Below are 72089 nucleotides of genomic sequence, written 5' to 3'. Positions count from 1 at the left end.
TGAGTAGGGAGGCCATCAAAGCCAGAATGGAAATGACAGCAACCACCAGACACCAGGGAGAAACCACTTGGGGACAAGAAGACAGATATATATGGGTTTTGTTTCACTTTGTTTTCTTTTGATGTATATGTGGTTTTGAGGGTAATAAAAACATCATGAGTGATACGTTTTACATGGAATTTTTTAAAAAGTGAATTAGGTGCCAGGGCACTAGGCACTCTCTCACTTGGCAGCAATTATCAGGAACCACTTAGTGGTAGGTGCCTCCTTTTGGGTGCTGTAGGGGTTCTCCTGTACCCTGGTCCTCACCATTCCCTGTTGCCTATCCCAACCCACCCAGCTTATATTATCTCTCTGGTCTTCCGAAACACCTGAGTTTGCAACCCCTGGGCCAGAGATTCTAATTAGTCAGTGAGGAGGCAAAAACAAGAAGCCTATGAATATGTAAGAGATTATGATCCGAGGCAATTTCAGTCAGATCTCAAAGGCTATCTTTTTCTTCTGTAATCATATATTTTAAAAGCAACTTGTATATTGTATTTCTACTAAAATAGAAATACACACATACAATCTAAATACAGATCCACATTCCCTTATTCACAAATTTGAAATTCAAAGTTTTGTTTAATTAATTGACTCAGTGTTGGCTAGATCTGACCTGATATGGGATATTCAGAGTTTACTTAAACCATTAATATCAATAGTCACACATTTCACTGCAGAGATATTAATGTAACATCACAGGGTAGGAAATGTATGGTCTGTGCATCATAATACTTTGCTAAGATCCCCCAAACTCTATATTCTGGCACTAAGGGTTTCAGGTAAGGGATTGGGAGCCTTGTCCATCAACGTTCATGCACCTGCGAGCTAAGATATAATTTTCTCCATTTGAGAATAAAAAAGTACGCCGTTAAAAAAGAGACAGAGAGGATGTCTAAAACAGTACATTCAAAACAACATCCATGCAGACAATTAGCAAGAAGTGGGACGGGTAATCCAGTATTTGCATATAAACAGGTAATCAGCACACTTGAAATTTCATAACAAATCTTTACCAGCAGAAAGCAGAGGACACAAGTTTATTAAGAGGCAAGTCACTTCTCTTCCCTCCATTTCCAGACAAACCTCCACTTAATGATCTTCACACTCTAAGAAAGATATCTTAATACCACAGTGATTTTACAAAGGGAAGTGAGAAGCTGCAATGGTTACTTAGGTAAGGTTGGTCATTACTACTTTTGTGTTCCACAATCTCTCTGGATTGTGGCTTGCTTGCCAGAGAGACTAGCCAAGCTGGGCTTCCTAGAAATGGAGGCTTAACCCACCCGAGAGAAAAAAAAAAACCATCGGTTTTTATACAAGCTAGAAGTTGGGCTCTACTGGCTTCTGAGCCCACATGACCAGGTGCAGGCTTTCTAGACTACACCATGGCAATCCGCCGAGGCATTTCTGAATGGAGTATGACCAGTATTGTCAGTTGCCTGATGGTCCACCTATTTTCTCTACTGGAGTGGTGGGGAGGAAAATCATCAGGAAAAGGAGTCTGATGTTTCCGCATAAAGCCAGGTTCCCCAATGACCCCCTCTTAGCCAAGTGTAGCCATGCCGTTTGCAGGGATGCAAAGCGCTTCAGAAAACCATCTCATGGATGTTCCAGCAGCACACATACCTCTCCCTGGAGTGTACCGTATTGAACAGGACCTGGATACCTGCTTGCTAAGCAGAGAAAAGCATGTACCTGGTTTTATGCCAACCCCAAGAGCTTACCCACTTGATATCACAATAGCCTAAGATAGCCAAGAAACGGTGATTTTTTTTTTTTTTTTAAAGCTTTTCTATGAAGCCAGAGAACAGGCTGGCGATGTTGCCGTTTTCCACTGCACCTGAAGCTATGGAGCCCCTACAAAGGAATTTGGATGAGGTTTCCCCTCCCTTCTTTCCTTTTAATCTCTTAGGGATTGCCACTAAACCAGGACCACTTTGGCACAGGCAGCACTGACTGAGCCCTTCTCAAACAGAGCATGGCGGAAAGAAAAAAAAAAGGATGCCTGCTGCATCAGTATCTGAGAATACTTTTTATTCCCCAATGCCCATCTGTAAAAGGCAATGCTTGCTTTGTGCAAAACAAGGGGATAAATGTGCTGGCACCGACACTGAGACTCCACAGCCAGGCCCTGTGGGGTTGGCCACTTTACTGAGATCGGCTACATCACCCCCCCTCCCATAATGACAAGGAAGCAAAGAACAGGAAAATGGTTAAACCAGGTTTTCATTTTGACCTTAGTGATTATATTCCTGAGACAGAACCAAGAGTGGAAAACACCTTTCCATTTTTACACTTGTGGTTTTGTCTGATTTCTCTCTTTTCTTATTATTTTTTAAATCTTTTCTTTCGGGCTATATTTAAATTCATTTTCTCTGAAAATGTAAAAGGGCCTGTCTGCCTTGAATTCCTGGATAGCATCTCACTGATGAAAGTCCAATACGAATATAACATGCTCTTAGCACATTTCCTAGTTAATGTATCTCCGTGGGAATAATTCCCGTATGCTCACCTGCAAATCTGGCCGTCTACTTTTTAATTTTTTCAGTCCTTATACTGTATAGCTGACTCCTGCCATAATTTATGTTAGAGTGCCATCTTATGGTAGTTTAGGACCTCCATTTGCGGATGGAAAAATGCAGGGCTGTCTCTTCAGCCTTTTAAAGAAAAATATGGATTTAAATATCATCTTTAATTAATCACACCAGATAAATGTGTCAGAAATGATGGTCTGTAAATAAGAAAGCTGTTTCAATGTGGTCTGCTAAAGGCCAAACGCTACAGAGAATATTTGAGCAGCCACACAAACCTTAAAGACAACTGATGAATTTTTTTTAAGGCACTTAGGTTCTCATTTGGGGACTATTACTGCATAATCCGACATTTAAGCAGCAAGCGTTCTTCATGAATGCCATGACGTATCTGGGAAGAATATCAGATGGAGAGCCCGGCCTAAGTAAGTGATTTGCAGCCCAAAATTTTCTGCTCTGTGTTCTCAGGGTGCATCATTTCTCCCTCCTCATCTCCAAAAAAACCCACATAACTCTCCAGGCCCATATCAGCATGACACAAGGAAACTCAACCCCACTTTTAAGCCTGATCATTTGCAAATGTATTTCAGTCCCAGGTTTAATTCGAGAAGATTCCTTGGAGAAGCCTCATTCCGGAAGTCTGCCTGCCAATTTTTGGAGGCTCTAAGGCTTGTTTCCTCTCTCTTCTCCAGGTTTCTTTCCACCCACAAAGTTAACGTACATCGTGAATGGGCCTGAATTTAATTCCTAATCAGAACCTGCCAGTTCTGTGGCTGCACTGCCAGTCACTCTTGGAAAGGCACAAGGAAAAACCCCGTTTCAATCCTGGGTTTGTTGGGGGTGGGGGCAGGGGTTATGGATCAATCAGGTCAAGAGACGGGGATCCTGGGGGATCTGGGATGGTCGGGAGGGTTTTAGAAGTAAATGCCCTCCCCACTTTAATGACAGAAGGGTCTAAGCTAGCAGAGTGATCTACTTCTAACTCCCACATTCAAGAATTCTTTTGTTCGATTTCCATCTCCTTTCCAGACTGCCCCATTGTTTTTTCACCAATGCTATAGGGCCAAGATGAAACGGTGGAGTTGAGGGTGCAAGACAGGGGGGGTGGGTGCCCTTCCGCTTTCCATCTATGGATACCCCGTCTTCTCTCCATAAAGAAGATACAGAACACACAGCGATTCATGATGAAAGAAGAAAAATTAATATGCATTTCACCAGATGCAAAACAAGAACTTTGGAACAAAGGCCGTTTTTTTTTTTTTTTTAAAGGCATTTGAATGTCAAACATTTCTCGGGTTCTTCCTGCCCTGTCACAATGGAACTGCTTTCCTTTTAACTGCACCATTTTCAATAATTGTAGGGATCACAATTTCAAATTAAACATTCCTAATAAGTCATAGTGGGTTTCATTTACTTGGTTTCAGCTTCCCCTTATTCTGACACCAGCTCGCCTTCCCTCCGCACCCGCCCCCCAGCCTGTTTTGCTTATGAACTTACCTTTGCTGACCTTTCTCCCCCTCCTGTCTGGGGGCTGCTCTTGCGTCAATCCCTGTACTTGAAATGTTCCCTCTTCAACTGTCATCCTCAGATCAGCAGAGATACGCCTGGTGCCCACATTTTCCCCATCTTTTGTTAAGTGTGTGTTTGTGTGTCATTGTTGTTTTTTTCCCTCCCCCCACCCCTAATCAAAAGTACATGATCAGAGACTCCAACACATTCAGCTGAGATTCTGAACGGACTGTACCCATTAGGAATTCTTAAAGTGCAGACCGACTCTACAAAATAGGAGTCTTACAGATGCAAAAGCGACATCCTGGCCCGCCTCACCCCCACCCCACCTCCCAACACGTATGGCTTTTCATGGCTGTTCCAATTTAAATTTCTCAGTTTACCAGTCAAAGAGATGATTTTTCTAATATCCATCCTGCAAACTCCATCTGGGATCCCCCAAACAAGCTGTGTTCTCCTGCCTCTCACAGACATGAATTATAAAAAGTCTGCAGTAGGAGCAGGGGCGAGGTCAGGCCTTCTTGATCCTCAACCATGAAGAGTTTTAATGCCTGCAGACACGCAGGATAAGTGAACAGGGAAGACGAGATAAATGCCTTCCTACAAGTGTTTTTCTCCCCTCATCCAGCCTGCTGATCCTGTGCAAATTACCTTGGGGAAGCCCAAGCTATAGTCCTCAAAAAACCGGAAGTGAGGAGCACTACTATGATCACAATTATCCTACGATGTTCATGCATCGCAGGATATTGTTACCCTTCCAAGCTTTTGGCCTAATGTCTCATGTGAACAGAGAACCAGATGGGAGTTTTGAGGGCTAAAATGGATACACCAATTATTTATAGATTCGGACTAAAAATCACGTGAACTGCCTTCTGTGGAGTTCCATTTTCTGAGAACAGACTTGAAATAGACATAGTTGTGGAAAGTCTCAGAAGCATTTAGAATAATCCTAAACATGATATTGCAAGTAGGGAATGGTGGAGTTAAGCCTTAAGAATTTTCGAAGCTCCTTCATAAAGAAGAACATAGTTTTAGAACTATCTCTTGGAAATCTCTAGAATGAGACCAGGCGGTTCAACTTTATCTCCTGTCGGTTTTGCCCCTAGCCATTTCTTCCTGCGAGAGAACCTCTAAAATTAGACATGACTGCTTGCATAGCTAGGTGCCTCCAGCTTTGGGGTCGAAGGAAATGGTTTCTAGCACTGTACACATGATAGGCACTCAACCAACATTTAGTGAGAAGGATCAAAGAATAAAAACAGAACTTCTTTGATTCCTAAGTATATGATGATGCATTTTTTCAGAAAGTTTCCCTCAGTTTTCCATTTTATTATGTTAACTTTGGCATATATAAGGTTTTTTTTTCTTTTTGGGGGGAGTGTGGGAGGGGCAGCATTTCTTGAAGGAGTCCTTTGTGCTAGGTACTGTCCTAAATACTTCACCTGTGTTGCTTTATTTCCACCTCACAACAACCTACAATCTTTCGCATCTTACAATGGAATAATAACTTGCCTGAGGTTAACCAACTAGTCCAGGGTCATCCAGCCAACCGACTCGAGCCCAAGCCCCAACTGCTCCCAAACATGGCCTGTTCTGCTATGATTCAGAATTGAGAAATGCTGTCTTCTGCTTTTACTCATAAATCTAAAACTCAAAATGGAGGAATTTCTGGAGAATGGCTAAGGCTATTAAAATTTTTTAGGGATGCTTACATTTTCACAGCCAAAAAACCATTTAGGGAATCAGCAAAACCTTAAGCTTTCGTTTTTGTTTTTGTTTTTTTTAGACTATTTCTTTAATAAATAGAGTCTCCTGGAAGATGTGAACTAGGGTCGAATGCCTAGCTCTAAACCATTCTCCAGGCTCTCCGATTAGCATCCTCCCTTGGAGCACAAACTAACGCTTAAAATATAAAGGAAAATTTAGAAATGAACTTCTGTCTAGTGACATCCATACTTGAGTTACGGGGTGAATTCTCAAGGTATCTGGACCGATTTAATTTTTATTGATCCCCATTAGAACACACATAGCATCATTAGACATTTTGGAAATTAACAACTGTATTAACAACTGTAATTACCATTTGCTTTCTATTTGGAAAAAGTCATCACTCATCAGAAAGTGGAGATTCTCCTGCTCTATCAAACTTGCTCAGAATCAAAACAAACTTCCACATTTTCCTGGTTAACTGTAACTCGCAGGGAAAAAGCCCTTCAATGTTTTCTCAGGTGAAAAGGGAGCAGTGGTATTCCAGGTCACCCTGCCCCCACCTCCCACGCTTGTGTTAACTGGGCCATGAGCAAGGGTCTTGAGAAATGATACAACTCCGTGCCCTCTGCTCTATGTGGCTTCAATAATGTCAGCTGGAAGAAATATATTTCATAAATATTACAATCAAGCATGCATTGAGTTATCAATATTCACTTTGGATGGGGGACACTTCCAAGTGAATCACCGAAAATTAAAGAAGCTCCTGTTCTTATGATGCCTGGAAACTGCAAATGGGGAAACATGTTTTTCCTCTTACTTTCGAATCCCCTTGTTCCACAATTAATTTTCCCCTGCCATGGCATGGAGTATCGTAGGATCGTATGATTGTGTGTGTGTGTGTGTGTGTGTGTGTGTGTGTGTGTGTGTGTTTTCTCTGTGCGTTCTTTGTACTTTAGCTGAATACCACCTTAGATCATCCTCGACAACAGAGTAAAGGTTATCATTAGCATGTTGAATAATGGATGGCGTCCATTGTATTTTCTTGTTTAGGAAAATAAATCATCCTGAAAACTTTTATTATGTTCTATGTAAAATGGAAGCACATCAGCACTTGTTATGTTTTCCTTCTCCTGAGTGGGTTTGGCAGGGCGCCTTGGGCTGGAAAGAACAGCCAGGGGTTGCCAAGCAAGGGCTGGCTTGATTCCGTGCCATTCCTCTAGGGGATGTAAACATCCTGCCCTGGAATACTTCACCAACCTGTAGCTAGAAAACTCCCGTGCGCAGAGGTGCAGCCAGGAGAACTGGAAACCATGAGTCACAGCACCAAGCAGGCCTTGCTGGGTAAGAAGGAGGTCAAAGGTTTAAGCTTCATCCACTCCACCCTCCTCCCCAGGAGAAGACCACACTGAACATAGTAGAGAAACCTACAGGAGTTGAGTATGGATGAAGATCACGATCTCCTGAGTACCAACTGACCGAATGTCTCATACTGTATCATCCACATTCACATCCATCACCACGTGTCATACTGAGTAGGGCTGATCAGGGGTTAAGACCAGGGGGGCTGGGGACAGACACCTCCGAGCTGCCACTCACTGGGTGTGTAGTCTTAGGGAACATGCTTAATCTGATTCTCCATATTCTCATTGGCCAAGTGGGGATGGACCAGTTCCAGTATTGAAATGTCTTCCTACCAGTCAGGAGCAGTTGCCTTAAGTCCCCGGAGCACACATACCCTCCCAGTATCCTGGCTGACCAGCCTGTCCCTGGATTCCACCCCCACCCACTGTGGGCTACTTTGCAATCTTGAGCTAAAGGGAGATGTGGGCAGAGTAGAGCCTCTAGGGCCTGTCCAGTAGTAAGGGCTGGTTTGCACTCAGTGACTGGTACCCATCTCATACCAGTTGTTAGATAGCTTCATAAGGCTGTCCAAGGGGAGGAATGGATTCTACAAAGCCTATCATACGAAGAACGCCAAATGATGGTCGTTATGTCCATTATACAGATGGGGAAAACTAGAGTAATAAAGTTAAAAAGCCATGATATGAAACCAGGATATGAACCTAGGGTCATATTGTATCATATCATAGATTCTCATCTTCCTATCAACTATGATGTAGCAACAACAGGAGAATCATAACAGCCCATTTAATAATGGCAGAAAAGAGTGTCCCTCCTAGAGAGAGCCATTCCATCAGCTAGATTTCAGATGCCCATGCTTTTCTTGAATATCATCCCTAAGGATTCATTAAAAAGGTGAGCATAGATTCAATGTTTTAATTATGTTATCAGACTTACTACATGACAACTGCTTTTCTCAAGAGTGAATGGAAGAAACTGGTCCTAGCTGCAGAATGGAGTTTGACAGTTACAGAGCTGGTCTTCTCAACCACAAGTGGACGATGCTATTCTTATGTCTGGGTACTCTGAGTAAGTACTGAGCTTTACCTGTGTTCTTGGAGAGTAGGGGGAGAATTGGTATAAAAAGATTCTATATGTGATTTCATATAGCCAATAAAATTATTACTTTAAAAACATTCATCAAGGCAGAATATTGTCAGGATAGATTAAAAACAATAATGGATCAACAACTAGGAATGTGATCCTCATATAGTAGTCACAAGGCTCCTATACCCTGCTCTCTTCTAATTATTTAACCTGCTTCTCTATTAGCTATTAGCACTTGAGTATGAAATAGTCACCTGTGGACAGGAGAGTGCTTCAATGGGAATAGAACACAAGATGGTTACATTTGGTTAAGAGCAAGGGAAAGGGGGACGCCTGGGTGGCTCAGCGGTTGAGCATCTGCCTTTGGCTCAGGGTGTGATCCTAGGGTCCAGATCAAGTCCCTCATGGTGCTCCCCGCAGGGAGCCTGCTTCCCCCTCTGCCTATGTCTCTGCCTCTCTCTGTGTGTCTCTCATGAATAAATAAATAAAATCTTAAAAAAAAAAAAAAGAGCAAGGGAAAGGAATAGGAACATTTTAGGGGGAGGCCAGTGTGAGATTATTCCAGAAGTAACTGAAGATTTTCCTGCTCAACATGTGGTTCATGGGCCAACAACATCAGCATCCCCTGGGAGCCCATCAGAATTCAGAGTCTGAGACCCACCCTGTCTGACGGATCACATTTGTATTTTAATCGGATGCCCAGACGATTCATATGCACATCTCCGCTGGAGAAGCTCTGTTCCTGGGGGCCCAGCCTCTGCTCACACGTGGTGGATAGAAATTGGTGGGGGTTGGCACAGAACAGAAAATAAAGTTGTAAGAGCTGGGAAGGGACCCGAGTGTTTGCCTAAGAGGTTATCCTGTCTGAATCGGCTGCAGGGGGAAAAAATCTGTTCTTAGATGATGAGCAGGCTGTGGTTGCAGTTGCACACAGCATGATGGCCATCTGTGTATAAAAAGAAAAGCAACACTGTGCAGGAGTGTGGAATTGCTACAGAGGCTAAGCATGGCCAGGTGTTTAAGCAGGAAAGCCAGTCTTAAAGATCAAAGGCAAGTCGATTGTAAAAGAGAACATCTTGCCCACCAAACCCAGGCCCTCCGAAAGGAGAGAGGGCGATGTCTGAATAGACCAGATGTTAGCAGCCAAGGGATCCTGAGAGCCTAGAATAAACTTGCTTAAATAGCTCTGTGGCATCAAAACCTCATTATCTGCCAGGCCCACCGCTAAATACAAACACAGGTTCCACGGCAGATGTGAGAGAAGTCCTCCGAGGCGCCCGGCTGAGGCGGTAGGAATTTTCTGTCCCTGTGGGTAAATGGGCAGTAATTAATTATAGGACAGACGCTGAAGGCTGAAGACAAAGTTCTCCACTGCCGATGACAAGGGAGTGGAGGTTTTGGAAAGAGCTGTGTGAGCACTTCGAGGTAGCCAGTCTGGGGTCATGACAGGTGCCGCCTCCCTCGGGCCTGAGATGGGTGGGTAAGTTATTTTGGGACTGAAGAATGGGTGGCTCTGGCTGCACAGCCCCCAGCCTCCTGTGCCTATCCTTCAGACCCAGGTCCATCGTTCTGTCACCCCACAGGCAAGCCAGGGGACCGTGGGGGATGGGCAGGGACACGAGCATTCCAACAACTTGTGGATTTCCCACAAGTCCAAGCTGGTCTCCTCTTAATTGCCCCCACAGAGATTTTCATAAATACATTTAAATATAATAATTATTATTGTTATTTTACTTTGTTCTTCTCGATGGCACCTTTCCTTCAAACAGCTCAAAGAACTATTCTGAAATTATCCAATTAATCTTTGCAAAATTCCTGTGAAGAAGGTGGGTGGCAGTTTCTCTACACTTCTTGAGGAGAGGGAAAAGCAGAGAGAGGTTAAAGGTGCCTGGAGAAATTTGGGGACGGCGCAGAAATGGAAATTGGGCTGCCAACCTCGTTCCCCCAGACAGTCCTCTGCTGCCAAGTTCATTGTCCTCTGAAGAGCACAACTGCCTCCGCCAGGGCCCTAAGTTCGGAGCAACTGTGTTCAGATCCTGGTGCCACTGCTCCGTAAGACAAGACTTTGTGCAAGCCGTTTAGCCTCTCTGGGCCTCAGTCTTTTCCCCATCTGTCAAATGCCTCTGTGAGATGCCTCAATGAGATACCTCAATGAGAAAGGTGCTGTGACACAGTAAGGACTGTTTGGCTGCTTAGGACAGGGCTCCTGGGAGCACAGCCTTTCGAATCCAACCTCAGTGGGCTTATAGGCAGTTTTGTTTTTTTTTAAGATTTACTTATTTATTTGAAAGAGAGAGAGAGAGAGCACGCACATCAGCGTGAGTGCAGGGGGAAGGGGCAGAGAGAGTCCCAAGCAGACTCTGCAGTGAGCATGGAGTCTGAGGCAGGACTTGATCTCAACTCTGAGATCACCATCCGAGAAGAAACCAAGAGTGGAACACATCCAACCAACTGCACCATCTAGGCGCCCCTTGTTGGCAGTGTTACACACAAGACAGTTTTGTGCATGGCAGTGTAAATGGCATATTTAGGCGTGGAATGAAGCAAGAGGGTTCAAGATTGGGCTTGGGAGATAGACAGCCTGGTTCAAATCTTGGCTCCAACACTTGCTAAATCCTATGACTTTGGGCAAGTCACTTAACCACATTGAACGGATCTTCTCCTCTGTAAAACGGATGATTTTTTTTTAATGTGACGGTTCAATAAGATAATGCATATAAAGGAGCTAACACTAGCAAGTGCTCAGTATGTATATATATGGTGGTTTGGAGAGGAGTCTGTTGTCAGACTGTCTGCATTTGAATCCTGGCCCCCCTCTTTCCAGCTCAGAGACCTTAGGCAAGTCACCTACCTCATCTCACGGGAGAAGGTAGGTTCCCATGAGGATGAAGTAAGTTCATACACATAATTTATAACAAAACCGGCCACAAAGTCTATGCTTGATAAATGGTAGTATCAATGGTACGATGATTATGGCTTAATTTCTTGTTCTGTTTTGTCTGTGGAACCATGAACACTGGCCTCCATGCACATGGAGAGAGATTACTGTATAATTTGAGGGTGATGCAGAGGGAAAATAGTTGGTGCCAGGCTGCCACCCCCCAGTAAATCGGAAGAAGTACTCCCTCTGGAATCAGAGAGGCCGTCAGTCCGCCCCTCCCTGGCTCAGGGATGCTGGGTAAGTTTGCTGTCTTCCGTGAAGTCAGCTCATCTGTAGAATAATGTAACAACTTGACTAACAAGCTGAACAGGGGACTTGAACTAATATACACAAATGTGCTGGGTAAATTCCTAAATGCCACATATATTTAAAGGGTTATAAATTCAGAAACACACACACTTTAAAAGCACACTAACATCTAAATTTTCATTTGAACAAGGGCAAACTGAACCCTTTTTAGTATACGTGCTTTTATTTTTCATCCCTTTGGGGGGAAAAAAAAAACAATGAAAAAGCTCTTGTCTCAGGTAGGAAAAGAATGAAGATACCTTAATTTCCAGTGGTGCCACCACCCTGGCTTCAGCAGCAGCTGCTGTAACAGGCAACACACAATCTTTCCACCCACCCAGGAGACTCAAAGTAACTGGATTTCTCTTTGCTGAGTTCCTGTGGGTACTTCAAAGCCTGGAGACTTTGCAGATGTCTTGGTGGTGATTTCCCTTTAGCAAACACATGGGAAATACTTCAATAAGAGAGAGACCAGCTCCGCAAAAGAAAATTTGGGGCCGGAAAGGAGGGAAGACGGCTTGCAAGCTGAGCCTGATAAGCTGGGTTGCTGGGTACTCATTCTCAGAAGGATGGCCTGCATTTTGCAGCTGCGGTCTCTTCCTTCAGCTCACCTTAACACTTACAGCAAGGAGGCATTTCTTAGGTACTAACCCACGAAACGTCAAAACCAAACTTGACTAGAAGGAATTATATTAAATACCTCAATGTTGCCAGGAGCCTCCTGGCACGCTACCAACCCCATGGGAAGATCAGAACAGTAGCCTCTCGGACCTGAGAAGGGCGGGGGCAGCAGGCAGAGGGTGGGTCCAGTCCCCCCTTGTATGATTGCCAAGTTTGGCTTTCTTTTGCATTGTTGAGTCTCCTCCCAAAGCAAGTTTCCCTTAAACTGCAGTCAGGGACATTTTTACTTCGAGGAGCTCTAACCCACAAAGTCCGTTTTTACATATGGCTAAATTCTTTTGTGGATTAAAATCTGCTTTTTGAATCAAGAAGCACCTCATCCTTTAAAAATAAGAATGGGTTACCAAACTACAATGTTGTCTACAATGTAGGCAAGGAGTGTTAAGCATGTGCACAGTAAGCAAAGTGACTGCTCCCACACTAGCTAGCAAGGCTCTGAGGGTTTCCCAATGGTGGGATTGTGCCTGCGGTGAGGGGAACCCACTCTGTGCCCGGTGCATTGGGTTCTGCAAGGCAACAGCCTAGATATGGGGGTGATGGCTATAGGTCAGAGTGAAGCCCCCTTATCCACTGGAGCATCGAACACACAGGGTCAACCAGACCCTCACCTGGGAGATGCCCTGCCTGTCATTCATCCATCATTGATTTCTACACCAAAGATCTTCGTACGCCTGCTCTCAAGTCAGGCATGGTAGCCTCCTGAGTGACAATCATGGTGTCTGTCCTCACAAAGTCTAGAGGGAAGGACAGACAAACAGGCTGTCACAACACAGTGTGCTCCTGCTCTCCTTGGATGAGTGTGGGCTCCAAGAGAGAACACAGGAGGGACACTTAGTCAGGGATGGAGGGTACTGTAATGGCACCCTGTGGGGTGGAGGGGTCACTCACCTCCGGGGAGGAGCAGAAAGGGAGGATCATTGGGAGTGAAAGGAGGAAAGACTAGAGACTTAGCTCTAGGCAGGCTAGTCAAGGAGTTAGGATATCATCCACGGAGCAACTGGGAACCATAGCACCACCACCTGCTGCTTAGCTTATGCTAAGGCAAAAATTTATTGAACCTGACCACATACAAAGTTTAGGGTACTATACAAAATGAGAGAAGTGCCAGTATCTCCATCCTGCAGTTGAAAAAATGGAGGCTTAGCAGTGAGGTACCTCGCTGTAGGTCATCCAGCTACTGGGACTTGATGCTGTAGTAGAGGTTTCTGAGTTTGTCATCCAGGATCAACACCTCCTTTCTAAGACTCCATCTCCATGATTTCACTCGAGCTATTGGGATGGGTATATAACTTATACCTGGCGTGGTGGAGCACTGACATCCTCTGGCCACAATACTGGCTCAGGAATAAGAATGAGAGCCAGTTAGAGTCAATGGCACACAATGTTGGGACTTCCTGGGAATCTTGAGAGAGAGAGAGAGAGAAAGGCTACTCCATCTCTTAAAAGTGGGAGGATATAGGTTTAGAGCTGGCAAATGAGGACAGCACAGAGAGCCATGAAATTAGGTCTCCTAGATCAACCTCTGCCTGAAACCACAATACTCCACAACTTTTCACTTAGGTTATTTCTTAGTTGGTTTTTCTGTCACTTGCAATGAAGTAGCCCTAACGCAATGGGGCTTATGGTGGCCCTCTCTTACTGTACCCCTAATGTTACATGCTGCTGAAACTGCTCTGGTGTTTTGCTAATTTCTTACATTAAAAAAATTATCTTAGTGAAAATTGTGAGCATGGAAAAAATTGAGCTGTGAAAATTAAGGCAGAGTACAGGAATGTATTATTTAAAAAATTGTAAAATTAGTTTCCCAGGAAAAGGAGGCTAGATGTAGAGTGAGGGAATCTGAGGTACAGAAGTACAGATCCTGCAGCTCACCAGCTCTGTGACCTCGGGCAAGGCACCTTTGCTCTCTAACCATCAAGCTATGGAATAAGGGTGTATCACAGCTCAGGCTGGTGACTGCTACCTAGCTGCTTTTGAATCATCGGAAGTTGACTAACACAGATTTAGGAGGCCCATTCACATCTAAACATAGACGGAGGTTTATCTTCAAGAAAGTTCACACCTGTTTGTATCTGGCAGGTGCAGCTGAGAAAGGCTCAGCAGTGAGCTTGTGTTCAGGGAAGTGGAATTACATAACTGACAAGCCCCAGAGAACCTAACTTGTCCTGGATCTTGGAAATCTCTCAGGGCAGCCCTGGGAGAGGGTCCAGCCTGGGCTTGAGTCTTGTGATCAAGACATGTGACTATCCCATCACCCCACCAACAGAAAGGGCATTTCCAGTTTGCTCTCCACCATCATGGAGTCTCGCTCTTACAAACCCTTATGATGAGTCTGCCAGTGCAGCTGGTGTCGTCAAAAGATGACACCAGCCAGTGACCTGGAAAGCAGGCCACAGGGACCCAACCTGTAAAAACCACACTAGTTGTTATACCAGGTTGACACTGGCAGTTTGCACACAGCTAGTGCACTGGGTCATGACCTTCAAAGAATCTGATGGGCCGGTGTTTTATTTACATATTCTGCTAAAAATAAACTTTAGAATTTCTACTTTTAGAAATAGATACTTTTCACCTATTTTGAACTTCATACAATGAAGAAGGCATCTCGAATTATTGGAGATAAGAAGCCTGTCACTATAACAGAGTTCTAGGAGTCCCCTTCTAAAACCTGTATTCTGTTACAGATAAATACACGTGTTCTCTAATGATTCAGACTATGAGCTAATCAGGTCTGCAACATGTGAGATTTTAAGTTCTGTGTTGTAAAAAACGAAATATACAACTAGGTGTGTGAAATGGCTATTGACATTGGTGAAAAGGTCATGGTACAATCGGAAGTCACGGAGCCCTTATGCTAGGCAGAAATTATCTCCTCCACCCAGATAGCACCAGGAAACAAGCTCTCTTTAAGTCCTGGTGAAGTCCTCACATGACTTTGACCTCTCCCATCTTATTTGAATGACACTCTAGGGCTACCCTATCACAGGTTCCATGTGGCCCAAGAGCCACAACAGACTTTTCAGGGGAATAAAGAAGAAAACCAAAGTAACTCCTATTTTTACACTCTTGGAATCTGACACTTACTCAAACACCAGCAAAATGTCTAATAGTAGAAAACTATTAACAGTGCCCAACTCCTGTCACAGTGACTAAAATTCAGCTACATAAACACAAGAGGCATAAACCATTCTTGAGAACAAGATACAACACTGGCAAGAAAAATAATTAGATTTAAAACCACAAACCTCCACTGAAGTTTCTCCAGGACCAACAGTCCGTGTGTCTTGGTGTGGAGATAATACATATTTGTTGATCAAGGTGAGTGCCGACTTAATTACCTATAGGGGCAAGTCTGAACTCTGAAAAGTCAGTCATCTGCCCTTAGACCTCACCTCCAGGTGCAGAGTTAAGAAAGCCCTCCACGTGTTAGACCCACACAAATGAAGCATAATGGCTACGTTTCCTTTATGGGATCTCATGAACATGAGGAGGAGACAGCAGATGCTGATAAATGACTTCTACGGTACCACCTCAGTAGGGCCAGGTTGCTCCTCAAGGCTTACTATTCTTTGGTCTCTCCTTTTTTCTGCTTAGTGTCTCCTTACTTCCCTGAAATCTCCATTGTGGCATTCCTCTAGGCCTGGCCCAGCCCTAAGCAGTCCCACTTTCTTGCCTATCTATAAACACAGGTATCATTTTGGGGGAAAAAAAAAAAGAAGTATTTGGCCAGGGGTGGAGGGTAGCTATTATTGTTTGCTTTTGTTAAAATGAACATATATCACTTTTATCCTAAAGAGAGGGTTTTGATAAACATAAAAAGTCGTTGGACTCTATTTTTATTTTTAGTTTTTGGGAGGGAGGGGTAATGGGAGAGGGAGAGAGAGAATCTCAAGCAGGCTCCACGCTCAGCATGGAGCCTGATGCAGGCAGCACTCCATCTCACAACCCTGAGATCGTGGACCTGAGCTGAAATCAAGAGTCGGGCACTTAACCCATTGAGCCACCCAGGTGCACCTGGACTTTACTTTAGAATGTGATTTTAAAACACCCAGTATGTTTCTAAACATAACAGGCCTACCTTGACAAGAACACTGTAGTACCATAAAGTATGATTATCGAGACCTCGCATGAACAGCACCTAGCCTCTGGAAAGGGCCTCACTACGTATTTTCTCATTTCATCTTCCCACCCAGTGATGGGAGCATTCATTCTGCCTGGCATCCAGGTGAAAGAAACTGAAGCTCAGAAAGGTCAGGGAGCCCCATGCAAGGGCACAATACTCACAGGTTGGGGTGTAGGGAGGCAGGAGCTAGTCTTCTCACTCAAATCGCAGTGCTCTTTCCAACCACAAAAATAATTCCCCAGGATCCTACAAGGCATCCCTGTTGGGTTGCAGCAATGTTGCTCCTCCATTCAATAAACAGCAGAGCCTCTGCTTGAAAGACGCTGTATGAGGTGGGTGTGAAAGGTCTGGGATTCTTGAGTTAGGGCCACACTTATGAATGAACGCACACAGAATGAGAATGCACCTAGTGCCATAGAGGAGCTAAAAGAAAATTGAAGGGCCTCCTATGATGCCAGAAGGAGGGCTCACCTCCAGCTGGAAAGCTCAGCTGGCTTCCTGGAGGGGGAGGCCTTGGTTCATGATGGGAGACTGGGAAGAGGTGAGCGGATAGGGATGGAGGCAGAGGGCTGGGGACTCAAGGGGGTTGGCTGGCCGCAGCTCGACGCACATGTGTCAGAGAGCAGTGGGGTCAGCGCTGCAGCCAGCCCACGGGGTGAGGGGAGGGAGAACCCGCTGTATACTTTGCTCATGGCTGGAATCTAAAATACAGCTTTAAATTATTAAGGATCCTGGAATGCCACAAACTTCTGAAAACTGCCTGTCAGGATCACAAAGATACTTGGAGGAAGGATCTTCAAACCAAGTGTCAGAAATGAGAGATGAGCCCGTGTGACCCGACTTCACCACGCACATGTTTATCAGCCATCCGTCACCGGATGGCGGTGGTGTGGCTGCGTGCAAGGAGATCCTACAAATAAAATAGGAACTCACAGTATGTGGATTTGTGTGTTTTGCCTCCATATTAAAGGGAGAAAAAACCCCTTTGGGTTCTTCTTTCCAAAACTGTAATATAAAGGTATGAACCTTTCATTTTTTTGAAGTCTTTTTGGGAAAGGCGTAAAGCACGCCCAGGACAGTCAGGGGACCATATTTTGTGCAACAGCAATTCTTCTAAATATAGAACGCACAGCGATCACAAGAGGGATGCGAGCAGTGTCCTTGGATGCTCCGCAGAACAGGCGGATGACAAAGCTGCTAAGAGGGTTTGCATCGAAATCCTGCGCTCCCCGATTTAGCAGAAGGCTTATTTCGCTCTCTCGCATGAGTGGGTTGCCGGAGCAGACCCACAGCAGTCGCATTTTGAATCCCATTCTTTGCCTTGTCCTAGGTCTGCCTTAAAGGTACATAAATCTCCTGGTCCGGGGAATTTGCTTTTTTTTAACCAGGTACAAGTAAATTTCCTTACCCAAACTCTGCCTATCCCTAACGCTTGCCAGATATCACAGGCCAATTTCTTTCTCTTTTCTTTCTTTCTTTTCCTTCTCTTTCTTTCTTTCTTTCCTTTCTTTCTTTCTTTCTTTCTAACTTCACCTTCCCAACAGAAACATAAAAGGGGAGATTTATAAACATTTCAGATTGCTAATATACTACCTCTTCTCATTCTTCTAAGTGGAAACTTTGCTCTTGAGAAAAGGTGAGCATCTACTAAAAAGCAATTTTCTCTGTCAGAAGGGCTCGCCGAGCACTTGGTCGCAGCTGAAATGTGTTTTAATCAGGCCTTTCTCCTTTACAAGCCGGCTGCTTTCAGCTCTGTCCCACAGCCTGAGCAGGGAGGAAGATGGCTCTCAGACATCCTTTTGTTGCTCTAATCAGAGCCAGAAGGGCCGTAGTGACTTTCAGGCCTTGGGGAGCTGTAGTTCTTTTGTATCCATCTCATCCAAGAAATCAAGTTTGATTAATTTGTCATCAAGGCAAATGTGTGATCCACTCAGAGCCAGGCCTTTGAAGTGGAAGGCTGAACTAGAGCTGCAAAAACCCAGGTCAGCGGGATAAATGGTGGCGGTAGTGGTGCCGAATCGAACACGTTCTTCTGTGCAGAGCTGCCTGTTCTCGTTTAAAACACTCTAAAAACAACAACAAAACCCTTTTCCACATAAGCGTTCAGAGTTGGATTGCTCCCCATCCCAAGTCTCCTTTTGTTTACTTTAATTTTGAAAATAGAGTTATCCGGGCTGCAAGGCAAGTAAGACCCGGAGAACATTTAGCCACAAAGCGTGGGAGTGGAAGGCTCTGACCTCCTGCCAATCCTAAAAGACCACTTCGAGTGGGAGATTCGAGAGGGCTGAACTCAGTGTCAGCACGTGTCTCTGTAATGAATAATCGGAAGGGGTCTCCAACTGGGTCATGGGACAGATGCTCATTTACGATGCTCTGGTCTTGTTAACCTGCACTTAGTGGAGTTCTTGAACTGCTGAAAATGCATAAGGTAGCAGCCCCAAGATATTATTTAATCCAAGACTTAGTGTCATATTTCTTGTTCAGATGCTATATATGCTTTATATGGAATTACAGGGCTTTTAAAAATTACAGAGTAAGCAATCTTTAGACATTCCACAGTGTAAGAATCCCCATATTGAACATGTTGGTACACAGGCCTTTTTATGATGGTTACCCCTCAGGTACATACATAAAGACACAGTGAATTACCCAGCAAAAAGTCCAAGGCTCGCATGGCTTTTAAAGATGTTTGAAAAGCACCAACAAATTGGAAACAGCCTTTGTGGTTACTGAATTCAGTATCAAAACTGTTATTAGAGAATTTTAAAACAATAATGAGATTAGTAAAAGCACTCAGCTTTAGAAATCTAAGGATACTACAACTTTAAAAAAGAGCAAACAAACAAACATCTGCTTACGACAACACTCAATCACACCTTCATTCCAGCATGCACTGCGTTTGTAGTATGTGCAGGCATGTGGAGCTCAAACATATTTAAGATATACTTCCTGCCTTTCTTATGGTCTAGTAGTTCCTGTTTTAATGATAGTTACCAATGCACTCAACTGTAAGCTCCCTGAAGAATGGATGAGATCTTGTCTTGTTTATTTTTCTATCTCTAGTGCCTAGCAGCACATCATAGTTGTTCAATAAATACTTTCCGAGTGAATGAGTCAATATCCCATATAATCCTTATCTCAGCTCTACTGATGCCTATCGACTTTCCTTAAGGCATCCAACATTAAAAGAATATGCGTGGAATATAAGGAACTCTTAGGAGCCTCCTACGGTCCTCCTCCAATGAGAAGTTTGAGTGACTGCAATCCACAGAGCATAACATGGGACTTATGTTTCAACAATAATTTGTTAAGCCTGGAAAACATTTTTATTAGCTGAACTTCCTTTGTATATTCCTGAGTAACAATGGCAATAATGTCCTTAGAAAATTATTAACTGGAAGATTCATTCAGGCTTTTAATTGGTTCACAGCAAACAACCCAGAGGTCAGGTACTCAAAGCTCCAGTGAAGAAGGCAGATTTGTTTGTCCACTATGGCTTGAAGAGGTAGAAAGATCGGTAAATAAGCAGTTATGAGACCAGGGGGTTTGGGCCCACTGCTGCCACCAGCTTGCAGGACCTCAAACAACATAAGCTAGACCAACTACATCAAGAGGAAAGTGCAAAAGTTTCATTGGATCAGTTCATCCTCTTTACTGTGTGGATGTATGAATATAGTCAACTAATAGAAGTACCATTTAATAGCTCTCTACATGAATAAAGTGCTGAGCTGAGTGCTTAACTATGTCATTGGCTTTGAAGAAGCTCTGTCTTCTTCCCTTCTGTAGATTAGGAAATTGGGGCTATGAGAGGATGAGTAACTTGCTTGAGGCGCAAGCTAATGGGATTTCAACCCAATAAAACAAATTCCAAGCTAAGCTCTTTGCATTGAGCCAGTCTGCCTCCCTTCCGATTGTTGACATCCAAGGCTAAGGTTTGGAAATCCCAGAGTGGTTCAACCCAGAGAGAATCCCACAGTCTCCCACAAAAACCACCATACCATTTACCAGGACACCTAATACTCTGGACAAGAAACCAAATTCCATCTTCTCTGCTCTTCTCCCCCCCAATCTCCGGTAGAAGCATTTACAAACACAAATAGTTAAAGGTCACCAGTAAGAAGTAGAAGACGGATTTGCCTGATCCATCTGTGCTGGGATAATCCAGAATTGGCCGTGAATATGTTGAAGGGCCTACACACTACACCAGTAATTCTTTTCCACCTGCCATCCACACCAGTCAAATGTGTTATTCTTGTACATTCTTTGGAGGAGAGTGTTAGGCATGTGTATCTACAGATTGGGCACTCAATAAGTGAGACAGAAAAGCAAACTTCAAATATAAATTTTTTAATTCCCAGCTAAAACCTTGAAAAAGTAAGCAAGTAGATGGTGTATCCTAGTCGTACACTGGTTTTGAGTCAAATCTGCTCATGTGGAACTGATGCAAAGAAGCGGATTAGGAAATGTGTATTTTTTCCACATAAGGTATGGAATGAAGGAAAAATCGTTGATTTTAACAGCCAGAAGATTTGGGGAGTTGGCTGCAACTTTGCCACCAACTGCTTGTGTGACCTTAAGCGAATTCTTTATGCTTTCTGGGTCATTTCTTCATCTGTAAAATGAAAAGGTTGAACCAGACCAGTCAGTGAGCTTTCCTTAAAGCTGTAGGTCCTTTCCTTTATAAACAAACTCCTCTAAGCAGTCTCAAAATCCTTACATGTCGGCACATCCCATCAAGCCTAGCATCAGGAGAACAGGCTGGAGCCGCAGTACTGGTGTCCTTTGGCTCTGTGATGGGCTACCTGTGTGAGCATGGGCAAGCATCTCACCTCTGTGAGCCTTAGCTTTCACATACAGAAAATGGAGGCAACAATTGTGACAGTGCCTCCTAGCATCTGGGAGAGAAGTAAGTTAGTGAGTCTCTGAGCTTAGATGGCCTGGAGCTCCATACGCCATTAGTTATTATTGAGTCACAGCGATGAACAGAGCCACGTGGCACCGCAGAACCCTGCCAAACTCTATCCGCTCACTGACTTATGGGGGTAGCAAGCACTGATAGTGTCATTCTGCACTTATCACTTAAAGAGCTTATAAATAACTTTGTTTTTTTTTTTTCATAAATAGAGGAGTTTCTATATAAAAAGATAATGGGGATGTTTATCACCCGAGGAATAAAACCAGAAAGAAGTGCAACGAAGAGCTTGCTGTAAGTCATCATCAGGGTTATTTTAGTGGAGAAGGCAGGGGCTGGGATTGTGAGGAAACTAATGAAGGAGGCTCCTGGGGTGGCCGGCAAAGTTCTACTTCCCAACCTGGGTGCTGCTCTAGGAGTGTTCTCCATGTAACGATTCGCTAAGTTACACGTTTGTTTTGGGTGACTTTCCATATCGTTTGTTTTATTTTTACAATAAAAAGTTTCTTAGAAGTGGTGTTTCATAAAACAAAATCAATGAGTATGTAAATGATGCCTACTGGCTTCCAAAATGTTAACAATTTGCCTCGCAATGCATGTCAGTATGGATGTGTTATTGTGTTACTACACTTTTAAAAATACTTTTAAAAATATACTTTACAATAGGAGCTTTGTTTGCAGTATCTAAGAGTATTTCTGTAGAACCAACCACCTGGAGAACACTTTTTGAAAGCCAACAGGCTTCTGTTAAAATGTTATTTATGATTCCATGACGTTTGTTTTTTTTTTAAAGGCACATTCTGAAAATCAAAGTCTTGTCCTTCATAATTTGACTATCTTCATGAAACACCAATTATTTTTGCCTCAAAAAGGGAATGCTGCGTTAATATTTACCCTTCATTTCCACCATTCTTCAGTCAGGGTGAGTCACAAAACCCAAAACTTTCCTAAGACCTGAAACCTTCCTCTTGGTCTGTGATTTCTAGAATTCTATATGTGCAAACAACAAATGATTTAAGTTCCCCCAAGTGAAAGAGGAAATTGGGCAGTAAGAGCTTGTCCACATCTTTGAGGCTGGGAGGAGCCCACACATTTAACCATACCATCTGTACAAATGGTACCAGAGTTCAACATGCTTATGATTAGAAGGGCTTATGATTTATGCTTGCTAGTTAAATATGCTTATGATTTAAAATTATTTTCTCTGGCAAGAAATAACCTAGTCAGCACCACAGCTTAGCCAGATGATGGGAAATAGATACATATTTCAGTGGTACACATTTTAACTTGCTGAGCCCAGTAAATGCTACTGTTTTCTTTTCTTTCTATAACAAAAGACCTATCTTCCTGTAGGATCCCAGAAAGTTTTTAAAAATACATTCATTAATGAAAGCAGCTACAAGTCTTGTAACAGCGGTTTATTATGACCAAAAGAATCACTGGGGTTGGCCTCGAAAAAACTGTACCTTAACGGAAGGCAGAGCCTATACCGAGGAACAGGACTCCCAAAAGCACACGAATAACCACTACACCATAAAGCATACACAGAATACGTGGCAGCAGTAATCAGACTCCAATAGAAGGAGATATGAGGGGATGCCCGGGTGGCTCAGCAGTTGAGCGTCTGCCTTCAGCCCAGGGCATGATCCTGAAGTCCCGGGATTGAGTCCCACCTCGGGCTCCCTGCATAGAGCCTGCTTCTCCCTCTGCCTGTGTCTCTGCCTCTCTCTCTCTCTCTCACAAATAAATAAGTAAAATCTTATTTAAAAAAAAAAGGAGATATGAGGACTTCTTAACATCTTTAGGGTGTTATTCCCGGCCCCTCAAGATTTCATAAAATTATGCTGTGTGCAAGGTAACTGGACATCACAGACGTAACTGCTCGCTTCTGCAGTGAGAGATAGGAAAGTGTGTGGATAAATGGGAGAAGTAAGAGTTTGCTGTTTTTAAAGGGCTATGTTGGACAACCAGAAAGGAGGGTAAGTTCACTTTACTTGGCTAAATGGGGACAGTCAAATCTTAACAGCAAACTGGAGGACATGAGAGAAATGAGAGTAACTGACTTATTTTAAAATGAGACCATTCTCAGCCAGAAGTCGAGGAAAAAAATTTTAAAAAGTGAAATGCATTTTCTAAGAGCCAAAGATGAGCCCTGTCACCAAATATGTTCAACAGGGGAGTATAGAAAGCCATGGCTGCTTCCTGGCTGAGGACCACAGACAACCTACTAGGTGCCACACACCATGCTGGGAGCATCGCACACACACAATGCTAGCTGGGCACCACATTTCAATAGGAGCTGGAATAAACAGCATTATGACCATCACCACACATACTTGGACCCTAGTTAAGCTCAAGCAATGTGCTTAACAAAATGGCATGAAAATTTGAAACCTGATGGAGGAGAATGACATTTCTGTTCTACAGAATCCCAATACAGACTGAGAATTAGTGGCAACAGATGAGAAAAAAAAATCTCAATAGAAAGTTCTGCAAACTAATGGACCCTTAAACCCCACAAAGTTATAGCTTGAAGAAAGGAGCACAGATTCATAGCAGTCTAGTCCCCAGTGAGAAAACTGCAAGAACTTTTAGGTGAAAAGCCTAAACATTCACCCTAAACACATAAATCACTACATTTTCAAGAAAGAAAAGTACAGACTAGTCTTACCTTATTGCGGCAAAAGGGCTGGAATAAAACTTACTGACTCATAGAAGCAACTTTCACATGTATCTGAACATCAAACACAACACACAATATAAAATCAAAAATAACTAGAACAGAAAAGTTTTCAGTCTGACCTTAAAAATACTGAGCAAATCACTAGATGAAGCCAGATCAAAAGGAAGGGCATTACACCAGCTTGTAGCCATATGTGGAAGGGCCCCAACTGCACAGGGCACAGATGGTATACAATGGGGAGGAGGGGGGCACCAGCAGATCCCAAACATAAGGCAAATAAACCTGCTTCGGCTTATACACAGGTAAGGCAGTTTGAAAGAATGAATAATTCTAAACACAACTGATAAGATTTTAAACTTGGGATAACTGGTGCTAGATGTCCCTAGCTAAAGCGTGCTCACCGGTTTAAGCTCTGAAATCCTTTGTATGATAATTTAAATGAAACTAAAATCTCAGGGAGTATGATATACACAAAGGGATGGTAACTTGTTATTAAATGATAACCGAGTAGTTAAAACTTAAAAAAGACCAAACCAAACCAAACAAAAAAAAAAACCCCAACCATACTGTGGTTGTGAGCCATATTACCTGATTAAGGTCTGAGAAATTCAGGGGGAATTTAATGCATGCTCACAAAATTAATAGCTCTATTTGAAAACAGAAACCCTACAAATTTTATTAAAATGTTCAAAGTTCCCATTCATCATATAAGGTAAAGTGCTAAAATTAAAATTTTCACCTCTTTTTAAAACTTTCTTAGGTAAAAAGACAAAAGGTACCATTGATTTTCTACAGAAAACTCAGAAATGCTCATATTTACTTCAGGATTGTTTCTCTAATACAAAGTTGACAGTTTTATAAATCTCCAACACTTGTTCCAAAATAAAAGTTTCAGAAAAATCCTCTCACTTCAACATTAGGAGTTGAAATTGTCACAAAGAAATCTTGCATTTCATTAAATGAGTTGATTGCTTTTTAAAAGACAGCAACCCAAACAAACATTTAACACAGATTTCTTCAACTTCATGATTTCTGAAGGACACAAAAGCATAGAATATCCAAAAGGCTATTTCATTGGATATTCTAATTGGTACATTCAACACACACATATACAATGGGACTCTAAATTTTAGCAGCAATGATGGACAAAAAAATATTGACTTCACAATGACTTTTGATTATCACTCACATGGTTTAGGGAATACTTACTTGATTTTTTGGACACTTCTTTGTATTAAAGAATCCTTCCACTTTAGTAACAGCTTTGCTAAGCTACATCTAGGAGTGACAATTTTAGTGGAAATTCATTCCCAGGCTACTTTGATAGTCATTTGAACAGTTTTGCGTTATTTTACATGCAATTTTATAGCTCTATAACGTTCATTTAATCTTGTTCAATGATGCTGAACCCCAGATGCCATAAGATATTATAGAAAAGTAGTTACTGCACATATGGAGTAACTACTTTTTCTGAACATTAATTTCTTTTCTCTTAACACACTGAAATGGTATTTAGAAAAGAGAAAAGCCACCACTCTGTATTAAAGGTTTTATATCATGGACTTCCAGAGATGGGCTACTTATTACCACTGTGGTCCTGGCCATAAAGTTCTTATTTACGAGCATCATCTTCTCAAGTCTAAGTGATAATGGCTTTCTCCAGCCTTCCTAGGGTTGTTGGTATTGTAATTCCAATTAGGTCACCTGAGAGCTTGGGGAGTGGGAGGCTCGCCTCATTTGTCATTTGAGGGGGTGGGTAGATATGAACAGGGGTTTTCAAAGGGAGGTCTGAGGACCATCCACATTAGAATCACTGGGGCTCTTGCTAAAAAGGCAGATATCTAGGCCTCCCAGACCTGCTGAATCAGAATCTCTAGGGTTAGGGCTGAGAAATGTGCATACTGAGTAAGCATCCCATGATTCTTCTGCACACTAAGGGGTGAGAAGCACTGGTAGATGATCTCGAAGGTCCCTTCCACTCTAAAATTCAAAGATTCGGTGAGTTTTCTTTTAAAAACAGAGTAGTGTCAGCAAGATGAGAGTATCTCTACAACACAAGATGGTGACTTTTAGCCTGAATGTACTAACCTAAGTAAGAAGTACTCACAGATTTGGATGTATATGTAAAAATAGAAAACAGAAACAGAACAGCATAATCAGATGTGTAAAGTACTTATTTGAGCTTTCTTCTGTGTGAGAGTATGAGTGGGAGAACCCACTCTAATTGCCACGCAAAAGCATAGGTTCAAAGGGCTCTTCTTCACCGCCACCTCCATTCCCATCTTTTCCCTCTCCACCTTCTGACCCCTCTCAGTTGTCGAGGCAATTACCCAGGCTCTTACAATCCCGAGCCGCCAAACTCTTAAGTAATTTTTAATTGGTCTGCATATATTCTTTTAAGAAATAAACTACCTACAGGCAGTCCTCTACTTTCATTTGTAATGAGTGAAATCTTACAGAAACATACAGTCTAGGAAAGGTGAACAGCAGACTTACATTTTTAAAGGGGAGTTCCATATTTAGAAAGCCCTTAAAAAACCCAAAACCAAACCCTAATTTTACTTCTCCCCTTGGGCATAATATTTGATGAAATATTTCTGGTATTTCCTATATGTTAGTTTATTTCGTTCTTTCTCTTCATAACTGCACAGAAGCTCACTGAGAGCCTAAGATTTGAGATTTTTTAAAGCACATCCAGAGACTTCTATCTTTCACACGTTTTTATTAGGTATAGGAGAGCTAAACTTCTATTGGTAGTATCTAACCAAATTTTTTATAAAACCAGAAGAGCAAAATGCACTTGAATCTTAAAATAATTACACAAACATAGCTGGATAAATTATGCTGCTGAGCCAGAACTGTTGGCTGGAAGGCAGCGCCACCATGTGATCGCTCCAAATGTTGTCACTTTTGTTTAAGTACAAAAGACAGGACCTTCTATGAGCTGGGCTTCTCACAGCAAAGACCCCCCCCCCTCCTGTTCCAATAAGGTTATTTTCAAACCCCAAACTGTAGCATCGCTTTAGTCATTGAGAGTCACAGGGAGAAAATGAGAGGATATCTGATTATATATTGATACCTGGCATTATCAATGGCCAGACTGGATCAGGTATGTAGTACTTGATCTGGGTGAGCTATTTGGGGGTTAGGTTGACAGACTTTTGAGTGTTCTCAGTTCAAGGAACCTAGACTGGCTATGTAGCCTGCACACTTTAATGCCCAGCTCTGTCACTTGCTACCCCATGTCCTTTCACAAGGGATGGGTTTGGTCAAGGCTCTGCAGTAGTCTGCACACTGTGTCTACTACTCAATGATACCCAAAGTTTCATTCATCTATTGAAGTCCTAGAACTGTGTGTATGGTATAGACATGAGCTGAAGTCAAGAAGAAAGTTGAGAATGACTCAAAGTACTTAAAGTTTACTAGAGTTGTGTTTTTCCTTTTGTGTGTGTGTGTGTGTGTGTGTGTGGTTTTGTTTGTTTTGCTGTCAATTTTACCATGAATTTAAGAGCCACATTATATTAAATGGACAAGTTCACTGTAAACTATCCCCTCATTTCAGAAATGTGGGAAAGTCTAGAAGGGAATCTTTAAGTGGAGTAAGTCAACACTTCAGGAACTGCTTACAGGAGAAAAGTTACTTTAAGTGGGTATTATCCATCCTAATTAAATAGGGGAAGCCTCCCCAATGGAAGCAAGTGCCTATGATGTAGTGTGGGACAACGGGAGGAGAAAATGCATACTGGTTTCCATCAGAGACCCTGGCTGTGCATCCAGACCTAAGAAACAACAGAAGTAAGAAAGTCAGCACTGTGACTTCCATATGGCTCTCTGTAGAGAGGATAGGCTGCATGCCCCTGCAAGGACTGGACTGAAAAATCAGGATCCTACTGCAAGTTGCCACCTTCCCCAGCATGGGTACACGGCCCTAAACAAAAGTCACATGCCCCACAAGATATTTCCTTGTATCTTAAAAGAGTATTAGCTTCTTTAATCCAAGAAGGTAATGAGAGGTTTTTAGACTGATTAAATCAGCTTAGTTCATACAAAGTCTATTAGGAACTAAATATTCAATTAAAACAATTTCCAAAGCAAAATCTGACAAAATCCACTCTTAAAGTAATTTAGATAATAGGTTCTTAACATTTGGCAAATTAAGTCCTTCTCACAGTTGGTATTTTCCGCAGGGTCAGAAATTGGTGCAGAAGTTCTCTGGGGTAAAAACCTACTTTGTGCGTAAAGCCGTGTGCCATGATCACAAACAACAGAAACTCAAAAACGTTAATGTGAGCCTAGCATTCCTATTTATTTTTTTTCTTCAAAGGCTACATACATGCAGAAGCTGAACATGTCATCACAATGCTTTAAATAAAGTTCAAAAAAATAAAATACTTCAAAATCCATTTACTTATGGAAATATATATGACAATTAAAACAAAGATAGGTCAATTATTCTTTTTTTTTCTAATCTATCAGAAAAATACTTATATTATAAAAAAAGAATTTAAATTCATGTTCAGAATAATTTTTAAAAAATCCTTGATGAATAATTTAAAAATAAGTTGGATGTTAGTACAATGTTTAGAGAAGCAAGTTCCAGGCTTTTGAAAAATGGGTCTCATACCCTTATAGCCTCATTCTGAAATCACTGAAGAAACTCATTTAGAAATGAAGGAGTTTTTTTTAAAACTACAATCCTTGAGATTATGGTTGATGTGGTTAGTAATGCAAGTGAAGGGCACAACTTTCATAAAGAGATTGCTGAAAGTCTTTTTAGGATGTTCAAATGGAAAATTTTATTTACAAATGCAGGTTGGAGGCTTAAAGTGACCCCATTTCTCTCTGCTGGTCAATACTGCAAGAGGGATTAAAAACCCTGGGTACAACGAAGTTCTGAGCACTGGGCCCTTTTGTGAAATATATAAGCGTGCACTAGCTCCCTGGTTTCAGAAAAAAGCCAGCAGGAGGAAGTGTCTTCAAGTGGCCCTGCCTTTTTCAGGTAAAAGCAGTAGGAAGCTTGGCAGAGTCAAGAGAGGGAAATGAACACATTTTGAAAAAGTCTCAGTGTTTTAGAGGGTGGCCATTTCCTTCTACTAAAACCAATATTTCTTTGGTAACATAATGCAACATATATTAACAATTCCAAAAAATTAGCATCAACAGAATGCACTCAAAAGTTCCACTTTGTCAATGTTCACATTGATCCTGGAAATGAGGTTTACCTTGATGCTCCTAAATGAAAAAGGCAGGGGAGAGCTGCCCAGGCAGGAGGGCTATTGATTATTGGAAATGACATACTGTGTGAGCAGGAAAAAGGGAAAATCTAACAAAGTGTGTTCGAGAGGATGTGGAAAGCCCTCAGTGGGCACACAACCCCAAAATTCAGAAGCAGCTTTAATTCAAACAATTAAAATATCACTCCCTCTTCCAATCAGAAATACAAGGTTTCCTACCAGGAAAAATCCTTTGCTACCACTCTACGCCTATCCTTTGAAAAGGCCAAGTTGAAATTCTGGTTAGAAATACTTCCATAGAGGTTGTGAAGACCTAGAGTTTGATTTATATCCTGATGTTCAACCGTGATTATAGTTTTCATGTTAGGCAACCCAACTATTATTTTCCTTTTATCGCTAAAAAAAAAAGTTTAAAAAAGGAAAAATAAAAGATGTGTGTGCTGTCAGTGCAAAATCAGAATAAGTATGGTTTTTCTTTTCCCTGGGACAGAAAAAAACAATGCCCAGTGCACAGTGTGTAGGAATGTGTCACAACAAATAATCAAGACAGGTTTCACCAAGCTAGTATTCCTGCAAGTACACTGTGGTTTTCAAAAGCAGTATTGTCACGATTAGGCATATTCTCATTAACTAGGTACAGCAGAGCTACTTAAAGGGAAACCGATTTCTTGTGCCTCAATGAAAGGGGAGTGTAGAAAACAATAATTAGACTGAATAAGGAAATTTAAAAGGACAAAAAAAAAAAATAATAAAACCCAGAGTGGAAAGAACAGAGAATTTAGAAAGCCAAAAAAAAAAAAAAAAAAAAAAAGCAAGTAATGTGACGGTAGAAACCCACACAGCCCCCCACCCCCACCCCACCTGCCACTTTGAGCCCTAATTGCCCCATCTGCAAGGACAGAAACCCACTCTAAATGGACCAGCATCGGGCTTCGGCAAGTCTTCTCTTCACTCTCCCTCCTGTTAAGACCGTTTCCAAAACCAATCAGCAAAGGACAAAGAATTCTTTACAGAGTGTGCAATTAGTGTTTTCCACGTCCACCTTCAAAAGCATGATGCTCTTCATGGGCTAAAGGACAGAAAAAAACAAAAAAGAAAAAAAGGAAAGAAAACTTTAAGCAAAGGATGGGGCAACCCTTCTCTAAGGCATCTCATTCAGTTTTCCCAAAGGCTGGCAAGAACGCAAATACCTTTTTTTGTGCCAGTAACTGTTAGCTAAGGCGTGCATTTCCTGAGAAACGTAATCATGAAAATTAAAACAAGGAATAAACAAGCAATGGGCATGCTGCCTGTTTCTTCTTGCTGTGCCGAGAGGATGAGTAATCCCCACGGGCTGATGAAGAGAATATGTGGGGCCTTCAGTGCTATGGGGTGGGGGATGCACCCCACAGGATGCATGGGGCAGGGGAACCCAATGTTACCCACGCCGGGGCCATGCACAGACCTATCTTTAAAAATAAAATAAAACAAAAATAAAGCAAAGCAAAGAACACAACGGGGTAAGCAATCGTATTACGCCCCCCCCCCCCCCACCTCTGAGAACCCTCTCTGTGGGAAGTGAAATTTCCTAAAACTGATGGGTTTTTTTTTTTTTTCCAATGGTTTTGATTTTTTTTTTTTTCCAGTCCTGTTGTCTGGCTTGCAAATCACTAATACAGTTAGGAATGCTAGAATTAAAAAAAATATGCCATCAAAAATATTGTTCAAAGACTTAAAATTTTATAAAGTAGAAGTGAGAAATGAGACATTCATAAAATATATAACATTTTCTCCAAGGCAAAAAAGGCCAAGTGTCAAAGTCCTCTTTTCCTAGAATCTGGCTAAGCATCATCATGAAGGCAGGGCAGATCCTCTTCTTTTGAGGGGAAAGGTCCCTGAGGCTTGGGTCTGATAAAGCCAAAGGCAACTCAGAATTCTCTGTGCTTTGTCTCCCTACACCCTCCCCCTATGGGCAGTGAATGGCATGTCCTGGGAAGGCACCGATGGGCTGGCCCATTTCACCTGTCAAGCCCCTCCTATTTCTCTGCTTTGAATATAGATTGGATTCTTCAGACTAGTGTCTGAAGGGGTGAAAGGGTGGGCAAGGGACCATCTCCCCCTCATCCTGGATGTTTACCCCAACCTGTTCTTCAGTTGGATGAAACCTGGGCAAAGTGTACCCTACAGCTCCCAGGGTTACCCTGGGCTGGCCAAATTCCTAAGGATAGCCTACAACCAAAAATGATTTAACAAAATGCTTTTTGCATGTAGAACTTCACAAATATTTAACCTTTTATGTTTTTTTTTTTCTTTTTAAAGCAGACTTTTAGAGCCAGGACCGAAGCAAATATGGGCTGTTCTGCAGTAAAATATACAGTGTTGCAGAGTCAAAGGAGAAGCCCCAGACCTCTCAGTGATGCTGGGCTCCAAGGGATAAATCAAGAGATATGGACTGTCCAGAGATTTTTTATTACTCTAAATGTGAGGGACAGTCTGGGGCGGTCATGGCTGAGATACTGAAGTCCTGCGACTGACAGGCTGTGGAGACAGAATAGAACGTTCAGAAATAGGGGAGGCCTGCGAGATAGACGTTCTTTCAGCCTTAGGTGAGCCTTGGCTAAAAAAGAATATAGAATTCTTGAAACCAGGAGTCAAGAGAACTTGCTCTGGAAAGGGGCAGAGAATAAATAATTTATACTTTGCAGGCCACAGGTTCTCTGTCCTAATGATGAACTCTGCCACTGTTAGCACTAAAGCAGCCATACGCGAAATGTGCACAAATGGGCACTGCTAGGTGCCAATACGCTTTATCTATATATGGACACTGAAATTTGAATTTCATACAGTTTTCATGTGTTACGAAATGTCGTTCTTCCCTTGATTTTTTCCAACCATTTAAAAATGTGAAAAACCATTCTTAGCTGCAGCCCCTACCAAAGAAGACAAGGAGGGGGCAGGTCTGGCATAAGGTTCATACTTTGCCAACCTCTGCTCTAAGTATTCTCATATCAGAAAAGATGTCATTCAGCTGCTCTGAAGAACAGAACAGAATCGGCATGGGGGAAACATAGGGCTGGGGTGGGGGGAAGCGTCCTCTGTACACTGTGAGTATCTCAGTCAAATAATTCATCTGTATCCAAATCATGTATAACCAAACAAGAGCCCACTCCTCATCTCCCCTGCTGGAGGCCTTGACCAAATGCGCTTGGGCTCCTTCTACATGGAAAACCTGCCATGTCACCTGGCTTCTGTACCCTTGTGAATACTTACACCAGGATCCTTTTAACAAGACAGAATAAAAGCATGGAGTTGGCCATTGCTAACTTAGCTCACCCTACGACTGTTCTTCATCATGCTGTGAATAAGAATTCTGCCCAAACCTCATTTTTCCAAATCAATTCTGCAGCACGTGGTGTACAATAATCCTACTGAGTAAAGGACTGCCTGCTTTATATAAAATAAAGAGAATTGCTTGTTTTTTCCAATTCAAATTTTTATTTGAATAATCTCTGAGTCTTTAAATGTTAATTTATGCCATTAAAATATGGATTTCTACGGAGACCCTAGCCAGTTCTGCATTACTCACAAACTTCACAATGGCATCCATCTTTAGGGCATCTATTCAGCTTGATTCAACTGGCCAGGTTGCAACTTCTCCCCCTTATTTGGCTTGCCTTTCCCCTCCCTCCAAGCCATCACAACTAAGCAGTGACTCATCCTTGTTCCGTCTTACCTGATTATTACCACTGCCCTAACAACTAGCCTAACAACTCTGTGGCTTAATTTTCTAGTGAAATACTCCTATCATCTTGGACCTGCTGCTAACCGTGTTACTTAGAAATTTAATCAGAGAATATTGAAGTAGAAGGAACCTTGGAGATCATTTAAGACCAACCTCCTCAATATTTTGACCAGTAAGTAAAAGGATGAGAAGGTGTGACTTGCTTGAGGTCACACAGTTGAAGGGGAACAAAAATTCAGAGTGCCTGACTTGATGACTCCAAATTGCTTCTCTCTCCTTTTGAGTCAAATGTGGAGCTGGTTCAAAGGTGGTAACGAATGTTGTAGCCCCATTCATAAATGGCCATGAAATACATTTTCTTCCAGAAAGTTAGTCTTGTGAAGTAGAAAAACAAGAAAAGACCCTTGGTGACCTTTTAATTAATATCTAGGCTGAAAATACAATTAATGTTCCCCAATTGAAAGTTGCATCTACAAATGTGCAATTTCCATACTGTACAGCTAAGAATCGACTTCTGCAGGGCCATCTTCCTGTCTCTTTTATTTAAACTTTCATTGAAAATTCAGAAGCTAAGCACCTGCTGAATATCTGCAGCAACATACCAGTCTTGTTGCTTAAAATCTAAATCATTTAGCCTGTGATTTTATGATTCCTTTGAGGGAGGTCTTTGTTTTAATAACCTCTATCATACCAAGATGATCCCAAAAGAACGTTTGCTTTTTTTTTCTCTTTTTGGCAAGGGGTTGGGAAAAGTTAAACGATAATGGAGTGTATTTCAATAAGACTAAGATGCGCTCCCCAGCCCACATTGGAAGAACCCTAGAATCAATAATGCATCATAGTTTAATTGGAAGCCTTTTATTTTTCTTTCTTAGTAATAGTAAAATAATACTTATCATCAAAGGCATCTTAGAATCAATGAAATACCACACAGTTAACAAAAATTTGGTTACTGACTCTTGGAACAGTTTGGGAAATAGGAATTTATCAGATGTATGTGTAGTGCTGTCAATACTTTCCTCGAACCCACTGTTAAAAGTGTAACCTGCAGTTTGATCTACCAAACATTGGTTTAATAGCACTAAGCTGTTTTCATTATGAAAAAAGATGACTTTTTCAAAAGAGCACACAAAAGCAATGAACATGAATCATGATGGAAACAATGGGTCCACACAGCTATTCATACTGTTAACATTTCACCACCGTGCGTGAATTCTCTTTCGTTCTGTGTCACGGTCTCCCGTAATGAGGAAGTATTAGCATTTCAGTAGGACATTCAATCACCCCTGCGCTCAGAACAAGTTCCTCCACAAATACAGATGTTATACATTATAAATTCCTGTTTATGAAGGGATGATTGAATGTCTTACCTGCCAGCTCATACAATAACATTTTTGTTATTGTTGCTTCAAATAGAAGGTAGTTTTTTTTCCTGAGCATGACAAATTTAAGATCAGTTTTAAAAATCTGAAATAACAAATAAAATACGCGTCACCTTTTCTGATCCATGTGTTCAGGTGACAGTAAAATCTCATTTTAATTTCTTGAGACTTGAACTTTCGTCTTTTGAAACACTTATGCGTATTTTAGGAGTTATTTTCTGGATTACAGAATTTGGAGTGATTCTACCTTTACCTCACGTGCAACATCGACTCCGTCTTTAAGAGTACTGATAGAATAAGCTAGAAATTAATAACTGAAAATAAAGACTTACGTTTATAAAATACGGCTTTAAAAGATATGTGGGGCAGAAGTTCATAGATCTTTTCTAGCACAGTGGCTTCACCCACTAAAGAGGCATTTACATTCCAGACTTGGACGACATCCTCCCGGTCCCGAACGCTGACGCTGACTCCTATTACTTCGTCATCTGGGGGGAAGGCAGAGAAGAAAGAAATGGGTGATAATTCCCGGTCTGTCTGTGTTGTTTTTTAAGCACTTCTCATCTTAGCTGTAAATTATGGATAAGATCATAAAAAGAAGGTGGGACAAGAGAACACAAAATAAATACTGTTTTTCTAAGGGAAGCCTCTGGACAAAAGCAAGTTAGTGGACAAAAAAGCTGTAACAGGCACATTACGTTGATCCAGGGACTTAGATAAACATCATGTTCCAGCCAAACGAATTTTTCCAGATAAGTAATTTATCCTTTTTAACGTGTTACCAAAGCTTTTTTGACTTATTTCTTCTTAGCCTGTTTTGATGAGACTTTTTCTAAAATGGGTTGCATAATGCTCTGTCCTCTGAAAGCCAAGTGAACTCAAATGAACTTTTTCCTCGATGCTTGACTGTCTTTGTTAAGAACAGCAAGTATTTCTCCTGACTGCCTGCCAAGTGTTCAGAGATCGTGGGGTGGTTAGTGCTATTTGCCCCAATACTAACTGGACCCAGACTGTAGGTTCTGTTCTCCAAGTTGCTCATGCTGGTTTTCTTTTTCTTTTTTTTTTTTTTTGTGGTTTGCTTGTCTGTCCTTTCAATTCTTATTGCTCTCCAGTGCTCCCTCTCTGGCCATTCCCTGCCAGGTTTTGGCATTTTGAACTTTGAGTTAAGGAACCAATACCCATCTGTCAGCACTGTATATAAAATACGAGTAAATATCTTCTGAGTGTAGCTCTGCTCTTCTAGTGCTTCTGTGAATGGACATGAAAGCATTCATTGATATTGATTAATGTAGGTTTTTAATTTATTTTTAAATTCTGGGTTGGGGCCTCTTTTGTAGATATTGGGAGAATGGTGGCTGGATAGAAAAGGTTTTGTACCCGTTCATATGCTTCCTTCCTCCTACTTTGTGTACATTATTTTGCAGCAAAATGACAGGAGTAAAGAGTTTTTACTCCTGGTTTATGTGCTCATGCCCTATTAATGATACAGGGTCGACCCTCTGTACTTGCATGCTCAGCATCTATAAGTAAAATGCAGAAGATGAGCATTATCAAAATTCGGAACTTTTGCTGTAGTTAATATGCTTTGTGCAATTTGCCTAATTTGCTCTCAATCTGTGCATCTAAATATTTATACCATCAATTTTTCCAGTTTTCTGCCTGGGGGTTAAAACATCCTAGTATTCTGATACAATTTAAAGGAGGGCCCATTCAGTTTACCAAAGGCATTCATCTTCAGTAAAGTAATTCCTTTGTGTATTCCTTCCTTCCCTCCCTCCCTTTCTTCCTTCTTTTCTTTTAAAATGAATTTGATCCTGGCTAAATGTGTATGACTTGACGCTAAGTGATGCCACTTATATAAATGTTTGAAAACAGGCAAAATCAGCCTATGGTATCAGAAGCAGACCATTGGTGGCCACCTTTGCGGGGAGGGAGGGCAAGGAAGGATTTGGGGCAGTGGGTAATGTTCTGCTTGTTCCCTGATCTGGATGCAGTTACAGATCTGGATGTTTACTTTGTGAATATTTATCAAGTTATACACATTACAATTTGTGTACTTTTCTGTAGATATGTCACACTTAAAATCAAAATTTCTAAAAAAACAGCCATCCCTTAGCTGCAAGAAACACTGTTGGGTTGAAAATTCCGTTTTGGTTCAGGTTTCTTATTTTTGAATTTATGCCTTCAATGTATACTTGCTTGAGCTCACAATCAGAACTTCTATGTGAACAGAAAATCAGCAAGTGAAGCGGGAAGCCCTGCTCACGCCATTTTCATTAGCATTCTCAAGAATGGCCATGAAGACACTAGATCAGCCTTTTAGGGAAACAGCATTCTCCTGTCTTTGGGGATAGCCCATTTCTACGCTATTGGCCAGAGGGTGCTGTAATGGATGGCTGCTGAATCTGCTGAGCCGTCAGGATTTCAGTTTGGCTTGGCTTTTGGTAACTAGGCGGCTCCTACTAGCAGAGCACTTTCAGAAACGGCGTGGTAAAAGGCTGCAACTCTTATGCAAAGGCAGATCCGTCAGCAAACATGTAATATTCTAAAGTAGAACTGACCAGCAAAACCCTAATTATTTTAGGGTACTGGCAGTATAAGAGCTAGGAGGAGCCACTGTTTAAAGATGGGGAAAGCAAGGCCCAGAGAGACTGGCTGACTTGCTCCAGGTGGCAGAGCTGGGGTAATGGAAGAGCTAATGCTTAACAGACAGTTAATGGTGCACTCATTTCCTAAGTCAACCATGGAACAACAGGCCTTCTTTACTCAATCCTGCCTGTTTATTATTACTTAGACTATTTTCCCTGGTTCTGGAAACAGGAATAATTCGCACAGGAAACTTCCTCTCCCAGGGATTTATGTGTTTATAATTATACCTAGGACGTATTTTTGGCTCCATATTGTGAAGTTGCTAACCATTCCCTGTTAAAACAGAAGGAATGTGTACTTTGAAGACAATTTCATCTTAACCCAGGTTTTGTCTTAAGGGAATGAATGCTGGTGTAATAAGGAAGCAAAACAAAAGGAGAATTATTGAAACTGCTAGTAGGTGAATGTGAAGCTTGCCATGGCCCCGTCTGAGACATCTGAGGACTAATTAATCAGTACTAATTAGCTAAGAAAAAAATGTTTTAACTGAAAACTAAATAGGTAAAGTGTTATTCTAAATGTTACCTCAGGAGCATTCTGAAGGCATTAGCCACAAAGAAAACAAAACGTTACACAAGCAATTCAGTTCGTCTCCTTTTTGGATGGTTTCATGATAAACACAAAGCAAAATTAAAATGGACTTACGGAGGCTCTGAGAAGTTCACTCAGTATTTGAAAATGCCTGAGGACCTTATATTTTAGCTTCAATTGTGGGGTCATAAGTCCTAATGTTGAGCACATCCCCACCTAGCCTTTGTGAGTCTCTCTGAGCAGGAGCCCAAGAGTAGGACAGGAGGGAGGAAAAACTAGTGGGGGTTGGGAAGAAGTACAGAAAAAACTGTGCTTGCCTCACTCCCCACGCTGCCAGACACCACAGAAAACTTACCCCTCTGGAGGAACTAGAATGAGAAACCCACCCCCAAACTGTGTTAAGATCCAAATTTTCTTTTCTTTCTGCCTATTTCTTTTGGACAAATGTTTGAGGATACTATTAAGATGAGCTATGTGGGGAAAGATATATGCACATATACATATGTACATACATGTAATACACACACAGAAACATGCACATGTACACACACACATAACATGAAACGCTATGGTCACATGAAAAAACCCCTGTAACTTCACAGTTAACCAAGTAAATGACTTCAAAAGATGTCAAAAGTCAAACACACAGAAACAAACTTCTCCAAGTGACAAGCACAAGCCAAGCACACACGAGTGGGTGACTGACGGCATGAGCTTCTTTACCTGCAGCGGCACAGTCTGTGAACTGTTCCCCGATTGTCGCTAACAACAACTCTTTCCAAACTGTGGACTGGCATGGGAAAAGAATAAAAAAACAACAAACAAAACCAAAAAATAAAATAAAGTAAAATAAAATAAAATAAAATAAAAAACAAAAACAAAAAACCAATAACAACACATATATTTTTAGACAAGTATCTTCAGGAGCTGAACAAGTCACATTTTCCTCAGCTTCACATGCACTGTTCATGCCCATATTTGGCACCCGCAGACATCCCCAGGTCACAGGTGTCAACACTCACAATCGTGGCATATACTGTATTGTTTTACAAGTAACTTTCCACAGATAGATAGGAGGGATCCAAAGTCACAAACCGTGTCCATAAAACTTTGTGTCCAAAGCCACAAAGCGAATCTCTAGGGAAACCTGTGATGAAGTTCAAAAGAATGGGGAATGCTTTCAAGTGACTTATCATGTTCCAATTTCTTTAGCTTTCACTGATTGAAAATGTATCAATTGATTATAGTTGAATGCTATTAGTAAAATCATTCTCTCCAAAACCCTCCCTTCCTTTTGTTTTCCTGCAGTTTACGAGGTACTTATAAAAGGTTACCAAAGTGATGAGCACTTAGGGAAATTTCTGGTTTAGTGAATACTTAGAAATTTCCATCCACCAGAGACAGACTATTTACGTTAAGAGGTAGAATTTGATGTGGGTATGCATGCCTCTCCCTAGAAGAATTGGTACACATGCCCAAGTGAGAAACCTGGAGTCCCTTCTACCCAAGATCTACTAAGGCCATCAAGTTACCAGCCAGCAGGCACCTAGGAGTAACTGGAGGCCTGAAAGTTTTTCCAGTTATTCCCCCTCGAAAAGTTCTTGGTTCCATTCATATTCCTTGCCAGAGTTTTCAGGCCCTGAATTCTCCCAGAACTGAATTTGAATCCTGACAGGCTGTTTAGTCTGTGATGGGACAGGTTATCAACCCCTGGGAGCATCAGTTTCTGTAGGTGAGCAGGGAATAACAACGAGCTGACCTCCCAGAGTTGTTGTGACCATGAAATTAGTCAACAAATGCATTCAATGGGCTTAGCATTGTGACTGCAGCAAAAAAAGCTAACATTTAAGATCCGTTCCATAAATAGCTGCATGTCTGCTCTATGCCAGGTGCTTGCTACATATTAACTATTAATAATAGTGTTTATTACTATGTTCTAATAAGCTGAAAGCAGCCTAGCTGAATTTTTAACCAAGATGACAGCAGTTAAACACCATGACCTTTCAGTCCTCAAGGAGGATTTTATTTTCCCTTTCCTAGATGCTCCCTTTGGCTCTGCTTGTCTCCCTTCTGGAAATCATCCTCTCCATTTTCTACGTCCCACCTGCGGTGTCTTACACTGTTCATGATGAAGTTGAGGGCGTTGCAAGGAAGTTAGGGGGGAGGGGAAGTGCCCTTCCCCGTTGTGACATCAGACAGCTTTGGCCCACCAGACTCCCACTCCTCCACAAGTGACAGTGAATGAAGAGGACACTTGTACAGACATGGACATGTTATTATTTGTGACTGCATATGGCCAAGGAGAGAAAGGGCAAATGTGCCCGTCAGCTACTGCTCACCACATGCTGACATCACAATTGTCTCTACCAGAACTCAAAGTCTGGGGTGAGTCAATAAAGCACATGAAAAGGAAACCGTGCCCTCATTGAAATTAAAAACAACTTATGTTCTCTCCTTTCAAAGAGTGACAGGAGGATTTTCACAGGCCTTGCCTGGTTGTTGACTCCCCTGACATTTTTTATGAAAGCCAAATAACAGGCAAATCCTGGAGCTATGCATCTTGATGATAGTCTGCATCATTAACAAATAAATCTGGTCACCTCTTTAAGAGGTTAGGGAAATGACTTACAGGGAAATGACTCAAACCTATGGGTCTCAGGAGACACTGCAATTCTTTGAGCTTATCCACATGAAAGAAACCATGAAAAGGTGACTCTCGTAGCTTCTGCCCTTTCATCCATTTTCAAAGAACTGTTTTGGTTTCCCAAAGCTTAAGAATGGGTTTGAACGTTCACTTTTGTCGGTATGATAAATTTGAGCCTATTCTAGAAAATCTCAGTTTCTGAAGCTTGGCCACTAGAAACTAGTTGTCTCAACAGGCCGTCCTACCAACAAGGCTCTCATGAAACCCTCAGAGAGGCTGGGTACAGCCCCACATGAACCACAAAGAATGCTAAGATAGCCTCCTAAGCATCCCCTGTCTCTGCACCAACTTCAGTGGAGGAAGGACAAGCTTTTGGTGGTCAGGAATCTGCTTCTCACCATGTATACCAACGTCCACATCTTAGTCATGGCTGGTGAGGAAATGACTGTCACAATCAGCCTTTCTGTCAAGTTTAGAAGCATGTAGCTCTTCAGAATTTTTAATAGTCCTACTACTACATATATAGTAGTATAAAGAAATATGATACTACATTTTCAAGGTGACACTGTGGGGCAGAAAATCATGAAGGTTAGAACAGACTTTCTCATCCCCAGTCCTATTCTGAGACTACCAAGTGGATTGCCTAAAAAGTACAAGATGCTCACCATAGGCAGTCAACAACAATCCCAACCACAGCCAGTTCTAGAAGAGGATCAGAACAAACCTACCGTGCTGTCCTTGGGGACTTTCATCTTCCATACGCCGCCCTTGGCATTACTCTCCTCTTCCCTGGATTGGAGACCAAGGTTTAAAATTACACTCAAGGATTAAGTAATTCTACATGCATCTAGTTTAACAGCAGATGACATTAAAATGAACAAACAATGGAGCATTCTTAGAATAAACTCTCCCCCCAGTCCTTTCACTGGAAAAGGAGGCAAATGAAAGAAAGAGAAAGGGGGTGAAGATGGGGAGGGAAGAAAGTGGGATTCAGTGGCCACACGGTGGTGGCGGGTGGGCAATGGGATACTAGCCTCTCATCTTGAAGAGGTGGTGATGAGAGGTACCCTATGCTATCTGGGGATGAACAAATTAATGCAAGTGCTTTACATGCGTGAAGGACTTTCTGTTTTAGTACCACATTCATGACATTGCCTTGTCTGATTCTCATATCAACTTCGCACTGTATGCCTTATAGGAGACTTGGTCCCTGTGGTGCGCATCTGCTGTGTTTTCCTGTGTAGTATCTGCTTGTTTGTCTGGTAAAAGTACCCCAGTTTCCCTTTAAGGAGCTACTTGTCCCCTACTTTTCCATCATACCCACTCCAATAGGGTTGATTCCGCATCCCAGCCTCAAAGATGGGCTGACGATCCAGGTTTGCCTATGAAAATACCACCTCTTTCTGTCCTTGTGATTGGCCAGGGATGTAAAGGATCCATGGTTGGCCAATGACAGCCAGCCCTGGCATCTTACTGGGTCTGGTGAAGGTTAACAGTGACAAACTTGGAGGGCGTAAGACTGGAACTCATGAAAGCCACTCTGCCACCACAAATGGGAGAGCCTGTCTGAAAAACTACAGCGACCCAGAGGAAAGCAAAGCAAACCTGATGGAGAGCATGGGATTCCTAATGAAATGTGAGTGCTCAGGTATGGCACAATTCAGCCCTACCGAACGGACATCTCAGTTACTTAGAATGGCTGAGGGACACAATATAAGAATTTACTCTTTATTTATATATTTATATATATAAATTTACGTATAAGAGATATATTCTTATATACATACAAGATAAATGTATCTTAAATACACACACACACACACACACACACAGGACATAAGAATAAATTCTTATATGTTATATCTTTATTTGGGACTCCAGTTAAACAAACTGGCTTATCATCTTCTACCCTCATCACTACACCAAGGTATTAAAGAAGGATCTAGACCCTGGGCCCTGACCTGTCTCCCACACTTTCTATGTGGTCCATGTGAGAGATGTCTCTGAAGTTCAAGCATACAGTATAGACATGGATACTCCATCTGTTCCTCATCTTCCATGAGCCTAGAAGCTTTTTCAGTTCACTATCCAGGCCATTATCGTGCAAATGAGAAAACAAACCAAAATGAAGCAACACCCCATACGAAGAGCTGCATCATAACTTTGGCGTGCTAACAATGGCCTATTTTTGGTGAGACCACAATGGGGTGTTCAGTGGGGAACACTGAGAAACCTACTCATCATTGTGGATCCCAGGGTGAAGGGGAAAGTGGGCAGCGGCTTCGTTCATAATTAAGTAAGAGCTAAAATTACTTTCCATCATTACTGGGAGAAAATGACTTTGGCATTCCAATTTGGCATGAAGTAAATATTTTATGAGGTTCACAACCATTTCCCTCCCACCTTAACCTCAAATTACAAGTTATACACTTACCAAAGTGGTCGCCTCTCTCCTCTCATTAAATGATAACTACATCTCAAAGGCAGGCTAGTCACAGGAGGGATGTTATTGTACACACTCCAGAATATCTTCAAAAGAAAAACACCTTGTTTAATATACCCAGTATTGATTCGCTATGCCACTAGATTATAAAATTAATGCATTCAAGAAAACAAGAAGAAAATCAGATTCTCATTAAGTCCTATCCATTCAAAATAGATTTCCTTTTCAGTAATCCTTCTAGTTTTCTGTTACAAATTGTAACATAGCATTAAAGAACGTTCCTTGCTGATGTTGGGCCAAGTTCTATGCTTCACAGGAAGCAATAGTTATTAAGCAAACCTCCCTATGCCATGTATCTCCATGTAAAACTGGGCATGGACCTTGCTATTGACTTTTCTGGCAAGTGGATGGTATCTAACACAGACTCAAGTGCTGAATATATGTAGTGAACCATATTTCCTTTTAACACAGACTGTCTTCTTTCTAAGCCCAGAAGGAAACTGTTCTGCTTTGGATTAGGGGATGGCTCACAGAGGAGGAGGCAGAGAGGGAACACTTTATGTACTCTCTCCATTCCCCTCCTAGAAGGAACAGGGAGTAGTTACTAAAACAAGTTGTCCAAAATATAGGACTGCATGTTTGTGTCCTCCCCAAATTTATATACTGACACCCTAGCCTCCCATAGGATGGTATTAGGAGGTGTGGTCTTTAGGAGGTAATCAGGTCAGAAAGACAGCCCCTACGATGAGATTAGTGTCCTGACACGAAAAAGAAGAGAACAAGCCCTCTTTTTCTCTATGATGTGAGGATACAAGAGAGCTATAAACTATAAACCGTCTTCCTGTCTATAAACCAGGAAGATGGCCTTTACCAGAACCCAACCATACAAGCACTCTGATCTTGAACTTATAGCCTCCAGAACTGTGAGAAATCAGTATCTACTGGTCAAGCTCCCCAGCCTATAATATTCTGTTATGGCAGCTGGAACTAACTCAGACACAGAGTAGCTGGTGGACAAAAACAGATTAAGAATTATAGTAACCGGGATCCCTGGGTGGCACAGCGGTTTGGCGCCTGCCTTTGGCCCAGGGCGCGATCCTGAAGACCCGGGATCGAATCCCACGTTGGGCTCCCGGTGCATGGAGCCTGCTTCTCCCTCTGCCTATGTCTCTGCCTCTCTCTCTCTCTCTCTCTCTCTCTGTGACTATCATAAATAAAAATTTTTAAAAAAAGAATTATAGTAACCATAGTAAAGGTATAGGTACTAATAGTGCCAGGATTTGGTCTATGAACTTCTACATATGCATGTAATCTGCCCTACTGACAACCTCATGAGGGGGCGCAATTATTATTCTTGTTTTATACATAATGCAGGCACAGAGACTAATCTGTCTAAAAGTAAGCATTTGGTATGACCACAAGGATTAGGACAAGGATTGAGTTTACAAATAAAAAAGCCCCTCCCAGATTGTTTGGAATAGGCCATCATACCACTACATTATGAACTCTATGCATAGAGTTACTACACAAATAAGAAGTATCACTCTGTATAATAGGGTAAGTGAAGTCTGGGTGTCCTAGAAGATCTGAGGAAAACAGCACAAACAAAAGAACAACCAGAAAAATAAGTCCCAGGGCCTCTGTAGTGGAGCAGTGGAATTAAATTTCATGTATGCTGAATGATAATCCTTGAGTTGTTCAAGCCTATCTGGTATAAAAATTAAAGCTGAATTAATTGCAAGGAAAGCAACAATGACATGTAAGATAAAACTGAAATCAGAAAACCACCTGACAGTAGACTGATCAAGAATACCTTGATCCCTGGGGCACCTACGTGGTTCAGCTGGTTAAGTATCTGACTTTGGGCCGGGTCATGATCCCAGGATCCTGGGATCGAGCCCTGCCTCAGGCTCCCTGTTCAACAGGGAGCCTGCTTCTGCCTCTCCTCCTTGCTCATTCTCTCACTACTTGTCTCTCTCTCTCAAATAAATTAAAATAAAAAAATACTTTGATCCCTTATACTAACATGGCACTATACAGGGAATAGCTGAAATCAGTAGTAACAGCACATCCTCAAACAAGTATCTGTCCTTATAGAAGTATTTACCTAATAAATGGGTTACCATTAGTGCAAATGATAACATGACTCCAATATTTGCCTGTGGTGTGAGTGTGAATAGAGAGAGGTGGAATTTGAAGCCACACAGTTTGATTCCAAAATGTGATCTTAACCACTGTGCCATTTCCTTTGACTGCTATGCTTTAGGCACATCTTTCTCCTCTTGGAAGCCATGGACCAGGTCAAGGAGTCACAGAATGAAGGATGCCTATTGAAGATGTCTTCCTGTCAGGAGATTCGCTTAACAACATTGAGTATGCTGGTTAGCTCTAGTCTGGGACTTCTCCAATGGTGTGGCAGTGATCTGTGTAGAATTTATGGATAAAATTATGCTAGAATTAAAATCCCTGCTTTAACTAAAAGGACTTTGGTGTTGTTACACTTCAAGCCTTGCAATGGAGCACCTCAACCAGAGTACCCACCCTCACCACTCCCTGCCAAAGTTCTTGGGCCCTGGCATTTCACTGAGTATCTGAAGCACTTCAAAAAGAGTGACACAGTGCTTCTCCTCATCCAAAAAGAAAACACTCTAAGGATCATGCTAAAGTTCATGGCTTTAACAGTTTCTCTTAAAAATAAACAGACAAATGATTTTTTTAGTTTTGGCAAATCTGATAGGAGGAGATTACAGCCCAAGAAGGTACAGCAATAGAATGACTTAAGGCAGTTATTAAGGCACATATTTATACATTTGTGCATGAACATAAAACAGGAGCAAAATATCCAGTGACATCACTGAAAAGAGCCCCACTGAAAAAGTATGCAGCACTAAATTGGTCTGTTTCCTTGTTGCAAGCCTCAACCAATATGTGGAATATTTGTTAAATTAGTTATCCATGGTAAAATGCGGCCCAGGAGCAAATGATCCTCCTTCTGACATAACATCAGAAGGTCTATATAGTAGCTTACTACTACATCACGTGCCTATGTCATTCACCTTGCCATGTAGGCTTTTCATGATCTCACATCATCATAGGAAATGTGGCTACAGTACCATAAGATATTCTGAGAGAGAGAGAGAGAGAGAGACTACATTCACATCACTTATTACAGTATATAGTTACAATTGTATTTTATTTTTATTGTTAATTTCTTACTGTGCCCAATTTATAAATTAAACTTTATCATAGGTATGTATGTATGGGGGAAAAATCCTACTATGTATGAACTTCAGTACTATGCAGTGTTTTAGGCATCCACTGGGAGTCTTAGAATGCACCCCTGTTGGATGAGGGGGGGACGATTATACACATGATGGTCAAACAACTTGAGGAAAGAATCCAGCATCACAGAGCTCCTGAGACTATCCCCCACTACTTTGTGAAAGTAAAAGGGCTATTTCACTGGAAGCTTGAGAATTCACTATCATATTCTCTGAAATGCATTTTTATCTCTGTTGAAATACCTAAATTTTACTATAGATAGAAACTTGCAATAGATTTCAAAAGCCTAATCGCTTTGTAATTAATACTTAGAATTCTTAGAATTAATTCAAAGTGGCCTGCAAATAGTAGGTTGAAGTAAAAGTTAGCACAGCATTTATAAATAATGGCTAAGTGCTTTTCTTAAAAGCCTAAATGATCCCCCCCAGACGACAAAAGGTATAAAAGTCGGGCATTGCTCATTTGGTCAACATTTGCAGGCACCCGTTACAGGCAGGCACTGTGATGCACCCCTGGGGAACTGAACTGGATGTATGAGGGCCATGGGGTCTACACCTTGCCTATGGGGTCTGCGCTTGATGGGTAAGCTCTCAAGCATCCTTCTGGCACCATCCTTGAAGAGTGGAGGCAGGGATGATGGCTGCCCAGTGGAATTGTAAATCCAAAAAAATCAACTTGGATTCAGGACGGAGGTTCTCAGGATCCCTTCACAACTAATGGAGCCTCTGAAACCTAATTTCCTCCTCTATGTAGCAGGTAGATACAGCTATTTCATTGGATTAATTTAATGATTAAAGGTGAAGTGAGAATTTGTGATATGTCTCAAGTAAGGAAGCAAGATGTAGTTAGAATCACTGGACAGTGTGACCCCTTGATAAAGCCCTCATCTACTGGTTGTGGTTGGAGCAATTATGCTCTACCTGCTAGTCTTCTGCCAAATAGGCCATAATTCACTACCAGAAAAACTGAAAAATATCCTCCTCAAGTTTTTATTGGAATGTAAAAAGAAAAAGAGAACATACTTGAAAATACTAGAAAAAAAAATGTCATGTTGTGACAGACAAGCAGGTGTGAAATAAAACAAAAACACCCAGCAAACCATCCCCCCCACCAAAAAAAAAAACCCCAAAGTCCAGAATTTCTTCTGAGGGTCACAGCATGTAAAGCAGGAGAATATTTTTTTAAATAATAAATAAATATTTCCATTCAATAGGAATGAATTTCTAGTTGTCTGGAGCTTGCTTCCCATCAACTGAATCAATGATATTTGTGGGGAGGACGGAAAGAACCAAGAACAAACAAAGCAAGAACTTAAAGGATGTTTTTAACTGACAGCAGACACAGTAGGCTGAAAGCAAAGTGCTTCTGATCTGCAAGAGCTGGGTACTTGAGAGAGAAATGGGCTTTGTTTGTAATTCCAAAAGGGCCTGACTTAAAGAGAGAACCAGAGTCTGGAGAACTGATCATCACATAGATAAAACAAAGGATAGGGTGTTAGAGTAATCGCTCACCGCATAGGAAGTCACTGAGTAAATCACGAAGTCTGAACTGGAGAGCTAAGTGGAATTCAAACTTTGAGAGGAGAGAGCCCAGAGAAAAGCCTGGGGAAACACATCAGAGCAGTGTGCACCCTGCTTTCTGAACAAGGCACAATGGTATATGTTTCTTTATTAGTGTTAATACTTTGAAGTGCACAGGGGCTTCAGAGAATGGACATGAAAGCCCAAAGAAAGTGGTTTGACTCAGAAGCTTACGTACCATTATAACAAAGGGTAATAAACTCTAAAAAGTGAATGGATAAAGGAAAAGGGGTTTGGGACTCCTTACAGGTGGTCAGTTGGGGTAGGTGACTAGGACACAGACGGTAGAAACAGTTGTGCAGTAAGGTCTGCTGTGCAGACTCGAGTGGCAAGAGAGGGGGCTACCTGTCCAAATGGATGTTTGTACAGGTAAGTTTGCTACCCTTAAAAGGGAAATTTATGCCTTGATATTAAGCAGACAGGAGAACAGAGGGATCCTTCGCTGCTGTTTCTCCATCACCTTCAGCTCAACATAATTCTCACACTAAAGTGGCATTTTGGGGGGTGGCATATTCTGATCCTCTTTGGGGACTGAGTTTTACATGGGAAGTGACTAAATTTCTTTCACTGTGCAAGGCTTAATTTCCCCCTTTGGCCCCACCCACACAATACCTACCCCCACCCTCTCCCCATCCCCTGTGCTGGCAAGCCAGCAGAGAGGGAGGATGTGGGTAACCTGACTGCGATTCTATTTTTGCACAAATGGGTTGGGACAACAAATGCTGATCTCATTATACACATAATGAATAAATTAAATGATAAGGAACCCTGTCTTACTCAAAATTAAGTCTCTGTTCAACAGATCTATGAAGTAGACCTGGCTGCAAGTCCTTTTATCTGTTTCTTCAATACAGTGCGTCTCCCTTCCTTCCTTGGTCCCCTCTTTTCACCCAAGTGGTTCATTCCAGGTCATTCTATTGCAGGATGCCACCCACTGTGGGCTGCCCGACTGTGTTCAAAATTTGAATCAGTCTTTACATCATTCTTCATTACCAGCACTGACCTATAACATAAGCCTCTTTCTCTGAAAGGGATAGCCCTCACTCCCTAAAGGTTTGGAAGGCAATCTGTCATCCTAACTTAATGATCTATAATAGCACAACTTCCCACCTTCTGATGAGGGATGACGTCTTGTTATCACTGGCAGTACACAGGTACAGAAGGAGAATCCTCTTCATTTTAACAGATTGTATGTATTTTTGACGAAGATTTCTGTTTATGATAAACGATGCCGGATATCCATTTACAGAAAAAACATGAAGTTTCTGTATTATGTAAATTTAAGTAAAAAGTCAGCCAATTTATGGGAAATACTGGGTAGAACACAGCACAAGTGGGACACAGTGTGGCAAAATCTTGAAGGGGATAACACAAATGACCGAGGTAAGATAGAATGTTGTAGAAGAATGAGGTTTCAGGGGTGGGATTGCTGGTTTTGTGGCAGCAAGGCTGAAAGAGAGTGGGGCTGAGGGAGCCCTCCCTTGCAAATCATATTTGGCAGGTAACTCTTCATTCTTCCACAGGTAAAAATCAGGCTTGCTCTATTCTGTACTGCATCCATTTAGGACATAAAAACACAGGAGAAATGTGGAAAATTTGGAAATGTTTACAAAAGAGTAAAAGGAATCAATAAGCATCTGGAAAACACAACTAGATGAAAAATGGAATTTTCCAAGAAAGGCAGGAGAGTAGGAAATAAATTTAACTCAAAGCAAAGAGAATTATTGTTGGCTACAGTGAGAGTGTCCTCAGCAGGGGTCAGTGGGCCGTCTGGAGGCACGCGCCTCCCCTCACCGCCCCCCCCATCTCTCACTCATGGCAGAGTGAAAGGAAGAAAACTGACCTAGAAGGGGTGGGAGTTTTAGTCCCTGAGACATGCAATATTAGCGTTTCCACTGGATATTCTGGAGCACATACATCTCAGCCTCAGTCTCGGTAGCTAATAAATGAGAATAACACTTCTTCCTCCACCCCTATCCACAACTCTGATTTGCTGAAGGGCCTCAAAGTACAAAAAGACATATGATATCCTTATATATAAAGCAGTCCTTAATAACCCATGATTCTATTTCACCCAAACGGAGATGGGGAAAAATCATGGACACAATTATGGATGTAGTTTTGGTGCTGAAAGAGCAAGGGTCCAAGAATCACTATATAATCAAAGAATAAAAACACAGGGGAACCAAAGGATGTCCTCAAATGACTTTAAAACTGGCACCAAAACCTATTGTTAAATACTAAGGACTATTCCCAAATGTTCAGGACACTCACAGGCTGGAATCCCAAAAGTTACCAATTGGTTAAATGTGTTTTCATGAGTAGGGGTATCAGCAGTGGCATAGTCTGGGGAATAACTGTTTGAAATCAATCATTGAAAAGTAGAATTGCACAGCTGTCAGCTGTCTGACAGTAAACATGACTGAGGAAAACACAAAAGGATGCTTCAGTAGAAATTGGTGAGTAATGGCAGATGAGCCTGTTATTGCTATTGGACCCTTACTATGGGCTTTTCACCTCCTTGTGTCATTTCATTCTCAGGGCCTCATGATATAATCAGTATCAAGATTGTTCCCATCTTGCAGATGAGTAAGAGATACAGAGAAGTTAAGCAACTTGCTCGGGCTGGTAAGTCGCAGATCTGGGAGAGAAACCCAGGCAGTGAGGCTACTCTACATCCTTCCCCACGTCCTCGCCAGTCAACTGATGACGCCCAGGGGTAGCATCCAATACCACGTGCAATCTCATTTAACCCTTGCTCAATCTTAGGGAGTAAGGCAGCGTTATTATCTCTGTCTGGCAGATAAGGAAACCCAGGCAGGCAGAGGCATCAGAGATATGAAAGAACTTCCTGACCAGTCAGGGCAGTGTTTCATTATCACAGCCCTCCAGCCCATCCCAAAGAGCCCTTTTTCCTAATCACTCCCTTGTGAAATGTTAATACCATAGCAAAGCTGTATATTAGTTTATGTACTAGATATGTATCTGTGCTTTACCTACGATAAGAACAGTAGGATTTTTCACCCCACCAAGGATCAGTTTTTGCCTCCACTGAGAACATGGCCTACAGCCTAAAGGATCCTTAACGCAAGTATCTGTTGTGGTTCAGGAAAGCAGTTCATGTATTAACTTCTCATTCATTCCTTTAATCCTTCAGTATGCATTTATTTATATAAAAGATTTTATTTATTTATTTTAGGGAGAGAGAGAATGAAGAAAGGAGGGGCAGAGGGAGAGGGAGAGAGAGAAGCCCCAAGCAGACTCCTTGCTCAGTGGAAAGCCTGGGAGGGGGGCTTAATCCCAGGACCCTCAGATCATGACCTGAGCTGAAATCAGGAGTCAGCTGTTTAATCAACTGAGCCACCCAGGTACCCCAATCCTTGAAAGGAGAGAAAGGAATAATAGACACAGTAGAGTATGGGACTATATGATTCCATTTATAGGACATTCCATAAACAACAAAACAAATATATGGGGATAGAAATGTGAATAGAGGTTGCTTCTGGAAGAGAAGGATTGAATGGAAGGGCATGGACATGATGCAAATCTTTTTATCTTGATCTGGGTTATGATTATATCTCTGCATACCTTTGTCAAAGCTTACCAAATTTCACACTTATGAAATCTACATTTACTGAGTACAAATTATCTCCCAATATAGGTTGTTTTTTTAAAGATCTTATTTATTTATTCATTAGAGACATGGGTAAAGAGGCAGAGACATAGGCAGAGGGAGAAGCAGGCTTGCTGCAGGGAGCCCAATGTGGGACTTGATCCCAGAACTTCAGGATCATGCCCTGAAATGGAGGCAGACACTCAACCGCTGAGTCACCCAGGTGTCCCCCAATATAGTTTTTAAGAAAGTATTTCCTAATATGTGTGCACCTGGGAACTTTAAAAATTGGTCCCTGAAGACCCTGTCTAACTTGCTGCTGGATGCCAAGGCTCAATCAAATACTCTGGTCATACAGGTTCAGGGAAACAAACGGACACCTTGATCTGATTTTACCAATGTCTGCCCTAGAATCCCAGGCAGAGCTCTGATGACCCAATGTCATAATGGAATGTAAAAAATCTAATGAGTACCTCCAAAAGTCAAGGGATCTAAGAACTTCCATGTGAAGACAGGCTTCAAAATCAAGTGCTCTGAGGTTTATACAATGACTGCTGTGAAGAGGTAACCACAGGGAACAAGTGAGGGGAAGTCTTTCCTGGAATCTGAGAGCATTTATCCCTCTGGACAGTGGCCCACGTGCTGCCTTGTGACACTGCTTGTACTTGGCACCGCATGATTATTTACAGCACCACTGTTCTTTTGCTTTCCACATGCTTATGCCATTTTCCCAACGAGATCAGAAATGGCCTATGGTCTGGACTGTATCTTTACACCTGGCTCAGTGGCCTTGCATGGCACCTAAGAATATCCAATTTTCTGAAAATTTTTGGGAAAAGTTCTGAAAGAAGGATCTTTGTGCTACTTCTAAATGTGAGAAACTGTCTAAGGGACACAATCTAGATGCCCATGTAACAAAATTGTTGAAAGACTGACTAAAAGATTTAGAGGCATAACAGGAAAACTTTAAATCTGGCCCTTCTAGAAAGTATCAAACATAGAAGCACTGCAAGTAGAAATCAGCCTTAAATCCTTATTCTGTCTATAACAGTGCATTAACCTCAAAAAGGGGATACACTTGATAGACTCTGCTTTTGAGGAAAATGGAAATGTGATCAACTAAATCAACCAGGTTTTTCAGAAATTTTCTTCATAAGGGTTGGCTACAGAAAGAACTGATAGAATGAAGAGCTTACACGTGTTGAGAACCTACTACGTATCAGATATTCTGCTCAGCACAGAAACCACATTATCTTCTTACTCACTCTTCCCAACGATTCCAGACGGGGTGCCCTCCTTCTGTAAACTTTATGGAAACTAAAGGGGTTGATACTTGCTCAATTTAGGATAATGGAAGCTAAATGTAAAGTAGGTAAGAGGGTTGATACCTTCCATTTTCACGTCCAACACTCACTTGCTCTTCCTATGTAACCTTAGATAACCCTGCAGAGGAGGTGCTACTGCCTCCTAGAGAAGGGAAACAGAGCTCAGAGAGGGAGTGTCTGAGCTGGTATTTGAGTGCAGATAAAGATCCATGTGGGGACACACCATAGTCTGCTGCTCCCGAGGGTCTGTGAAATATTTAAGTAGTTAATGAGTTTTAGCAGGCCACTTGGATGTGTGCTCTGGGTTACACTTAGTTAAGCACAGCTCCAGCAAAATGGACCTGAGAACTGATACCCGGACAGAGCCCTGGGTGGGGACTCCCAGCAGACAGCCATTTTCTGGTTGGAGGATTACATCTCCAACACATACCATGTCAATCTGGCCTGTCCATTTCTTGATCTTACCTGTACTGTTTGTACTGTGTAGATTTTCTTCAGATTTGATGCACACTCAGCTGCTGTGGCACCAGGGAGGGATCTAGGCAAACATAAGCAAAAGAGCAGAGAAACAAGCAAAATAGTCAATGTTCATGAAAGTCAGTTTGCAGGTTTTCATACAAATTAGGTCTGAAAGCACAGAATCAGACATTACTGGGATGTTATTTAGCATTTAAAATGTAAAATTCCTGATTTGTGAAGTCATGCATCTGCTTCTCCTAAAAGTAAGCATATTTATTCTGTGGAAATTTATTTAAAATAAGGAAATACACATAAGAAAGATATTGGAAACTTAAAAAAAATAACATTTAGGGATCCCTGGGTGGCTCAGCGGTTTAGAGCCTAGCCTGCCTTTGGCCCAGGGCATGATCCTGGAGTCCCGGGATGGAGTCCCACGTGGGGCTCCTTGCATGGAGCCTGCTTCTCCCTCTGCCTGTGTCTCTGCCTCTCTCTCCCTCTCTCTGTGTATCTCATGAATGAATGAATAAAATCTTAAAATTTTTTTTAAAATACTGAAATAACCCTGTAATAACCAAGCCTTTTTCTAGGACTTTGGATATGAAACTGTGCCCACCGTACAGCTACAGTGAAATCACAGGATCCTGGACCCTTTCTTTACATGTTAGAAAAACTTGTCAATTCCCTGGTGGTAAATTGTCACCAACTCTTAAGAAAGAGTAACCTTTTGTTGACAGGTTTCAGAAAACATGATTACTAAAGGTCAACTTTAGTTTCACGTGAAATTTGCATGTATTTCCCCAACACTTACTTTTAGAAAAATTCTTTCGGTTATTTTCTCTGGCTGATTTAATTAGTTTTGAGTAACCCTGTGGTCAGAATACATTAATCTTTAGTTTGCCATATGGTCCACTAGATGGCAACATACTACAGGTTTATTCACCAGAAAAATCGGGCACTAGGGACAGGCTTTACCTCGCACCATTGCCTGGGATTAGGGGGAACATGACACAGTCTCATCAATCCTTAGAAGTTAAGATTCTCCAAGTCCTGCTACCTTTTCCTTCTCCCTATACTGAAGTTCTTACTTGAGACTGTCAGGATTCAGGAATGTCAGGCCAAAGATAAAAATTCATCACTCAAATAATGCTTGAAAGCCCCATGTCTGGTTGTGAGGTAGGAAATGAGCCTTGCTGAGAGAACATGACTGGCTCATAGTCAACCCATGAGGATCCAGAACCTATAAAAAATGAGCTTTACCAGCCACTGACCCTCAAAGACACAGATCCCATGGAACTTCAAGATGTTGTACTTTCTAGAAAGTCATAAAACCATTGCACAATAGAGATACATACAAAACTCACAGAGCTCAGAGACAGAAAGGATAGAAAAGAAAAGGGTCATACCCAGGTATGAGGTGTGCATGACACATGCATGACAGGGCTCTACAGACTCTTACTGCTGCAACTATAAACCAATAAGTGCTCCCTGGTATCTAACTGGAATAGAAAAAAAATACACTTCTCAATACAGTTTCCTTGCTTGAAGGTCACTAAGGAAGCACAATTGTAAACTAGTCTGGGGATAAACAAAGGACTGCGTTAAATTGGTCAGCTCTGATAAATAAAGCTACCCTAATGCATTGGGCTTACAACTCTTTTCTAGCTGTTTATAAATATGCTGGATATCATTTCTCTTTAAAGTAAATTCACAATATCTAGCATGATCACATTATCTTGGCAGACCTGAAGCCTAAATAACTATGTTGAAGAGTGTGGTAAATCGTGAGGTATTCAATCAGCACCTAGCCCCAGATATATCTATCCATCACTCCAGAGCCTGTTTTGACTTGGATAAATATTAATTTACTATTTAATGCAGGTTTTTACTCTATTTATGGCTTCAACTATAAAAATATTTAAAAAAAAAAAAAGACCCTAAAACAGACCTTGAACTTCTTCTGGGTAGATTTTCATATGAAAATCTTTTGCTTTTATATGAAAATCTACTGGCACAATTCCAATGCTGAGTTTTTTTCCCCTCTTTGAAAAGTTCAGCTGACCTCTCCACCAAATATGCCCACTATGCTCACCAAATATGCCAAATATGCTCAAATATGATCTCTGGATCACCCAAAGCACATAGGAGAGTATATACAGGCTCTGTTAGGGTCCAAAGGAAGGAAATGTACTTTGCCCTTTTTTAAAACTGTGTATATCAATTTTTTCTACTATTTCTTAAAGTCACATTTCAATTTGTAACTTTGTAGAATGAGTATTTGAATATTTGCCTCAGACAGCATATGTCAACTTAATACAATGTGAGGACAATACCATTTAACCTGGAAAAAGTTTCTGATGAACATTTCCTTTCTATGCTTTTTAAATGGCTTTGTCCCTACATTCTGGTCTTTTGATTCTATTCTAGCGTAGGAAACAATCATACAAAATCATTTAGGGCCTTTCAGTTTCACTGTCCAAGTTTTTTTTTTTTTTCTTTTAAACAAATCTAGTTTCCAGAGTCCAAGAAGGGACTCTAGAATAAAACAAGGCAGAGCCATCTGTGTAAGACAATAGTATCAAGAGCTAGTGTGCAGGGACTCCATTGCTGCTCGTGTGCTAAACATTCTATCTCCTTTACAGCATCGAATCCTGGCCACCCAGCTCTCTAAGAACAGTCTTTCCAGTAGACATGAGTAGAGAAGGTTCTCACTAAAACCAACAGGATCACCCTCAATAGGTCAATTCTGATTAAGATTTCATGCTGATGTATTGGCGTTTGAAGGAAATATGTCAGCTACTATGGACTCTGGTTTCCTAATTTTGTTTTATTTGACAGAGAGAGAGTGAGACAGATTACAAGCAGGTTGGAGATGGAGAAGCAGACTCCCCACTGAGCAGAGAGCCTGAGATCATGACCCAAGCCACCCGGGCGCCTCTGGCTTCCTAATTCCTTAATGGAGAAGGTTGGATTCTGAGATCTTAAGGATCTCTTCTAGCTGCTGGACAGTTTAATGGGTGTCCAAGTTTCAAAGTAACGAAACCGGTGCCAGAAACTTCTGATGGTAGTAAGTGGGTGCCTTGGCCAGCTGTGGGAACAGCATTCTTCTATGAGCCAAATCTGATCCCAACAGTCACTGAAAAATACCTCATACCTGACCTGGGACATCCTTAACGTGCAAAACTGGGCCATATCCACAGAATCCATTTTAACAGGGTAAACAGGCTGAGATTTTAAAATAATCTGTCTTGTAAGCAGGTCAGTCTGTCCTGGGCCTGCCGGTTCAAAGTTGAACCAGAAGCTGTAGCGTCTACTGTTACCGTTTCTTAAAGTAGCAATGTAGGCTGCTCGTGGCAAAGCTGTAGCCCTAGGAGCCAGCCCCACATCCCCTCCTCCCTGTTACTCTGAAAGAGAGCTGTAGCAACTGGAAGAAAAATGCTCGCCATTGATTTCAAGCAAAGAAATATTTTACTCATCTCAGGTACACAGTATATTCTCATACCTTCTAAAAGTCTTTTTACTGTATTCATGTTACACCCTAAACCTCCAAATACAACCCTAACCAAACCCTCACTCTGCAGTCCAAAGGTACTCATCTGGATGTGAGATGTTGCCTCCCAGGGTACAGATGGCAACATCTGGAGACATTTTCAGTTGTCACACCTGAGGGGGATGCCACTGGCATCTAGTAAGTAAAAGCCAGGACAGCTATGGAACCTCCTTGAGGGCACAGGATAGCCCCACAACAACGAATTATCTAGCCCAAAATGTCACCAGAGTCAAAGCCAAGAAACCCTGACACAGACATATAACAATCTCAGAGGATTTACAATTTATTTAATCAACAAAGGTTCATTGCACAACCTCTTTCAGCTGATGAGGATACATCAGTGGTCATTCTAGACAAAGCCTTTGTTCTCATGGAGTTCTAAAACCAATACCCCTGCTTTCTGAATTCCCCAGACTCCTGAAGGCAAAACAACTCTGATCAGATCCACTCTTCTTTGCCTGGGAGAGCGAGCCGTGAGGGGGGTATATGTATTGATGATGACCCTTCCTAGAAAGACACACAACCAGAGTTGTGGGAAATAAAAGAACCCTGGAATCAGAACCTGTTTTCATGTTCTCTGAATTCGATGCCACCTTCTCCCAGTACGTAGCTGTGGCTGAGGACACATCAGCAGGACAAAAAATACACCCCGGATGGATCAAGTTAACGAGTCTGAAGTGTTCACCAGGAATCTTCCCTCTGATTTAATGATATTAATGTAATAATGACCTCCTTTAATTGAGGATGTGTTATATGGGACGGTTTTTGCTTATGCTATCTCTAATCCTTATAGCAACCCTGACAAGTTGGTGTCATTATTTCCACTTTACTAATTAGGAAACTGAGGCTCAGTGAGGCTTTTTAAGTAGCAGATTTGCACTCTTTCCCTGGTCTGTCTAGCTCTGATTCCCATGATTTTCCTCTTAGACAAGGATGGTTCCCAGTAAAAACCAAGATGTCACCGTCATCATGGGAAGGTCCCACCTGGTATCTTAGGGCAAATCCCTTTCCCATTCCTTTTTAGGTTATCTACTCCCTCCTTGGACCCACTCCTTGCTCTGGCCTGTTATTCTTCCACCATTCTCCATCTGGCCATGCTGTTGGGAGGGGGAAGATGCAGAGATGCAGAGCTGGGCTGGAGGCTACCAAGGATCCCCGGCAATAACATACTCCCAAATTTGATACAAGGAACACAATTCAGTAAGAACACATGTATAGGTCATCATTTTCTGGGGCTGGGCATGGGAAGAAGATACTTTACCAAACAAAAGCCACAAATGGGCTGTAGCAGAAAGGCAGGAAAACAGAGGGGTTACAAGGATGGCCCTTGGAATCAAGGTATTTGAGTTCAAGTCCCAGCTCTGCTACCTCCCAGCTGTGTGACAAGCCTGACCCTCTCTGACCCTCCTTCCCTCTTTCTGAGAACATGGTCCTCTATGTCACCCACTGCTTTGCTACTTAGACTACATAAGTGAATGCTCTACAAAGCATTTACCCAACACCTGGGACCTAATAAGCAACGGTTGCTAACACCACCATCATCATCATTGCCATCGGAGGCAAAAAAAAACAGGCATAGAGAAGAGCGCAGTTAGAACTAAGAGACACTGATCACATTTTCTACCTGTGGGACAGCGAGTAAGAATCCCAAGAAATCTGTAAGAGTCACACACAGGGCTGAGAAATTCCTAGATTCTGTCCTCAGAAAAGAAAGCCCATCAGGTGCCCATGTCTCTGGGCTTAAAGCTACAGCTATACTGAGGGCTGTTTCCACTTGGACTTGGCTAATCCAGAAGTGGTGATGGTTGAGGCAGAAGTGGGAGGGGATCCTTCAAGGTGTGCCAACTAGATGATGAGTGTAAACATGTCAGGGGAACTCTTAAGGTTACTTACGACCCAAACTCCCAAATCCAGCTTTATGTCACTCCTGTGTGTCTTCAACTGCGTAACAGAATAACAGGAAATGCACCTTAAGGCACTCTGTGTAAAATTGGTTAAAATTTCTTTTCATTTGGGGAGTTAGGAGAAAGCAGAAAGTCCCATAAGTTTGGACCAACTGTTCTGCTTAAATGGTTTCCAGGCACCTAAGCACCATTTATATGCAAAAAGTTAATACGTTACTTACAAATCATCTTTATCTATTCATTAAAGTAGGTCCCTGAGACAGAATTCTTTTAGCTCAACTTAAGTCTGTAATGCTTCAAAGCATTTTATTCTCTCTTATCCCAGAAATACTTACTGAGCCCCCAATAACTGAAAAAATTATGTATCATATGTTACATACATGCATTATCTCATTTCATCCTCATTAAAATATCATGCATTTCCATTCTGCAGATAAGCAAACTAAGCCTGAGGGTGGTGACGTGCCAAAGACACAGAGCTGGCTAGTGGCAGACCTGGACTCAAACCATGGGTGGCTGGCAACCTTGCTATTAGTCACCAGCCTAAACTGATCACTTACTACATGACACATCCTCTGCTTGGTGCCATGAACACAGCTCTGCACCAAGCAGTCTCAACTCTCCTGTAGCTTGCAATCCTCAATGTACTTCCATGCAATGCAAATGTACCTTCTCTATTCAACCCCACCCTTTAAGATATGTTTACTACAGGTGAGCAAGGCTCATGAATAATTCATGGAGACAGAAGCCCTTGTAAATACCTAAGGAAATTCTCTTCACCATTACCTAGCTAGCTAGCTCTTAGCAGGTCCACAGCACCACTTACCAGTGACTTGGACACCTGGAAATGCTTTTTTCAAAGAAAAGAAGTTGGAAAGGTTTCCTCTACTCCTGTCTGTGTCCCTGCCAAAGTGTGGTCGGTCAACCAGTAGCATCACCTGGGCACTTGTGAGAGCTACAGCATTTCCAGGCCCATTAGACACCTGCTGAATCCTATGTGATTTGTATACATATTGAAGTTTGAGATGTGCTGGGCCAGGTCATCTAAATCAAGTCCCTATAAGAAATGCTAACAACTTGGCAAGTAAAAGCTAATGAACTATAGGTAGCATCATAAAAAACACATAAAAATCACTTTTCTCACAGACGCATTTTTTGTCATCACCCAAAAAGATTATCAAGATGAGGCTATCATTAAAGGTGAAGGACAATCCTACACAGGCTCTTAAATATGGATTTTAGGCAAGGGTCTCTTCTTTGTAAATTTTGGCTTACTTTTTTTACCAGGAAAACAGGAGACTGATTTCCTCATTTGTGAAATTCAGCGGTAGGCCCAGATTACCTCTCATTTCAGGATATGAAAATATGGGAGAACTGAATCTCGTTCATTGTCCATATTCACAGGGGAGTGGTGTTCAGCAGGGTTAGGGACACTAGTGCTTGGGGTCACACACTCCTCAGCTCAAATCCTGTTTCCAGTCTGTGTTAGCTGTGTGACCTTAGTCAAGTCATTTCTCTGGGCCTCAGCTCTCTCATCTGTAAAACGTTGCTGGTATATCCTACTTCAATATTGTGAGGACTGGGCAGCCCAGGTGGCTCAGTGGTTTAGCGCTGCCTTCAGCCCTGGGCATGATCTTGGAGACCTGGGATTGCGTCTCACATCAGGCTCTCTGCATGGAGCCTGCTTCTCCCTCTGCCTGTGTCTCTGCCTTTCTCTCTCTCTCTCTGTGTCTCTCACGAATAAATAAATTAAAAATCTCAAAAAAAAATATTGTGAGGACTTCATGGGTACAGCAACCAGTGGAGTACCTAGCACAGCGAAGTAAAGGATAGTTAGTTAATACTGATAGGCTAAAATGTGGAATTTTATATATGGTACAATATACTCAAGTAATGGACATACATGCCCAGTGTACACACACAATAGATTATCAGTGGAAGAAATGAATACTGACAATATTCCATCTCATATGAGTGACCACTTCATTTAAGCCAAGAGAACAGCCTTAGAGAGGGATACATCTCCTAAAAGCCAGTCTTGGTAAATTTACTAAGATTGGGCTCAGCTGTCAGAGGGAAAATATGGACAGGCTCAGTTCTGCGATGAAGAACATCCCTCATATATCATTTACTCCATTAAAGCTGATTTCATTTTAATCACTTTTAGATAGATCTGTGGCTTGTGGCTATATCAGCTTCCTATTGGAGAGTCACATACACAAATAGTCCACAGTCTATCATTAACATTTAATAATGCATCTATTGAAACACGCTTCATAATCTAAATGCTTTATTTTTGCACATTTATTTTTATTTTTCCAGGTTTCCTTCTATTTTCATTCCTAGCGTATAAGCTCCTTTGACACTAGCAACTGGGACTCTTTTCCTTTTGCTATATTAACTAATCCCTCCATACACAGAAGTTGGGTAGAAGAGAACTATAACAGTGTGAGAGGTGACAGTGGACAAAGGCCAGGTTTTGGACTGTCACCATGCCAGACCGCTAAAGTCTTGCCAGCTGTCTTAGGTTTGGAAATAAGGAAACAGCATCTGCAATATTAGAGGAAGGAAAACAGATTTTTGAGCAGCTAGTGCCAGGGAGGGACTGGTACTTTTCTGAGTGAGGATGTTCAGGCCCAACTGCAGGAAACGACCACTGATGCAGAGGTAGAGAGGCTGTGAGCCCCTGGGTCAGAGCCCTTCCCTGCCTGTGCTACCTGGAGGCTGTTTCCCCCTTCCAGAAAATAAAATCCTGAGCCACTGAGTGAGCCTGTGACTTCAGAAAGGCAAAAATGAGGGAAACAGGTACAGATACCAGCCACTGTATCCTGTCAACTATATCCTTCCATACAGCCTTCTACCCTCGCCTAGTCCCAACAGGGCCACTCTATGAACAAAGATGATCTTGGGATCCTCTCTATCAAGTCTGTTATTATGGAGGAATGTGTGCAAAAGCATCACACAGTGAAGGAGGTGTGTGTGTGGGAGGGGGGTCCCTCTGGAACTTGGTACCTCCACTGATGCCATGGTAGCATGCGGTATGAGAGACATCCCTCCAGGGAGGCCTGGGACCATGTTGTCAACGTGTTTGCATTCTTAGCGCTGAGAACAGTGATGGGCAACTAAGATGCTCAAATGACCTGATCAATAAACAGAGCAGTAATTCTCCAGTTGTGATGTATACAGCATTTGTTACTTAATATGCATATGTTACTTAATTAATATGCATTCTACTCCAAGAGGTCTGAGAGAGAGCAGGTCCTGGGCAGGGTTAGGAGCTTGTATTTGAAGAAGCAGAGCCAGGTGATGCAGATGGAAGTGGCAAGGGATGACATTTTGAGAAACACTGGTTGGGTAGAGGTAAACCCCGATGAGGTGGGTTGGTGGGAGACATACATGACTGGCCTACCTTTGTGACTAAAGACACAAGAACACAAATACTCTTTAAGTACCTACTATGTGCACTGTAATGTCCACTCCTGGAGAGCCAGGCATGAGGCAGGCCAAGTCTAATGGTCAAGAGGGAGGGACAGAAGAGCCATCAATAACCCCGGATACAAATACTGGCATATTAAAAAATGTTGCGGGAGCACAAAGGAGGTGGGCTCAATCCTGCCTGGGCCAAGGGCTATTTAAGGACAATTACAGAGCTGGTATCTTTGCAAGGCCTTGAAGGATGCATGGAAGCTTTTCAGGTAGACAAAGGAGAGAAGGACATCCCAACAAGAAGGAACATCCGAAGACAAATCCCAGGGGCTGGCAAATCCATGGCTTATGCAGGAAAAGGGCCAGAAATCCAGTTATTAGTGAGACTGAACACAGTGAGTGGTATTTTGGAGTTGGGGAGACCTAGAGGATGAGGCTAAAAAAAAAATGAGTTTCATGTTAAAAAAAAAAAAGCAATATAGAAGTTCACACCATATTCTGAAGGCTGTTTTAGGTTTTGTGTTTTGTTTTTGTTTTTGTTTTTTTAAGCTGGGGAATGCTCTTTTCAAAGGAGAGAGGATCATTTCTAAAACAATAACAAAACCAATCAGCTCTGCTGTGATGAAAGCAGGGGTGGAGATCCAGAATCCCACCAGCCTGGAGCACATGAGCCCACAACAAAGGCATGTTTAAGTGAGGAGAGACAGAGTCACAATCCCCTGCTGGGGCAGAGGAAAAAGGCAGGGAGTTTTTGGGATGACAAGACCAGGTGCAGGTCAGAAGGCTAAGCCCAGGAGCCCAGGTGGGGGATGTAGAGAGGAGGGAAGAGCTTGAGAGCAGGCAAGCTGGAAGCACGTACCTGGGGCTAGAGAGCACAGATGCAGGCACGTGGAGAGGAATGGGTGGCTTTGGCTTGGGCCAAGTCTTCCAACAGGGGATCAAACATCTGAAGCACAAAACTGCATGGAGTAGTGTACACGAGAAAGGACTCAAGGAACAAAAGGAACTTCAAACTCTGAAAAATGCGTTAGACGGTGGAATTGCTAACCAGCCTGTGGCAGATATGGTATCCAGAACTCGGGAGAGAGATCAGGGCTGGGGATGCAGATTTACAAATGACACTCCAAGTACCACGAACCACTATGGGAGAAGGGGAAGTCACTAGGAGTAGAATTCCATAATCTCGAACTCTTTGGTGTGGGATGACTTGTGCCAGGTGCTGATCCAGGAGCTGAGGGCAGAAGGATGCAGGAAGAACCCTATGAAGCTGATGTTCCAGGGAGAGAAGATGTACAAACACAGAATCCCATGGAGAAAATAAAGCAGGGTCAGGGGCATGGGGAGGGTGTGTCAGGATGAGGATGCCATCTAGTATCAGTGGTTAGGGAAAGCCTCCCTAAGACAGAGAGGAAAGCAAAGTCCTAGCAGATGACTGAGGGAAGAGTATTCCAGGCAGGAGGGACTATTGGTAGCTAAGGCCCATGCTTGGGATGACAGAGAAAGAGCTAGAAGGGCAGAAGAGAGAGTGAGAGGGAGACGGGGGGGGGGGGGGGGGGGGGGGGCATATTGGGCGGATACAGGAAATGCTGCAGAGTCTCATGGGCTATTGTAAGTACTTTGGGTTTTGCCTCTGAGTGAAAAGGAGAGCAGAGAAGCAACAGGCCTTAACTTAGGTATGACTTCAGCTGCTGTGATGGGAAAAGACTGGCGGGGGGGAAGGCGTGCAAGGGTAGAAGCAGGGAGAGCAGTTAGCACACTCCTGCAGTGGTCCAGGGGAGAGAGGCCGTGTGGCTCAGGTGGTGGGAGCGCACTGGATTGTGGACACATTTGTGTGGTAGAATCAGCAGTGTCTGTGGAGAGTGGATGGAGGGGAGGGAGAAGGAGTGGGGAAGACGAGAAGAGCAGAGCCACAGAGGTCTCCAAGATGTGGGTGCTGAGCAACTGCGAGGATGGAGTTACTGTTGTTAACTGCTCTTATCTGAGACGGGACAGATGGAAGAAGGCAAATTTGGGAGAGAAGCTGAAGAGGTGGTCTGACATGTGTTGAGTTTGGATGTGTATTAGACATCCATATGGAGACCGAGAGGAGGAGCTGCACTCGCAAGTGTAAAATTATGGGAATCACCAGTGTGATGAGAACTGAACTGAATGCCTTGTGACTGAATGCTATCACTGGTGTGGACAGGGACACGAGGCCTGAGGATTGAGTCCTGCGGGTCAAACTCCGAGGAAACAGGGTCACCGCAAGACGAAAACAAAGTCCTCAGAGACAAGCAGCTCAGAGCAGCCCCTGAGATCATGACTGAGACAGGATGGGGTTTTTAAGAGTCAAAAACAGGGAGGAAAATGCTTCATTCTGTGTCTCCAACCAAAATTATACCTCAAATGCTTACATTCTTAGCCATACAGTCTAGTTAAACAACAACAACAAAACAAATACGGACTTACTGAAATTTGCTATTGAAAAATGCAAATAACTCTACTTAAGGGACTCTCCAATTGATCCAGTGGGGGAAAATGAATTCAGGTTGCTGGCTTCCTGACACTAAGGTCAGATAAGTTGCTCCAGGGACTGTTGGGGTGTGTGTGTTGGGGGGGGTAGTCTGGGAGCTTCGGGTAACGATGTTAGTTATCAATATTTATTAATCACTTATTCTAGGCTGGGCACCCATGTTAGTGCTTTATATTCATCCATTAATCCTCAGAATTACCCCCATGAGATACAATCTATGACTCTCCCCATTTTACACAATGAAACTGAGGTTTAGTGGGGCTAAATCACTTGTCTCTGGTCACAGAGTAGGTTGAAAGGGAGGACAGGACAGATGGCAGATGCCAAGGGAAGTTTTAGGGAGCAGAAGCCCTCTGGATGCTGTGGAACTCAAACTGATGCCCTCAGGGGCAGACATCAGCTATGCTGGGGAGAAGACTGCCTTGGAGGGCTCTCCTGAGAGCTTTACTACTCTCTCTAGAACCTTGTTTCCCTAGGGGGGAGAAGCTACAAATAAACTTCTAGAACACAATGTGTTCATAACCCAAAGGGGACGGGAGCCAGTCTACATGCATGCAATGGCCTCTCAGAAAAGTGGAGACAATTCAGTAAAAGCTATGGGACGACTGATGGGGCAAAATGAATTCAAATGAGCAACTCTGCAAGTAATTCTAATTTCTTATAGAAATTAGATAATAATCACATAATGTAATTATTTCTATTACCAACCTCAACACTACTGCAGTAACATTTCACTTGAGTGCCAGCTTTCAGAGAACAAAACTGCACAAATACATACTAAGAAAGTTCGAGTTTGTGCCTTCATGGAAGTTCCTATATTCTTATCCTCGATGCTACCGGATTTTCTTAAAAAGTTATTTGTTGTTATGCGGTATTAAAATCTCAGATCTATTCTTAAAATGTTGTGCCTTTAAGGAGACGAATTTGTGACCCTTTTAACTCTCTCAACACTGTTTCTGCCAGTCCACAGTCTCCTCACAGACCAGAGGCCCCTCTTTAACAACTTGGAAACAGCAGGTAGCAACAATAGTTACAGCACACCTTTGAAAACAGACGCAAGATTTCATTCCCTTGACATTAGCCAAAACCACTCCTATTGTGACAGTAAAATGCTTTCTTAGCATCCCATAATGAAAGTGAAAATGTTTTCAAAACCGAGACTCATTGTCATCTACTCCACCCTCAACTTCTTTAGGTCCCCGGAAAAGACAGTGACTCCAAATGTCAGTTCTTACAGATTCTTATAGATGGGTGCTAACTACAACAAGAAGGAAGGAATGAAGTGGTCTTCCTTCAAGGGATGATTTAATAATCACTTTTAAAAAATCCTTCCGGCATTTTATGCAAGGCTTTTTTTTTTTTTTTAACACCAGATTTGGGTCTTGTAAGAAAATCTCACAGAGAACAGTCATATATACCTTTCCTCCTAATATTTCACTGTAGCTACAAGTGTCATCAACATTTCCATAAGCTTCTGGGACGACCTTGAGGTATCGTCTTTGGGCACCCCCACTCCCCCTCACCCCTCCCCCCCCCCCCCCCCCCGCCCCGGGGTAACGGGTGCTAAGAAGGGCTTTGCATTCGTGCATTTATTCATTAGTCAAAGTTTGGCTGTGCTCCTGCTATGTACCAGGTCCAGTCCTAGGTGCTGGGATGGAACAGGTGTCCAAAAAGAAAAAAAAAAAAAAAAAGAAAGAAAGAAAGGAAAAAAAAAGTCCCTGCTCAATGGCTTTCAACAGAGGGAAAGAAATGAGGGGGCTGAGCCACAGAAACAGATTCGTACATAATACTCTGTGGGCACCCCTCCTGGGTAACGGATCCTAACTAAGAAGGGCTTTGCATTCGTGCATTTATTCATCAAAGTTTGCTGTGCTCCTGCTAGGTACCAGGTCCAGTCCTATAGGTGCTGGGATAGAACAGGTGTCCAAAAAAGAAAAGAAAAAAAGAAAAAAAAAAAAAAAAGTCCCTGCTCAATGGCTTCCAACCGAGGGGAGGCACTGAGGGTCTGAGACGCACAAAACACACAGATTCGCACAGAACACTCCAGGGCAGCGCGACGCCCTCCAGGGGAACAGGGGCGGGCAGGGAACGCGGGGTGATCGCGAGGTCGGGCGTGCCCCCTGGGTGCGGTAGTCGGGGGCTGTCTCTGGGGCGAGGGCGGGCGCCCCGCGCGGTCCCCGGGGAGAAAGCTGTCACCGAGAGGCGAGGGGCTGCTGGCCGAGTTCCGCGGGCCGCGGACGGTCAGGGGGAGCCGGGCGCAGTGCCGGGCGCAGTCCCGGGCGGTCCCGGCGCGCTCCCCGCGGACCCGGCCCCCGGCCCCCCGGCCCCCGGCCCGAGCGCTGTCACGGCGGAGGCGCCCACCCGGGGTCGTCGGGGCCCCGGGACGGGAGGAGCCGGGGGGCGAAGTGGTGCGGGAACTTCGGGCGCCCCCGGCCCCCCGCCGCCCCGGCCTCTCCGGGCCCGGGCCCCCGCCCCGGCTCTGCGCGCCCCGGGCGCACGGGCGGCGGCGGAGCGGGCCCGGGGGGCGCCCGGGGGCCGGGGGGCGCCGGGACAAAGCGGGCTGCGCGCACGCGGCGGGCCCCGCGCCCCTCACCTGTCGAGCCAGAAGGTCCAGGGCGAGTGCAGCGGGACCTCCCCCGGCTCGGGCCGCAGCGCCGACAGCTGCTGCAGGCCGAGGCCGAGCGGCGCGGCGGCGCTGGCGGAGGCGGCGCTGGCGGAGGCGGCACGGGGCCCCGGCGGCTCCCGGGCGCGCGCGGGGGGCACGGCGGCCGGGGGCATCGCCATTTTCTCCGCCCCGCCTGCGAGGCCGGCGGACGCGCGGACCGCGGGGCGAGCGGCGGCTGAGTCACCCCGGCCGCCCCGCCCCCCGCGCGCCCCGCCCCGCCCCCCGCGCGCCCCGCCCCGCCCCGCGCGCCCCGCCCCGCCCCGCGCGCCCCGCCCCGCCCCGCGCGCCCCGCCCCGCCCCGCGCGCCCCGCCCCGCCCCGCGCGCCCCGCCCCGCCCCGCGCGCCCCGCCCCGCCCCGCGCGCCCCGCCCCGCCCCGCGCGCCCCGCCCCGCCCCGCGCGCCCCGCGCGCCCCGCGCGCCCCGCGCGCCCCGGGCCTGGGAGCCGCAGGCCCCGCTGAGCGCGCCCTGGGGTCGGGGTCGGGGTCGGCGCCCCCGGCCGGGCCGCACGGACCGCGGGCCCTGCACGCAGACGCGAGGCCGGGGTGCACGAGCCGACCGCGGGACGGAATTTCAGGCGCACATGGTGGGAGGGGAGGACGGGTGCAGGAGATGCCAGCAGTCTCAAGGATGGCTGGGAGAGCTGGCAGATGGCTGGAGGAGGAGGGAGGGGCACAAGGGCAGATGGAGGCACAGTCGGGTGTGACGGAGAGACGGCAAGTGGAACCGCTGGCCCAAATGGATGAAGAGCCCGGAATGCCCAAGAGTGCCCGAACACAGGGCCAGAGGGCACAAGCCGGGGACGGCGACCTGGGCGCGGAGGTGGGGAGGTGTTACTAGGTCAGTTTTGAATTCCTCGGGGTGAGCTTGTTTCCTAACTCTGCTAATTTTTAAGGCAACAGAGCTCCTCCCATCCCGCCCTTTGGTGGTGGTGATGGGGGCACCCGTAGGTCTACAAGTGTGGCCCAAAGCGTGGCCAGCTTCAAAGGAAGGTTCCCAAAGTCGGCCTAAGTTCCCAGACTTTCCCCCAAAGCGCCTGCGAAGAAGAAGGGAACCCTCGCCTTTCTGGATGTGTGAAGAAGAAGAAGAAGAAGAAGAAGAAGAAGAAGAAGAAGAAGAAGAGACAGGAAATCCCTGCGGCCCTAAGATTCCTGAGTCCAAAGTAAGAGGAATCGTCCTAGTGCAGCTCCTTGCCAGGCTTCTGTCATCCTCTTTTAAAAGAAAAGGGGAGGCATGGGAGCTGTGAACACATGTCATAACTGGCATGGGCACGGATGCCCTCTCGAAGCTTGACTTTTGAAGAGTCCCTCGCTGGCCTTTAACAGATGTAGAGTTCCAGCTTTTCATAGATTTTCTACCTGGCGGAGCATATGTTCTGCTCTTGGCTTGAGCATTCATGGGATGGACTAGAGCAGGAGCTGTAAGACCAGATGGGTTCAGGGACTGCACGGGCATCTTAAATGCCTATTATGAAATGCCAGATAGGTGCCACGTCGAAAAGGTTTTATTCAAGTTCAGATAAAATGACAAGCAAATAAGACCAATGCTTTGTGATCCCTGCTTCAAAGATAATTTGTATACAACGCATGATGCTGGAAGCAGGGATATATTTATAAAGTCCTTCCAACTCTGAGATCCTGGGGCTCCTTTTGCTTAGATGCAGAGTTTTTTGTTTATTTAATTTTTCCTTTAATTTTTTCGAGAAAAGGCATAGACGGTATTATTTAGGCTGTTCTGTTTTATACTTATTAATTCATTTAATCCTCACAACAATCCAAAGAGAGAGGTACTATTTTATGGATTTATCCATAATATGGATATGGAATGCAGAAGTTAAGTTAATCCCAAGGTCACACAGCTAGTAAGTGACAGAGCTGGGATTTGAACACAGGTATTCAGACCCTAAGGCTTTTAACTGCCAGGCTCTACTGCCTAACTGAAAAATGAACAGGTCCTCATAGTAAAAATAAGGCAGTGAATAGTTAGTCTCCCTCCCTTCCAAGGCTATCAATCTTCCTGCCCAGAGGAAACCACTGTTAACAGTTTCCTTCCAGAAAAATGCAAGTAGGCACATGAAAGCATGTATCTAGATACAGAAATTGTATACCTATCTATATCTTCCATAAGAGAAAGAGAAGCATTTTATACTATTGCTGAACCTCCTTATTTACTTATTTACTTCAGATTATATATTTGAAGACTTTCTCCCATATCGAAACATATGCATCTACTTCAGGGCTTGCAAAATAATCCATTGTAAAAAAGTAACATAATTTAATTCACTAGTCCTGGAGACTTATGTGGTTTAGTCATTTTCTTTTATGAATAATGCTACCATAAGCATTTTTATATTCAGTGTCTTTCCTCAGCTACACAAGTTTATTTCAGAATAAGTTTGGAAAAGTAGAATTTTGGTCTGCATTAAAAAATTTGACACATGTTGCTAAATTACTTGTGTGCAAAGTGGTTACATGAATTTATATATAACTGGTTTATAAATAGTGGTTGATTCTGAAGTTATGTTTATTAAGTGATTTATCTTCATAAAATCCTAAGGTAGGGACTTTTTGCTTTATAATTAGATTAGAACTCGTCAATCTGTCCTTCAACAATACTGTCAACAGTAAAGGTTTATTTAAAAAGTTTTGTCTGTGGTTTCTAAAAGAGAGTAAGCACCACAAGATAAATCACTTCCAGAATTTAGGACAAGGAACAATCTGGAAATTTTTTTTTATTGAATAACAATTATCTATCTCCCTCTCTTCTTGCTTTGGCTTCCAGGATGCTCAGAATTACATCTGATGATTAATCACAACATTGGTAGTAACCAATGAAGCAGCAGCAGCATTATTTTTACATTAACCGACTCCTAATTTGTATTTTAAAGGCCTAATTGAACAGATGCATCTTATACTGTGAACCCTTCAGATCCATGCTGGAAGTAGGTAATGTCCAAAAACATAAACGTTGAATGACCTTAAGATTAATAAAATGGGTCAGGCAACATGGCTAAGGGGAGAGGCAAGCAGAGAACAATGGGCCTAATTTTCATCCCCTTCCTGTTTGACATGTAAGAAATTTAACTATTGTTACTGCTCCTCAGACTCATCCTTAGAAGGTAAAAAATTAGGAATATTCCCCTTCTTCCCCAATTTGCAACTGGACAGCAGGAATTAGAAATTCACAGTAAAAAGGAAATGTGGAGATTACCTAAGCAAACCCCCCACTTTACAAATGAGGAAACTGAGGCCCAGAGAGGTGAGGTGACTTACCCGAAGCCACAGATCTGGGAAATGACAGAGGCAGGACTAGAAGGTGAGTAGCTTGAGATCCAGGCCAACGTGCTCTCCCACTGTGCAACGTGCACCTCAGGCGACTTGGGGTAGCAGGAGGGAGGAAGAGAAGGTGACCCCACAGCCCCTAGCAACGAAAACAACAAAAAGGACTTGAGGCACTCATAAATAATTAAGCAATTAGCTGCAGCAGCGACTCCCCTCCCCTCTAGTATCCAGTCACCAAGGCAACTTGGGCAGGGTGCCTGCTGGTTGCCTAGTAACAATGTGGTCTGCTCCCCTGACATGCTCCCTAGGCATCAAAGGATTTGAGAGCTGGGAAGAGCCTTAGACAGGGCTCCCTATTCCAACACCTTCATTTTCCACATGGGAAATGGAGGCTCAGAGAAGCCGAGTAACCTGCCCAAGGTCACACAGCTACTCAGAGGAACAGCTAGGCTCCATTTCCAGTTGCTTTCCATTGCACTATGGCTGCCTTGGGGATGCCACAGATGGAGGCGAGGAGATCTTCCCACAGTTCCTAGAAGAATGAGAAAGTATGAGCCAGCCAGCCAGCAAGCAAGAGACAGAGACCTTGAGCTCTCATATGCAATTAGCAGGAGCTGGTAATCCCATCAGCCCAACTTCCATCATCACCATGGCAACATGGGTGAGGCGGGTACTGGTTGCCTAGGAACCAGTGGTCCTCTCTCTTCACTCTCATCCAGCTCCCTGGGAGTCACAGAAATAGTAGAATATTGGAGCTGGAAGGGAAGGCGGGGAACCTAACCCAGTCTCCCCCTTTGACTAATGGAGAAGCTGAGGTGTGGGGGCACCGTGCAGGGTCACACAACCACACAGCTGGCTAGTGACAGGGACTCGTTGTCGGCCAGCCAGCTTTTCTTGAATTCCCTCCATTTGCTCTCTCTGTCATAGCACCGTGGGATGGAAGACTTCACTCAATAAAGTCAAAACACAGGAGGGAAATGGCTGGTCGTCCTGTGGAGGCACTTCTACCACCAGTCTAAATGGTGGCAATGCTGCACACAAGGCCTGGCACCCAGAGCAGACAAAAGGTATCATGCACAGCAGTTAAATGCAGTGTCTCTAAAATCAGAAAACCTGAGTCAAAACCCAGCGGCTCTCCCCAAACCTCGTAAGCTTCTTGTCCCTCTATGGATCAGTCTCTACATCTGAGAAACGGGCATTTTGACATTCCTTGTCTCTTGAGTCATCATTAGGAGTAAATGAGAAAACACCCATGTCAGGCGCCTGGTATATAGTAAAGATGCACTAAATGTTAGGTGTTCATTTATTTGACATTCAATAAATGTTTATCCCATGTCTGCTATACAAATGCCACTGTTCTAGGCTCTTGAAATTCATTAGTTAGCAGACAAAAGAAATCCCTGTCTCAGTGAGTTTACTTTCCAGGGGAATGAAAAAAATATATATATAGACACAAACACTTAAATATATATGTATATACATATATATGCATTACATATATATTTAAATGTTTGCTGAATGGGCGGAGGAACTCATTGCCAATATGCTATGTTTATGTTACCAGGCTCCTTCTCTAAGACTGAGAAGTTTCCTGTTTACAGGGTGTGATGCTATAAATATGCAGGCCTGTCTTGTATGTGGGAACTCCCAGTTTCCTTTCTTTTAAAAGCTCAGAATAAAAAGGAAGGCAGTGGCCGCTAGATGGCAGACCTCAGACTCTCTAGATTCAGGGGACAGCAGGCCCAGGCCCTGCTGAAGCTTCCAGCAAAGGCAGGTGTTGCAGTTGGTCCGTCCCAGGAGGGGCCTGGAGGACTGGGGGAAGCTTGAAACACCCCTGGGGCACTGAGGGTGTCGGGGGAGGCTGTAACGTGGTTTCAAAGTTATTGCTTTAGCGAGAGTGAAGCCTGCTTAACCAAGATCCTGCCATGGGTGAGCTGTGTCACCTTGGGAAGTTATTAACCTTGCTGGATGCCAGATTCCTTGCTCAGAACATGGAGGGAACAAGAGCTCCCTCCGTAGGCTG

General features: G+C 43.1%; 1 protein-coding gene across 3 annotated transcripts; it reads right to left on the bottom strand.

Moving 5' to 3' along the window:
• Positions 1 to 20622: 20622 nt before the first annotated feature.
• EIF4E3 (eukaryotic translation initiation factor 4E family member 3) lies at positions 20623 to 66939 on the bottom strand. Of its 3 annotated transcripts, none has more exons than XM_049098142.1 (7): positions 66717 to 66939; positions 52741 to 52813; positions 42467 to 42561; positions 40761 to 40821; positions 38112 to 38178; positions 34541 to 34696; positions 20623 to 20888 (listed from the first exon to the last, which is right to left on the bottom strand). In XM_049098142.1, the coding sequence occupies exons 1-7, from the start codon at positions 66905 to 66907 to the stop codon at positions 20863 to 20865; spliced, it is 669 nt and encodes a 222-aa protein (XP_048954099.1). In that variant the 5' UTR covers positions 66908 to 66939; the 3' UTR covers positions 20623 to 20862. The 3 variants fall into 3 exon arrangements, with proteins under 3 accessions (XP_048954099.1, XP_025312359.1, XP_048954100.1); XM_025456574.3 differs by lacking the exon at positions 20623 to 20888 and adding an exon at positions 28157 to 30174; XM_049098143.1 differs by lacking the exon at positions 20623 to 20888 and adding an exon at positions 30109 to 33200.
• Positions 66940 to 72089: the final 5150 nt, after the last annotated feature.

This window comes from Canis lupus, chromosome 20, assembly GCF_003254725.2.
Source record: "Canis lupus dingo isolate Sandy chromosome 20, ASM325472v2, whole genome shotgun sequence".
Taxonomy (NCBI): domain Eukaryota; kingdom Metazoa; phylum Chordata; class Mammalia; order Carnivora; family Canidae; genus Canis; species Canis lupus.
The sequence above is the reverse complement of the archived record's forward strand: the minus strand, read 5'-3'. Positions and strand labels throughout refer to the sequence as shown.

Excerpts from the sequence above, each read along its gene's own strand:
- EIF4E3 (XM_025456574.3), bottom strand. The coding sequence starts at position 66,907 with ATGGCGATGCCCCCGGCCGCCGTGCCCCCCGCGCGCGCCCGGGAGCCG. Across the intron at positions 52,814-66,716 it reads TGGACCTTCTGGCTCGACAG|ATCCCTCCCTGGTGCCACAG; the intron begins GTGAGGGGCGCG and ends ATGTTTGCCTAG. Across the intron at positions 30,175-34,540 it reads TAAAGCCGTATTTTATAAAC|CCCATGAAGAGCATCATGCT; the intron begins GTAAGTCTTTAT and ends TCTGTCCTTTAG.